This window comes from Ictidomys tridecemlineatus, chromosome 11, assembly GCF_052094955.1.
Source record: "Ictidomys tridecemlineatus isolate mIctTri1 chromosome 11, mIctTri1.hap1, whole genome shotgun sequence".
Taxonomy (NCBI): Eukaryota; Metazoa; Chordata; class Mammalia; order Rodentia; family Sciuridae; genus Ictidomys; species Ictidomys tridecemlineatus.
This window is the reverse complement of record NC_135487.1, coordinates 129574700-129646788: the sequence shown is the minus strand read 5'-3', so window position 1 is coordinate 129646788 and position 72089 is coordinate 129574700. Positions and strand designations below refer to the sequence as shown.

General features: G+C 39.8%; 1 protein-coding gene and 1 pseudogene across 1 annotated transcript; both read right to left on the bottom strand.

The window, feature by feature from the left end:
• Positions 1–32833: 32833 nt before the first annotated feature.
• On the bottom strand, positions 32834–44200 carry LOC120890948 (uncharacterized). The gene is made up of 5 exons (XM_078027870.1): positions 44063–44200; positions 40421–43304; positions 34826–37033; positions 33171–34291; positions 32834–32983 (listed from the first exon to the last, which is right to left on the bottom strand). The coding sequence occupies exons 1-5, from the start codon at positions 44198–44200 to the stop codon at positions 32834–32836; spliced, it is 6501 nt and encodes a 2166-aa protein (XP_077883996.1).
• A 24729-nt stretch (positions 44201–68929) lies between these two features.
• LOC101972220 (large ribosomal subunit protein uL18 pseudogene) lies at positions 68930–71106 on the bottom strand (annotated as a pseudogene).
• Positions 71107–72089: the final 983 nt, after the last annotated feature.

Genomic DNA, 72089 nt, shown 5'->3' with positions numbered 1-72089 from the left:
AGGCAGGAGGATCACAAGTTCAAAGCCAGCCTCAGCAACAGCAAGGCTTTAAGCAACTCAGTGAGACCTTATCTCTAAATAAAATACAAAAAAGGGCTGGCTTTTTTGTGGCTCAGTGGTTGAATGCCCCTGAGTTCAATCTCTGGTACCCAAAAAAGAAAAGTTAATAAAAAAAATGAAAAAAATAAATAGCATTTTATTAATTCTTACTACTTTGGTTCCTTATTTCATAGATTTTTTGATCTTGTATTTATTCTTTTGTTTCTTCTTGTTCTGTACCCTTGCCTTCCTCTGGATGTTTAGGATTTATTATTATTACTTGATTTATTTTTACCCTATTTGTTTCCTGGTAAATATATTTAATGCCAAACTTTCCTTTTATGAATTGCTTGATCATTTTCCCCCAAATTTTAATAAATTTAAAAATTTCATGACTTCTTTTTGACACCCCACCCCATCTTCATGACCTCTTCATGACTTCTTTTTGACACCCCACCCCATCTCCTAAAGCTTGTGTTTTGGAACATGAGCTTTTTTTCTTAAAGCTATTCATTTGTTATTATTTATTGTATTGTGATCAGAGATTCATAGGCTATATGATGCTGCTCTTCCGGAATTTATTCTTTTATGGCCCGAATAGTGTAATTTTTGATTGCATAATATATTATGGAGGATGCATATTCTCATTTTGGTGGGTAAAGAGTTCTGTATGTTTGTAGTAACGTGAGATTGATATTTTATTTTTTAGATATCTGTACCTCTACTTACTTTTGCTTGTCTGTCAGTTCTGAGAGGGTATATTGATTTTTCCCCCTCTCAAACAGCTTTTTATTAAACAGCAAAACTGCAACACAATTTTAAATATTTGTAAAATTAGGCCACAAAAGGGATGCAAAATTTTTGAAGTATATTATATATTCATACAGCCAAAGTCACTCATCAAATCTTACACTAATACATAAGATTATTCCCATGATTAAAAGTAGCCCAAATCTAATAACTGTAAGCTGTATTAGAGCATTTTTTCTTTTATAACGTCTTAATATTATTTTTGATTCTAATTCCCTTAGAAGATTTTACCAACTAAATTTTTAAAAATTTCTAACAAATGACTAAAACTCTGCAAACCAAATTATTGAATTTATAGAAAATTCTAGGAGAACAAGTGAACTAAACTACTAAGATTAAGAAACCAGTTATTATGTATGTAAAAGTCTCCCATGTATTCATGATTCTGATACTAATATACTCTCTTAAGGAATTATGCAAAAGTCAGTCTACGGGCTACTAAAAATAAACCTTGAGACCAAACTACAAATGGTCCCCTTAACATATAGTGTATATAATATGATTATTCAAAATTAATGCAGTTTCATATCTATTCCTCAAAGAATCTATTCTGCTAGGGAGAACACAGATATGGAATGAAAACAAGTTCCTTTCTGCCCAATTTTTATTTTTCCTCAAGATTTTCTATGTTTAACACACTCACAGCCAGAACTCCTAGTCTTTCAGATGCCAAGTGGGTTATTTTTTGCAAAAGGAAGTTTTTTTAAAAATTCCCCAGTACAAGGCTATTTTTATAACCTCACTGTTCTTAGTTGATTAAAGAGAAATCAGCAATCCTATCTTATTAAGTATCAAAAACAACAAATTCTAGTTAATAAAGTGTCTTGTTTTGGTTAAGTTTCAAAAATTAGGGCTCAGGTTAGTTTCATAAGTGATTAACTATTAACATTATTTTTACAAATATGAAACATTTCTTTCCTTAGGGGAAGGGGATTAAGAAGGAAGAGGCAAATGGAGAAGAGGTACAAAATGGTGGACAGGGTACATAAAGCTGTGCATTTAGCATATGGTTTTGGTTACTTTTTCACAACATGGTGGTTATTTTCTTGTGTATTTTACTAAAACTGTAAAAAAAGACAAGGCTAATCTATATATCAACTCAAATTTAATAAAACATCCATCTTCAAATTTCATATACAATTTTATTATGAAGTCTCTACAATACTTTTGCATATCTTTATCAACTAATGTAGTACACAAACTCATGGAAGTTATGCAGTTAATTTTGCCTAGATCTGACATTATTTTCATAAATATTCAGTGATGCCACAAAGAAAAGTACTGAAACTTTTGTAATGTATGCAAGTTTTAAAGATGAAAAAGATCAGCAGCAATTCCATAAAACAGAAGGGAAACCAATCCTTTACTTTTTTTCCTTTTTGTGTAATCTGTTTGAAAAACAAGCAGATATGATATTTTCTATATATTGTCCAAAAACTTGTTTTTTCTGGTTTTAGCTTCAGATTTTCTTCCTTAACTATCTACTCTTGCAGGGAGATCTTCAAGTAGATGTTAAGAGTTCCAACACTTGATAAATAAATTATGTTTTTTTTCTTCAGTTCTCCTAATTTTCAGCACCAAATGCAACCATTGCAGTATTCATCATTGCTTTATTTTCAACCATTTGATGACTTTTTCAAATTCAGAAGTCTCTGTCTTTTCATTAATTAGTTTAGGCCATTTACTTTTTTGAAATTCTATTATTGTTAAGGCTTACTTCTGCCATCCTGGTTCATACTTTCCCTTAGCTCTAGATTTTATGTAGCTTTTTTGTTTTCTGGGATAAAATGAATGGTTATCCTTTTAAAAGATATTAACTAAGGTTGTATTTAAAAAACAATAGAAAAGAATAAAAATTCTCAACTAATTCAGATTAATATAGCCTTGATGTGAAAATTAGATAATGAAAGCCCTAGTAAATAAAACTATAGGTCAATTATGAACACAGAGGTGCAAATATCGTGATAAAATATGAACGTATCAACTCCAAGAGTGTGCCAAATTTATTTTCTAAATAAAGTTTACCATAGATTGGAAGATCAGTTCAATATTTGAAAATCAAGGTAATTAATGTAATTAATAAAAATAAGTAGAAAAATACCTATAATTGGTTTACTAAACTGAAAAAGGCATCTGATAAAATTAAGGATCATTTATGATAAAATTCTCAGCAAACTAGGAATTGAAGAACATCCTTAATGATGGCATTTATAGACTAACAAAAACCTATAGCAAACATTATGCTTCAAATGTTGAAACACTGGGAATATACCATTGAAGTCAGGATAAGGATACCTGCTATCAGGTACTTAATATATGCAATGTCCTAACCTATAAGAAATGAGTATTCTATTTCTGGGTAGATTTACGAAAGAAATGAAAGCCGGGACTTAAAAAGAGATATTTGTACATTCATTTCCATAGTAGTAGTATCCACCATAGCCAAAAGTTGGAAATAATCTAACGATGGCTTTCAAGGGCTGAGGAGTATGGTGATTTGATGTCTAATGGGTGCAGAGTTTCAGTTTGGGAATATGAGAGTTCTGGAAATGGATGGGTTGTGATTATTACACAGCGGTGTGAATGCATTAATGTCACTGAATAGTATGCCTAAAAATGACATGATTTTCAGTAAATTCTATATGTATTTTATGGTAAAAATTCAGAAATGAAGTAAAAATATTGAAAAGAAAGATAATTCATTAGTTTCCAACAAATTGAGCCCAAGAAAATTGATTAACGTTTAAAAAACAAAAAGAAGATGCAGCAAAATAATCAAATCCAAGACCAGCATCAACAAATTCATAGCCTCTTATATGAATCATCAATTTGGAGCTGGGGTTGTGGCTCAGTGGCAGAGCACTTGTCTCCCGTATGTGGGGCACTGGTCTTGATCCTCAGCATCACATAAATAAATAAAATAAATGTATTACTACGTTCATCTACAACTAAACATTTTTTAAAAATTAAAAATAAATCATCAATTTAAAATACAATAGAAAAATTTCATTTTTATTAACATCAAAGATGAAGTTCCTCCAAATAGACCTAATGAATAAACACAAAGGAGGACAAAAAAGAAAATCTTAACAAATTGGGAAATGTACCACGTTAAAATGACCCGTTTGGGGACCAGGGATGTAGTTCATTGCTAGAATGCTTACATAGCATGCCTGAGGCCCTGGGTTCAATTTCTGGGACGGGATAGGAGGTGCAGAAGGGAGTGATGATGTAAATTAGTGTATAGCCAATTTGGAAAAGAGCATGGACATTCCTCAGAAAACTAAAAATAGACTTATGAACGAACTGACAATCACACTTCTGGATATATACCCCAAAGAAGTCAAAATCAGTATGTTGAAGAGAGATCTGCATTCCCAGTTTCATTTCAGGATTATTCATAATAACCAATATATGTAAGCAACCCAAGCGTCATAAATGGATGGATAAATAAATAAAATGTGGTATATATGCACAGGGGAATGCCATAATTTTCTTTTCTTTTTTTATTGTTGGTTGTTCAAAACATTACATAATTCTTGATATATCATATTTCACACTTTGATTCAAGTGGGTTATGAACTCCCATTTTTACCCTGTATACAGATTGCAGAATCACATCAGTTACACTTCCATTGATTTACATATTGCCATACTCGTGTCTGTTGTATTCTGCTGCCTTTCCTATCCTCTACTATACCCCCTCCCCTCCCCTCCCCTCTTCTCTCTCTACCCCCTCTACTGTAATTCATTTCTCACCCTTGTATTATTTTTCCCTTTCCCCTCACTTCCTCTTGTGTGTAATTTTGTATAACCCTGAGGGTCTCCTTCCATTTCCATGCAATTTTCCTTCTCTCTCCCTTTCCCTCCCACCTCTCATCCCTGTTTAATGTTAGTCTTCTTCTCATGCTCTTCTTCCCTACTCTGTTCTTAGTTACTCTCCTTATATCAAAGAAGACATTTGGCATTTGTTTTTTAGGGATTGGCTAGCTTCACTTAGCATAATCTGCTCTAATGCCATCCATTTCCCTCCAAATTCTATGATTTTGTCATTTTTTAATGCAGAGTAATACTCCATTGTGTATAAATGCCACATTTTTTTTTATCCATTCATCTATTGAAGGGCATCTAGGTTGCTTCCACAGTCTTGCTATTGTGAATTGTGCTGCTATGAATATCAATGTAGCAGTGTCCTTGTAGCATGCTCTTTTTAGGTCTTTAGGGAATAGACCAAGAAGGGGAATAGCTGGGTCAAATGGTGGTTCCATTCCCAGCTTTCCAAGAAATCTCCATACTGCTTTCCAAATTGGCTGCACCAATTTGCAGTCCCACCAACAATGTACAAGTGTACCCTTTTCCCCACATCCTCGCCAGCACTTGTTGTTGTTTGACTTCATAATGGCTGCCAATCTTACTGGAGTGAGATGGTATCTTAGGGTGGTTTTGATTTGCATTTCTCTGACTGCTAGAGATGGTGAGCATTTTTTCATGTACTTGTTGATTGATTGTATATCCTCCTCTGAGAAGTGTCTGTTCAGGTCCTTGGCCCATTTGTTGATTGGGTTATTTGTTATCTTATTGTCTAATTTTTTGAGTTCTTTGTATACTCTGGATATTAGGGCTCTATCTGAAGTGTGAGGAGTAAAGATTTGTTCCCAGGATGTAGGCTCCCTATTTACCTCTCTTATTGTTTCTTTTGCTGAGAAAAAACTTTTTAGTTTGAGTAAGTCCCATTTGTTGTTTCTAGATATTAACTCTTGTGCTATGGGTGTCCTATTGAGGAATTTGGAGCCCAACCCCACAGTATGTAGGTCGTAGCCAACTTTTTCTTCTATCAGATGCAGAGTCTCTGATTTGATATCTAGCTCCTTGATCCACTTTGAGTTAACTTTTGTGCATGGCGAGAGAAAGGGATTCAGTTTCATTTTGTTGCATATGGATTTCCAGTTTTCCCAGTACCATTTGTTGAAGATGCTATCCTTCCTCCATTGCATGCTTTTAGCCCCTTTATCAAATATAAGAAAGTTGTAGATTTGTGGGTTGGTTTCTGTGTCCTCTATTCTGTACCATTGGTCCACCCGCCTGTTTTGGTACCAGTACCATGCTGTTTTTGTTACTGTTGCTCTGTAGTATAGTTTGAAGTCTGATATCGCTATACCACCTGATTTACACTTCCTGCTTAGCATTGTTTTTGCTATTCTGGGTCTTTTATTTTTCCATATGAATTTCATGATTGCTTTCTCTAATTCTACAAGAAATGCCGTTGGGATTTTGATTGGCATTGCATTAAATCTATAGAGAACTTTTGGTAATATCGCCATTTTGATGATGTTAGTTCTGCCTATCCGTGAACAGGGTATATTTTTCCATCTTCTAAGATCTTCTTCAATTTCTCTCTTTAGGGTTCTGTAGTTTTCATTGTATAAGTCTTTCACCTCTTTTGTTAGGTTGATTCCCAAGTATTTTATTTTTTTTGAGGATATTGTGAACGGAGTGGTTGTCATCATTTCCATTTCAGAGGATTTGTTGCTGATATACAGGAATGCCTTTGATTTATGCGTGTTGATTTTATATCCTGCCACTTTTCTGAATTCATTTATTAGCTCTAATAGTTTCTTTGTAGACCCTTTTGGGTCTGCTAGGTATAGAATCATGTCATCTGCAAATAGTGATAATTTAAGTTCTTCTTTTCCTATTTTTTTGCCTTTAATTTCTTTCGTCTGTCTAATTGCTCTGGCCAGTGTTTTGAGAACTATGTTGAACAGAAGTGGTGAGAGAGGGCATCCCTGTCTTGTTCCAGATTTTAGAGGGAATGCCTTCAATTTTTCTCCATTCAGAATGATGCTAGCCTGAGGCTTAGCATAGATTGCTTTTACAATGTTGAAGTATGTTTCTGTTATCCCTAGTTTTTCGAGAGTTTTCAACATAAAGGGATGCTGTACTTTGTCAAATGCTTTTTCTGCATCTATCGAGATGATCATATGGTTCTTACTTTTAAGTCTATTGATGTGGTGAATAACATTTATTGATTTCCGTATATTGAACCAGCCTTGCATCCCAGGGATGAATCCTACTTGATCATGGTGCACAGTTTTTTTGATATGTTTTTGTATTCGATTCTCCAGAATTTTATTGAGGATTTTTGCATCTAGGTTCATTAGAGATATTGGTCTGTAGTTTTCTTTCTTTGAAGTGTCTTTGTCTGGTTTAGGAATCAGGGTGATGTTGGCCTTGTAGAATGAATTTGGAAGTTCTCCCTCTTTTTCTATTTCCTGAAATAGCTTGAAAAGTATTGGTATTAGTTCCACTTTAAAGGTTTTGTAAAACTCTTCTGTATACTCATCCCGTCCTGGGCTTTTCTTAGTAGTCTTTTGATGGTTTCTTCTATTTCCTCCATTGATATTGGTCTGTTTAGGTTGTCTATATCCTCCTGACTCAATCTGGGCAGATCATAAGACTTAAGAAATTTATCTATGTCTTCACTATCTTCTATTTTATTGGAGTATAAAGATTCAAAATAATTTCTGATTATCTTCTGTATTTCTGAAGTGTCTGTTGTGATATTGCTTTTTTCATCCTGTATGCTAGTAATTTGAGTTCTCTCTCTTCTTCTCTTCGTTAGCATGGCTAAGGGTCTGTCGATCTTATTTATTTTTTCAAAGAACCAACTTTTAGTTTTATCAATTTTTTCAATTGTTTCTTTTGTTTCGATTTCATTAATTTCAGCTCTGATTTTAATTATTTCTTGCATTCTACTTCTTTTGCTGTTGTTTTGCTCTTCTTTTTCTAGGATTTTGAGATGAAGTATGAGATCATTTATTTGTTGGTTTTTTCTTTTTTTAAGGAATGAACTCCAAGCAACGAATTTTCCTCTTAGAACTGCTTTCAATGTGCCCCATAGATTCCGATATGTTGTGTCTGTGTTTTCATTTAGCTCTAAGAATTTTTTAATTTCCTCCTTGATGTCTTCTATAACCCATTGATCATTCAGAAACCTATTGTTCATTCTCCAAGTGATGCATGATTTTTCCTTCCTTCTTTTATCATTGATTTTCATTTTCATTCCATTATGATCAGATAAGATGCATGGTATTATCTCTACTCCTTTATATTGTCTAAGAGTTGCCCTGTGACATAATATATGATCTATTTTTGAGAAGGATCCATGTGCTGCTAAGAAAAAATTGTAACTGCTTGATGTTGGGTGGTATATTCTATATATGTCAATTAAGTCTAGGTTATTAATTGTGTTAATGAGTTCTATAGTTTCCTTATTCAACTTTTGTTTGGAAGATCTGTCCAGTGGTGAGAGAAGTGTGTTGAAGTCTCCCATGATTATTGTATGGTGGTCTATTAGACTCTTGAACTTGAGAAGAGTTTGTTTGATGAACATAGCTGCACCATTGTTTGGGGCATATATATTTATGATTGTTATGTCCCTTGAGCAGTATGTAGTGTCCCTCTTTATCCCTTTTGATTAACTTTGGCTTGAAATCTATTTTATTTGATATGAGTATGGACACTCCTGCTTGTTTCCAAAGTCCATATGAGTCATATGATTTTTCCTAACCTTTCACCTTCAGTCTATGTATGTCTTTTCCTATCAAATGCGTCTCCTGTAGGCAGCATATTGTTGGGTCATGTTTTGTGATCCATTCTACTAGCCTGTGTCTCTTAATTGGTGAGTTTAAGCCATTAACATTTATGGTTATTATTGAGATATGGGTGGTTCTTCCAGCCATATTTGTTTATTTATGTTACTAAACATGGTTTGTTTTCCTCTTTGATTATTTTCCCCCCTTTACTGTCCTACCTCCCACTGTTGGTTTTCATTGTTATTTTCCATTTCCTCTTCCTCTTATGTTTTGCCGAGGATTTTTTTGGAGAGATGGTTTTCTAGCTGCAAATTCTTTTAACTTTTGTTTATCGTGGAAGGTTTTAATTTCATCTTCCATCCTGAAGCTTAATTTTGCTGGATACACAATTCTTGGTTGGAACCCATTTTCTTTCAGTGTTTGAAATATGTTATTCCAGGATCTTCTAGCTTTCAGAGTCTGTGTTGAGAGATCAGCTGTTATCCTGATTGGTTTACCCCTAAATGTAATCTGCTTCCTTTCTCATGTAGCTTTTAAAATTCTCTCCTTATTCTGTATGTTGGGCATCTTCATTATAATGTGTCTAGGTGTGGATCTCTTATGATTTTGCACATTTGGCATCCTATAGGCTTCTAGGATTTGGGATTTTGTCTCATTCTTCAAGTCTGGGAAGTTTTCTCGTATTATTTCATTGAATAGATTGCTTATTCCTTTGGTTTGGACCTCTATACCTTCCTGTATCCCAATGACTTAAGTTTGGTTTTTTTATGTTATCCCATATTTCTTGGATGTTCTGCTCATGGTTTCTTAACAGTCTTGCTGAGCTGTCTATGTTCTTTTCAAGTTGAAATACTTTGTCTTCATTGTCTGATGTTCTATCTTCTAAGTGTTCTACTCTGCTGGTAGTATTCTCAATTGAGTTTTTAAGTTGGTTTATTGCTGCCTGCATTTCTAGGATTTCTGTTTGTTTGTTTTTTATAACCTCTATCTCCCTGTATAGTTGATCTTTTGCTTCCTGGATTTGTTTATGTAATTCATTGTTGAAGTGATCTTTCATTGTCTGATTTTGCTGTCTAATGTCTTCCTTGAGACTCCAGATCATCTGAAGCATGTATATCCTGAATTCTTTATCTGACATTCCATCTGCTGCAGATATTACCTCTTCTAGTGTTGAGTTGACCTGCATTGCTTGTGGTCCTTTCTTTCCTTGTCTCTTCATACTGTTTGCATTTCTTTCTGCTTGGTAAAACTGTTGTGTTATTGAATTTTCCCCCTATATATTTGTATTACTCTTGTATAGTTGCAAAGTCTCCCACGCAGGCGCGGGCAGCGGCTCTGCCCCTCTGAAGGCCGCTGGGCCTGTTCTGCCGGTGGGTCGCAGGTCCGCCTACCTTGCAGGCGCGGGCAGCGGCTCTGCCCCTCCGTGGGTCGCTGGGCCTGTTCTGTCTGTAGGTTGCAGGTCTGGCCTGTTCTGTTGGTGGTCGCAGTTCCTCCTACCTTGCAGGCGCGGGAGGCGGGGGCAGCTCTGCTCCTCTGCAGGCTGCTGGGCCTGTTCTGCTGGTGGGTCGCAGGTCCGCCTACCGTGCAGGCGCGTGGGGCAGCTCTGCCACTCCACGGGTTTCTGGGCCTGTTCTGCCGGTGGGTCACAGGTCCGCCTACCTTGCAGGCTCGGGGGCGGCTCTGCCCCTCAGCAGGCCGCTGGGCCTGTTCTGCAGGTAGGTCGCAGGTCCGCCTACCTTGCAGGCGTGGTTGGCAGCTCTGCCCCTCCGTGGGCCACTGGGCCTGTTCTTTTGGTGGTCACAGTTCCGCCTACCTTGCAGGCTCGGTTGGCAGCTCTGCCCCTCCGCAGGCCGCTGGGCCTGTTCTGCTGGTGGGTTGCAGGTCCGCCTACCTTGCAGGCGCGTGGGGCGGCTCTGCCCTTCCGCAGGCCGCTGGGCCTGTTCTGCCGGTGGGTCGCCTACCTTGCAGTCTCGGTTGGCAGCTCTGCCCCTCCGGCGGGCCGCTGAGCCTGTTCTGCGGGTGGGTCACAGGTCTGCCTACCTTGCAGGCGTGGGGGGAGTGGGCGGCTCTGCCCCTCACCAGGCCTTTGTGCCTGTTCTGCCGGTGGGTCGCAGGTTCGCCTACGTTGCAGGTGCCTGGGGCAGCTCTGCCCCTCTGGGGATTGCTGGGCCTGATCTGCTGGTGAGTCGCAGGTCCGCCTACCTTGCAGGCGCGTGGGGCAGCTCTGCCCCTCTGCGGGTTGCTGGGCCTATTCTGCCCGTGGGTCACAGGTCCACCTACCTTGTAGGTGCCGTGCGGTGGCTCCGCCCCTCCGCGGGTTGCTGGGCCTATTCTGCTGGTGGGTCGCAGCACCATGATTTACACCACACCATCACCATGGAGCTTCCTGCAACATCTCCTGCACCTTGTGCTACTCTCTTGAGATCTTGGATTTCTGTCCCGACCGGCAGGACACATCAAAGTGGGCGGTGAACCTAGGTGGGGAGGAATGAAGGGACAAGCGACACGAGGGATGACAGCAAGACCGCCATAAATTATTTAGAGAGGAAATTCTGTGATTTACTACGGCATGGATGAAACTGGAGTACATGATGTTAAGAGAAATAATCGAGGCACAGAAAGACAAATACTATATAATCTTATGTGTAGAATCTAAAGAAGTTGATCTCATAGAAATAGAGTACATCCGTGGTTACCAGAGGCTGAAGAAGGATGGTTTGGGAAGATGTTGATTCCGTTAGACTAAAGGGCTATGTTGTAGTGATTTATTGCACTGTATGTATATGACTGTAGTTTATATAATGTCAAGCATATTTCAAAGTTACTGATAAAATAGATTTTTAACATTATCACAAAATATGATAAGTTGGTGAGGTGATCGGTATGTTAATTAGCTTTATTGAATCTTTCTACAGTGTAAATTAAAATATCACCTTGTACTTCATAAATATACATTATTTTCTGTTAAATAAATTTTAAAATTAAAAAAATTAAAAACAAGCAACGAATCTTAGGAAAACAAGAATAGATTCTTCCAAAAACAAGAAAGAGTTGAGGGAGAAAAGAAAAATAATAAAAGTAAATGATTTTTCCCTCAGGAATGTTATTTATTTAATATCTAGGGAATATCATTATTTGGATAATATCCATTGAATATTTTTGAACGAAAATTCAAAAGAAGTCTGGATACTATTTTTATTTACTATAAATAAATTTTGTGTGCAAGTTATAACTTTCCTTTTACATAGGTCATATAAGAAGTTTAGGCCACCAATAGTTAAGGTAAAAGAAGTTGTGAAAATTCAGGGAGCAAAACAAGCTCTGGGTAGTCCTAGGAAAATAATCTGAAACAGAGGATTTCATGGAAGTTAAAACTGCTCAGATGATATACTCCTTGAAATTTATACCATTGCAAGAACTGATGGACTGCTCTTATGAAGGAAACAAGTACATTTGGGTTTAATCTGGCTCTAAAACAGGGAAATGGCACTGAAAGCCGTGAAGGACATAGCGGGGTCTGACTATGCTTATCAATTTGATAAAGTGGACAAAACTCTCTAAAAAGATAAACAGTGGTATTCAAATAGCAGTCTTATTATTCAGAACATTAAACATGAACTCATGCATACTTTTGGAACTTATAATTTTTTTTTTAGTTTTAATGGGCTGACTTTTCACTTCACCTTATATATGCCTCTCATATTTTTTAAACTTCTATTATATTGGAATTGTAATTTTTTAGAAATTATGCAAATATAGCCATTACCTCCAAACTAAAACAAAAATTTAATGCAATTCCTTTATAAGTGCTTGAAGGACTTCCCTAGATTCTAACAAAATGCTTCTTTAATTCATATGGAAGCATAAATGTACAAAAAAAGTGAATATACTTTTGGAATAGAAACAAAATGGTAAAAAAAAATTAGCCTCCAGGAACCTGAACACTTATGAAGTTTCAATTGCTAGACAATGGTGTGGAAAGGCAAATGAACAGTTGACTAGAGGAAAATACTGGAAATACCAATCTAACCATGGGATTTTGGAATATGAGGGAAGTAGAATTGTTAATAGATGGGGGAAAATTGTTACACAAAATGGCACAAGATGGGTTTCCCTTCAGTATGTTAAATGCCAAACAAAAGATGCCTCCGTAGGCAAACCAGATCACATTTCACACAAAAATATATTTCAAATGAATAGAGGACCAATTGAAACCCAAAATGGGGCAAAACAAACAACAAAACAAGACAAAAACCCTTAAGTTGTTTGAAGAAGATATAACAGAATGGACAATATCTTTTTCTTAAACTTCTAGTAGAAAATTCCTCATTGAATATTCTCCCAATAAATGAATTCAGGAATAAAGTGATTGATTACATAAAAGTAAAAAATTCTGTAGACAAAATTCAGTATTAAAAATGAGAAGAAGATTCACTAAATAGGTAAGAGAGGTGGGAGGGAAAAGGAGGGAGAAGGGGAATTGCACGGATGGAAGGAGACCCTCATCGTTATACAGAATACATGTATGATGTTGTGAGGAGAAAGAGAAAAAAGAAATGTGTCACATTGCATTGGATAGAGAGATGTGATGGGAGGGGAGGGGAAGGGGGGATAGGAAGGGCAGCAGAATAAAATAGACATTATTATTGCTGTCGGTATATACATGACTGTATGACCAATGTGATTCTGCAACCTGTACACTCAGAAAAATGAGAAATTATACCCCATTTGATTCAAATGTATGAATTGTCAAGATCATTGTACTGTCATGTGTAACTAATAAAGAATGATGAATTAATATAAGGTTTAGATAATAATTGATGAAAAACTTAAGTAGCTGATGAGTGTCCTGTTGTCAGTATTAAAGAATGATAGCTGATGCAGTCCTACCCCCAAATATGTAGTCACCTGGAAATTAATGGAATGTAATCTGTGTAAAGCTATATATGTTGGGCATTATTTATTGGCACTAATGTTTCAAGCTTACCTTTACCTTGTTTTATAGCATTTTAAGAAGTGTTCTGCTTAACTTATTGAGAAATATACCTAAGAGCATGTAAAATAGATCATACTTGCCATGCTATAACTCACTGGAGGAGAGGGAAGAGAAATTATTGATGCCAATAATGAAGAATCTGCAGACTAATCCTTTATTTAAAACTTTCTTTTCATGCACCCCACATAACATAGTGCATATTTCTAAGACCACTAAGAGATGGAAGAGAAATAGATATTAATGCAGAATTATTTATGTGGTAAGGTATTTCTGTTCTTTTCCTGTTTTGTTTTATTGTTTTTGTAGCTGAATTTTACCAGAACTGCATCCCAGCTGCATTTTTAGTCTCTCTGAAAATGAGTCATTCAGTGGGAAGTGGACTATCCTGTGGTTAATTTCAAGGTTATGAGTGAAAACACATACAAATAGTAGACTTTTACCTGAACCCTCCTCCAAAATGATGGTTCTGGAGTATGTCATCTTTTTGAGGATTGATTCTAAATTCAAGGACTTAGGTAGTTTGGTTTCATTTCCTTCTCAGCTAACTATTCCCAGATCAGTCTTTTGCTTCTGAACCTTTTTTTTTTTTTTTTTTTTTTTTTTGGTGAAAATTGCCTGTATGGTAGCATCATTCAGATTTAAATGCCAAAAACATTAAATATTTGTATAGCACTGTTAAATGGGGTTTAAATATTTATGTCAAGTTAAATATAGAATGCACTCACTGGATTTTCATAGAGGAAGTATTGTTATGTGTTGAACAGCCATTTCATAGACATGCTGATCCTTTTCTTTAGATGTTATTAGGTTTAAGAACCATTTCAAAATATTTGGTTGAAAAATGGAAAGAAAGTTATGGATTCACACAACATGGCATCTTAAGAAGTTGAAAGATTGAAAGTGGTGCATTGTTTCTTTTAAGAATAACAGTTTTGAAGTCAGCAATGTAATCTTTTTTAAATTCAGCCTTTCTCAATAGATATGTTTTAATGTAACATGGAATCAATGTAGCTTAGCTTTTGACTGGTAAACTAAATGCTTATATATTTGAAGTTGACTTTAAAAAGCCAATAAGCAGTCCTCAAAGATCCTGGACTGTCAGTGACTAATAGAATAGTGTTGGGTTTTGGAGTCTGGAGTTAAAGCACTGTGTGTTGTCTGATTCTCAGAGTTTTACATTTAAAGCACAAAGAGTAACATTTTATATTAAAAAGTTGCATTTCCCATTTGTTAGTGTCCCTTGCTACCCCTCTGATGAGGAAAGTTCATATTACCTCTTAGTCAGTTCTATGCATAACATTCACCAAATACTGCTGCTGTGGTTTCTTAAAGGAAACCTCGTGTGCTATGATGCATTGTCATCTTGCTGCTCGACGAATAAGCATATGAGGAATTAGACTGTGTGTGTTAACAGTACCTTTGTACATACAACAAGATGTAACCCTAAAAATGAGGAATGGGCCTAAATAATTCTCAGTGATTTTGTTTAAAAATTGGTTAGTACTCTATCTAAAGCTTCTGTGGTTTATATGATGTTTTAACTTTTAAACTGCACAGAATAAATTAAAATGAAAACAAAAAAATGGTGAATTGGAAGAGAATGTTACCAATACATACCAAGAAAAGTGTTAGTATATAACAGTATATACAAGCAAAGAATTAGTGTTCAAACTACATAAAGACTAACCTAGATAAGCTAACCAGATTGTAAAAGGAACAAAGATAAAAATAGACTTCTCATATGAAAGAAACCCAAAAGGATAATAAAAATTAAGCATAGACATTTAGCTTTGCTAGTATATAGGAAAACACAAGTTAAAATGATGACAGATGCTATTATTTATGTATGAGATTAGGAAAGCTAAAATTGATCTACTTTTGTTAGGAAAAGGGAACTTTCATGTGGCTTTGATGGGAGTTTAAATTGATGCAGTTGACTTAGAGGCCAACTTGGCAATCCATCTTTTAAACTAAATAGCACATAACCTTATGTGCCAGTAGTCCCATATCTAGGAATACTATTGCAAAACACATGTACGAACAAGAATATGAGTAAGATATCCCTGTAGCTTTGTTTATGATACTGAAAAATTGAAAGCAACCTAAATGCTCACCAGTGAGTGAATTACTAAGTGAGACTTGGCATATCCCTATCACAGAATTTGATTTAATAATTAGAAAGAATGAATTAGATTTATGTAGGTCAACACCTCCAAAAATTATTCAGTGAAAAATATACAATACAGAACCATAAGTACATAAAGAAATGCACACAAAATCTAAATACATTTCTGTGAACCTGGATATGTCTGTAAAAATGTCTTTAAGGTATCTGAAAAGTATCAAATTCCATTTTGCAGTGACTGTATCTTAGGAAAGGAAAGAAGAGTTTGGATTTGATGAAAGGCATAGGAGATTATGGCTTTATCTATAAAATATTCTGATTTTTAAAAGGAAGATTATATCCCTATGTTTTTGCAAAATTAAAAATGATTTTTGTTTTTTGTAACTGTGGTATATTTTTGTTGAAAGAATGCATTACATGAACTAATAATGATGTATACAGTAATTTTTTGTATATGATTCCCAGAATTATTATTATTATCCATTATTCACTGGAGATAACATCAGTGAGAATTTTATTTATTCACAGTAACGGACTCATTTTACAGCAGGCTTGCTTGTTTTTATCATGTGCTTATAATGAAAAACAAGAAAAAAACATTGATACTACTTAAGAAGATGGACTTCCATGTTGAATTCTTCTTTAATCTAGACCATACCACACGAAGCCATTCCCTTTGTTCTGTCTCCAAAGGCAACGTGAAGGGTGGGAAAAGCACTGGACTGGATATGGCCAGCAGCTTTGCTCTGATTAAACCGATGATACATGTTGGTTGTATAAGGTGGGATTCCTAGCCTGTAAATATCTACGTGTAGTCTTGGGAGGGCCTAAAAGTCCCTGAAATTATGGCGAAGCTTTTTTTCTAGGTGGATCTGTGTACTTTTTGAGGGGGAAAGAGATTCTGAAATAGTCGTGGAACAAGAAAAAGAGCCAATATCCTGTATGATCTTAAGTGTTCTTTGGAGTTGTGAAATTTGAGTAAAAATAAAAATAATCCTTAAGATCTTTATCCTGTCCTTTCTTTTTCTCTTTCCACTTATCAAACTCCTCAAACAAACATAAAACCCAGAAACAAGTTTTATAAGCTATAAGATATATGACTGATTTCTAAAGTTAATATGATTATTAAATGGGCTAATATGTATAGAGCCGTCTACCACTATTGGACATGTAGTAACGAAACAACAGATAGTTAAAAAAGAAAAGAGCAGAGCTGCAGTGGAGTTTTGTCCATTTTGACTTAATTATAAAAGCATGGAATACACCTTGTTCTAATTCAGTGCCTAGTACCTTTCCTTTCCCATCCCTCCCCCAACCCCTTGCTCCCTTCCCTCTATTGATCTTTCTGCCATTTACCCGTAGTTATTTTTTTAAACTATTTCTTATAGACTTTATTTTTAGAATTCTGACCAGAAGTTTGTACTTTTTTATTTGTTTAGATGTACTTGACAATAGAATGTATTTTGACATATTATACATATATGGAGATAACTTCTCATTCTTACTGTTGTAAATGATGTGGAATTATACTGTTCATGTATTCATATATGATGTAGGAAAGTTATGTTTGATTCATTCTACTGTCTTTCCTATTCCTACCCCCACCCTTGCCTTATTCCCCTTTGTATAACCCAGTGAACTTTTATTTTCCCCTCCCCTCTCCTTATTGTGTGTTAGCATCTGCATTTCAAAACATTTGGCCTTTGGATTGGGGGGTTAGCTTATTTCACTTAGCATGATAGTCTCCAGTTACATACACTTACTGGAAAATGCCATAATTTTATTTTTATGGCTGAGTAATATTCCACTGTGCATATATACCACATTTTCTTTATCCATTCATCTGTTGAAGGGCATCTAGGTTGGTTCCATAGCTTAGCTATTGTGAATTGAACTGCAATAAGCATTAATGTGGCTGTGTCACTATGGTATGCTAATTTTAAGTCCTTTGGGTATATGCTGAAGAGTGGGAAAACTGAGTCATCTGGAGATTCCATTCTAGGTTTTCTGAGGAATCTCCATACTGCTTATATGCCTCTTAATTATAAAATACTTAAGTAATATGGAAAATTATTTTTAAAAACATAACAATAAATCACTACTATTTCCATCATATAAAAATAATCAAGGTTAATTTTTGGAAAAAAACATTATTCCAAATTTCTTCGTATGTGTGCAGAAGAATGAGAATTAGATAAATAAAACTTAACTGGAGTTATTATTTAGACAGAAATAAAACTTAAATCTTTGGCTAATCATAAGCAACCAATTAACATGTGACTAGGGACTTTTCAACAAAGTATCCTCGAAAAGAAAATGATGTAATTGCAAACCAATCAAATTTTTAAATTTTGCTTGAGTTTTCCCAATGAATGTTTGCCTCTGGTATTTTGTCTTTGAAATAGTAAACCTCTTTCAGTCTGGTATTTCCCAATTTGTAAGTTGCTTTTAACTCAAACTCTTAAAATTTTATTATGTCCCAGATTTTCCTTAACAATGGAAATGTGTACAAAACAGAGAAATACCTTATCAATCATAAAAGGAGGCATTTGTAAAACCAATATTTCAAATGATTCTTCTGTTTGAAGGAGGATCTTATAGTCTTGGGCAATTCACCAGAAATGTTTAGATTTGAAATTAGTAACAGGCATGTCTCTCTTTTGTCTAAGTGGAGGAAGGACTACTGAGTGCATTATGTACTCTTGGAAATATTTTAGGAAAGGTTATACATAGAAGTTGAGGATTCGGGAAAATGATTACCTTGATCCTATCTTTTTCCACTAAGTGAATGGAGCCAACTTCAGTGTAGGGGAGATACTCAAGTGTGATGGCAACTCAGATGAACTGGCTAGCAAATGTTCAGTCCAACGTGAGACTACTATTACTCCTATTTGGCTGATTGTTAAGAAAGGATGTTGACCTGGGGTTGCTGAAAACAAAACTCAGGTTATTCAGTGTGTGTGTGTGTGTGTGTGTGTGTGTGTGTGTGTGTGTGTGTTTTCTCTCATATTTTAAACAATGGGAACCACTAGTATTCTGGGCAAGTAAAACATACCTAGTTATGGCCTGATAGTCACTTTTGAACTTTTAGGTTTTGGTATATGACCATGACTTTGATCCAAATATAATACTATTTAAAGAAAATATCAACAAAGTTTACTCTTCCATTGATAAATCTCATTTTTTCCCTTCTTTTACAAACTTGCTTCTTGGTGGCTCTAGATACCTTTCTCTCAGTCAGTCATTATACGTGTTATTATTGCAAAAATTTTTAGAAATGTCCTGCATCTGCCTCTCTTCTCTATTCCATGTAACCTGTGAGAGTTTTTACCCTGATTACTGGAGTAGTATCCAAATTGGCCCCCACACCTCCTGTCTTATCCCTCTGTCATAAAAATTTTTCCAAAATGAAAATATGATCATTTAACTTAAAAAGCCCATTGATGATTTTTCATTGCTTATAGAAACTAGAGTTATTATCAAGCCTTATTTATAAAATTTATTGTGACCCAGTCTTGGCCTGTTGTTCTGGTGTGTCTTGCTGTGTCCTACGGCTATGCTGGATTATTTTCAGGTTTCCCAAGCTTATCGTGGTCTTTTTTATCATAAGATTTTATATACAGTTTTTAAAAATCTCTAATCTTCCCAAGTAAGCATGGATACATCCTGGCCATTTCTATAGACCCACTGTAAATTCTTCTCTTTTCTTGAAATTTCTTTAAATCATATTTCTTCACTTTTAGTCAGGGATGGTTGATTACCTCAAACACAATTCTTGACCATATCTTTTATTGCTCTTGCCACAATATTCATGTACATTGTTTTCTCTTTAATGAACTTGTTAACTCTGCAAGTCAGACAGATAGTATCTTTATCATATTTGTAACTCCTATACCAAGTACAATGTCAATTAATTTGTTATTAACTTCTTTCCAATTAATGGATGATCGAATGAGTGGCCCTAATGTGGCACTGACAACACCCACTTTATCTAGATCATCTGGGTCCTGTCATCAAACTAATCAGACAGAGATCGCTGATCGGCCTCGCCCACATTCTTGGGTTTCCTGTTGGAGGAGCGCTGTAGAAATAAGACTATTTTGTCACACATAGGTGGAGCTCTCCTATCTATTCTTTCAGGCTTTGCAAGCTATGTACGACAAAGCATGTCAGAAAGGGATTAGGAAGAGCAAGGGATGGATTTGAAGACAAAAAGCAGTAGGGACTAACTAGTAATGTTATTGGAAAATCAAGGTGACTGAATATTCCCCCAATCCCCAAATATTCAAATCTGGAGTTTATGAGGTGCATTTTAGAAGTGGCACACCCTCCTCATCCAGCCTCTGAATTGCACTGATTGGAAACACCTGGAGGCTCTAATGCATTTTTAGATGCTACTTAGAGTAAATTAGTTTGATTGAGATGTGATTTCATTTGTTTCAATACAGTTGATTGGTTTTAAAGACATCCATCCAGCCTAGCAATTCAATAAATATCAGAGCTGACACAAATCTCACCTTGAGAACTTAAGGAAAAATGGTCGAACTACTCCCTCTTGACAACAGGGAAAGTAGTTTAAAAAAATTTTTTTAAACTACTTTAAAAATCTGTCATCTATCTGTCCTTTCATCCATTTGTCTGTTGGCCATAAAAGAGGAAACAAACTGATTTTTACAGGAAAGAAGATAAGGCAAAACAACATTTGACGTATGCTGTCTAGGTTTTAAGACTTCTGTGTGGAATAATCTGAGGAAGCAGAAGATGCCTGGGCTTTTGAGTGAGTGGATTTTGACCAAATTGCCACTCTGCTGCTTATTAGCAAGATGGGCCAAGTTTTTTAACATATTTGGCCCTCAGTTTTTTCTGTAGAAATAATTTTTGATATGCAAAGTTTTTAAAGTAATTTTCTAAAACATAGTGAAGAGACATGCACACAAATGTTGAATGTTTTGTATCAAGTTCGGTTATAGAAAGCTACTTGCAGGAGACTGGAACTCAGTTTTCTGATTTAGAACTTTAGAGGAATCTTGAAGTAATGACTTGAAGCTCTGGGTAATCTGCCTGAACTTGTATGGATCTCTTGAGCTCCTTAGATCTTGTTCTTCTAGCCAAAACAGATCATCCTATTCATATGTTTTAGGGTCTCTCCATATGCCTCTCTTAACCTCTTTGTGTCTGTGTACTCATTAAAGATGGTATATCAGCCAGTCTTTAAAAGCTTTAATCCTAGAGAAAGTCGCTGAAGCTAGAAACATGTCCAAATGATTTGGAAATAAAGGATGCATTTATTTGTAGACAGTGGGAGGGAGGACATATGATTTTTGTTAGTGTACATCACTGAGAAAAGAAAAAAGTAATATAAGAGACAGCTTAGTATACCTAAGGAATATATAGAAAATAGACATATTTCCCTTACAAATTCCATATGACTTGTGCCAGATGGCTATATTAAACAAAGCAAACAATTGTGAATTTCTACCCGTATTTCTGTCTATTGTATTTGTAAGCAGAGCTTCACTCACTTTGATTTACTGTGTCCCTAAATATTAGGTAAGATGTTACTTAAAACATTTTTGAGTCTGAATTAGACGCCTTTTAATTGTGCTAAATAGTTCATTATTTAAAGAGCTGCCTTCTTTTTTTGCTGGCATGATTAATTTCCAATTGAATGCAGCATTGTCTCTATCTTTACTCCTTTTCTGTTTTTCTACTTTCTCTTATTTCTCCTACACCTTACATACTCACCTTTGATTGCACCAGCATGCTCAACAAGGTTGCACTCAGCATGTACTTTTATTTTGGATGGTCTTCTCTTGTTATCAAATGCTCTAGGGATAAGGGGACTATATTTTACACTCTAACAAAGAACAGCAATGCAGTGTTGTCAGTCCAAACTGACCTTAAATTTCCCCTTATCCTAAGGTCATCTTTTTCTAGAAAATTTGGAGGAAGAATAATTTCATCTTTCGTGCCTCCCAGTTTGTCCATTCAGAGTTCCTCTTCAGTGTCATGTGCTCTTCTCTGACACTCCCAACCACGCTGGAAATAATTCTTCCACATCACTGGGTATCCTTGGCATAGTTTATTTTATCTGTAGGATGCTGGCATATAGTAGTAATAGAAAAGGAAATCTCTAACTGTATATACCTGTGATTCTTCTCTTTCCAGCTGAATAACCCAAAGAAACTCAACTTTTCACAGGGATTCCACATGTCACCCTAGTTTCTAATCTTTTTTCTTGTGGACCATACCTTTTGTCTCATTTTATGTTTACTTTTATCTTAAAAGGGAAATGTGTAACTCTGTTATTTTAAAGTACCTTTAGTATGAATTATAAGGAACAATTGGCTCAATTTGATTAAAACTAATTACTGAGGATTTTAGCAATCTGAACTCTCTCTCTCTCTCTCTCTCTCTCTCTATATATATATATATATATATAAAATATGTGTGTGTATGTGTACCTCCACACATATATTTACACATACAATAAAAGCCAATTAATATTGATTCAAGGAACCAGTGGAATTTTAGAATTAAAGATACTGTAAATGTTGAAGATACTGTAAATGTACAGATTTAGAAATGTGGAATATATAGAATGAGTGCAGACCCCCTGGAAGAATGGGAAAGGATATGGCTTGAGAGTTAGAAACCTATACTGTGGTCACAACAGGACTTCTAATTAGCTGCATAATATGGGCAAATTAATCTCTATGAATCTCATTTACTTTACCTTCAACAGAAATTGCATGAGATTTAAATATCAAACTTAAATTTTGAATTATTTTTTAATAATTAACACTCATTCAATGAATGAATAGTGATGGACATATTTGTATGAATTATTTACTATTCAGGGTTAATTAAATTACCATATACTCAACAATTTTTCATGTATCATCAATAGTGTAACAGAAATTTTTAATTTTGCTAATTAACTAGTGTTCCTTGATCACATATCATGACTGAAAGTTCATAAAGACTTATCAGAAGAATGAGCCTTTTTGTTGTTGTTTTTCATATAATTTCTGCTTCCAATAGTGCTCATGAATGGATTTTAATTTTTAATTAACACATATTAATCATATCTACAGATGGGACTCACTGTGCTATTTTCATACATGCATCTAGTGTACATTGATCATATCTGGTCTCTTTCTACCCCTGCCCCAGCATCCCTCCCAGGCTCCAGCAATCACTATTCTACTTTCAGGTCAACTTCTTTTAGGTACCTGCAAGTGTATCTGTTTTTAGATACCTGCAAATATCTGTTAGGAAGACTGATTTCATTTCCTTTGGATACATACTAAGGAATGGTACAGCTAGATGATATGGTAGTTCTATATTTAGTTTTTTGAGGAATCTCAAATTATGATTTCCATAATGTTTGTACTAATTCACATTCCCACCAAGAATGTATGTGATTCCTTTTTCTCCATCTCTTCACCAGCATCAGTGTTTTTTTTTTAATACACTAGCTTCAGTAACAAGGATGAGGTTGTATCTCTTTGTATTTTTGATTTGCATTTCTCTGATGGCTAATGATATTGAGCATTTTTCATATACTTATTGACTATTTATATTTCTTCTTTTGAGAATTGTTTATTTAGATCAAGTTCCTGACTTTAATCAAATCACTTATTTTTTATTTTCAAGTTTTTTGAGTTCCTTGTATGTTCTGAATATTCACCCTCTGTCAGATGAATAGCTAACAACTGTGTTCACCTGTTCTTTAGGCTGCCTCTTCACTTTGAGGATTGTTTGCTTTGCTGTACAGAATTTGTCAATATTTGTTTTTTTCCCTATGCTTTTGGGGTCCTTCTCAGAAAATCACTGCGTACACTGAGGTCTTGGAATGTCCCCTGTGTTTTCTTAGAGTAGTTAAGAGCTTCATGGCTTCCACTTAGGTCTTTGGTTCATTTCCAGTTGATTTTTGGACAGAGCTGGGAGGGAGGGACAAGTACCAATCTTCTGCATGTAGACATCTAGTTTTCCCGGGAGTATTTGTGGAGGATCCTGTCATTTCCGGTGTATGTTTTTGGCACCTTTGTTGAGAGGCAGCAGGCTGTCGATGGGTGGGTTTACTTCTGGGATCTCTATTCTGTTCCACTGGTCTGTGTGTTTACCATGGCTCTGTAGTGTATCTTCAAATCAGGTATCCTAATGCCTCCAGCTTTGTTCTTTTTGCTCCAAATGGCTTTGACTATTGTGGGTCTTTTGTATTTCTATATCAACTTTAGGATTTTTTTTCTAGTTCTGTGAAGAATGTCATTAGTATTTTGATGGCTATTGCATTAAATGTGTAGATGGCTTTGGGTAGTATGGACATTTCAACAATGATTCTTCTAATTCACAAACATGGGAGGTATTTCCATCTTTTAGTGTCTTTAGCTTCTTTCATCGGTGTATTATGATTTTTATTGAAATCTTTTACTTCCTTAGTTAAGTTTATTCTAGGCATTTTATTTTTATTGTGGCCACTGTGAATGGCATTGCTCTCATGGTTTCTTTCTTAGCGAATTTATTATTGGTATATAGAAAAGCTACTGATTTTTATGTCCTTCAACCTGCACCTTTATGGAATTTCTTCATTAGTTCTGATAGTCTTTTGGTGGACTCTTTAAGTTTTTATGTAGAGAATCATGTCAGATGCAAACAGGGATAATTTGACTTCCTCCTTTTCTATTTGTATCCTTTTCATTTCTTTCTGTGTCTTAGTTGCTCTAGAAAAATCTGTGGTACTATATTGAATAAGAGTTGTGAAGTGGCATCCTGTTTTATTTCTGATCTTAGAAATGCTTTTAGTTTTTCTCCATTCAATATGATGTTGGCTGTGAGTCTATCATATGTAGCATTTGTTTCCTTGGAGTATGGTCCTTCTATACATAATGTATTCAGACCTTTTATCATGAAGGGGTGTTGGGTCTTATTAAATGCTTTTTCTGAATCAGTTGAGATTATCATATGATTTTTTCCTTCATTCATTGATGTAATATATTATGTTTATTGATTTGTGTATTTTGAACCATCCAGGCGTGACTGGAAAGAAACTAGCTCGATCATGGTGTGTGATGTATTTGATGTGCTATGGAGTTTGATTGCTAGTATTTTATTGAGAATTTTTGCATTTATGTTTATCAACAATGTTGATCAATAATTTTTGTTGTTGTTGTCTTTCCTTTATATTTGATAAAAGGGTAATGCTGTTTTGGGGGGAAGACGGCTAGCATCTCTTTGGAAGATTCTTCTGCCCAGAGGAATCCAAGCCACCCTAAATAGCCACCCTAAGTCTTGACATCTCAAATAATTAAGCCACCCAAAATCTTAATATCTCAAATAATTAACAAGTAATAAAACACTAACACTCAGAAATATATTTACAAAAGTAAAGCCCCTGATTGATCTAGTCCACATGGGTTCTTGAACTAGACAAAGACAAAATGGCTCTGGTGGTTTATTTAAGGGGGTACATCAAAGCCAGGAGTAAGGTTTCAAGGACAGAGTCTTGCTTTGTGATATCTTGCAGTCAGCAGGTTGATTGACATCTTGGCAGGTCACACCCGTGTCAGGTGCTATGCTCCTAAGGGCAGAGCTTGAGGGGGAAGTTCACCTGCATCAGGGGGTCAGTCCCTGTGGGGAGTGCCCCCAGGGGTTCCCAGGGCCAGACTTATCCCCTCAGGAGGCTACAGTGCACAACACAGTCCACACACAGCCCACAGACGGCTCGTGACAGTGCTGGTATCGTAGAATATGTTTGGAGGGTTTTCTCCCTTTCATTAGAGTAGTTTGAGAATAATTGACCTTAGTTATTCTTTATCAGTTTCGTAAAATTGAGCAGTGAAGTCATCTGGTCCTGAGTTTTTGTGGTTGGTGGTTTGTTTGTTTTTGTATGCTGGGATTGAACTTAGTCCTTATACAGGCCAGGAAAGCTCTCTACCCATGTATCTCCAGCCCCTTGGTTCTGGGTTTTTGTTTATTGGAACATTGATTATTATTGGTTCAATTTCATTACTTATTATTGATCTACTCATGTTTTGAATATCTTCATGGTTCACTTTTAGTAGGTCCTATATGTCCAGAAATTTCTTCATTTCTTCTAGATTTTCCAATGTGGTGGCATATAGTTTTTTTAAAAAAATAATTCCTAATTATTCTCTATATTTCTGTGCTATCAGTTGTAATGTCTCCTTTTTTATCTCTAATATTTTTATTTAGGCCTTCTCTTTCTTAATTAGTCTAGCTAAAGGTTTGTCAATTGTGTCTGTCTTTTCACAAAACCAACTCTCTGTTTCATTAATCTCTAGTTTTTTTAAAGTCTCTATTTCATGTATTTCTGCTATGACAATTATTATTTCTTTTCTGATAATTTTGGGTTTGGTTTGTTCTTGAGATGTATCATTAAGTTACTTATTTGAAATTTTTCTATTTTTTAATATATAGGCACTAACTGATATTAACTTTTCCTTTTTGTCCTGATTTTGCTCCATCCCTAAGTTTGGGTTATGTTGTGTTTCCATTTTCATTTGTTTCAATAAATTTTTATATTTCCTTCTGATTTCCTCAATGACCTACTTTTGTTCAAAAGTGCATTACTCAGCAGGTGTGATGTCCTGTGTCTATAATCCATACACTTAGGAGGCTGAGGCAGGAGAATCATAAGTGAGAGGCCAGCCAGACTCAGCAATTTAGCAAGACGCTCAGCAACTTAGAGAGACCCTGTCTCAAAAAATAAAAAGGACTGGGGATGTAGCTCAGTAGTAAAGTGACCTGGGTTAAATCACCAGTACTCCCTACCCCCAAAAAAGTAAGTTGTTCAGTGTCCATATATTTGTATAATTTCTAAAATTTCTTTTGTTGTTGACTTCTAGTTTTATTCCATTGTGATCAGAAAGGATACAGGATATGATTTCAGGTTTTAAAATTTATTAATAAAATTTCTTTTGTTGTTGATTACTAGTTTCATTCTATTGTGGTTAGAAAGGAAACAGGATATAATTTCAGTTTTTAAATTTATTAATACTTGTTTTGTGTCCTAATCTATGGTCTATTTTAAAGTTACATATGCTGATGAAAAGACTCTGTATTCTGTGGCTGTTGGATGGAATGTTCTGTAAATGTCTACTATAATGTAAATAAATGTGATCTATAATATAATTTAAATCTGATGTTTGTTTATATATACATATTTTGGTCTGGATGATCTGTCCATTGATGAAAGTCAAGTATTAATATTTTCCACTATTATTATATTTCAGTCTCTTTCTCTCTTTAGAACTAATAGTGTTTGCTTTATAAAATTAAATGCTCTGGCATTGGGTACATGTAGATTTGCAATTATTATAGCTTTTGATGAACTGATCCCTTGATTATTATGTAGTGATCCTCTTTGTCTCTTCTGACAGTTTGGTCTTAAAGTCTGTTTTGTCATGTGTGAAGCTACTCCTGCTTGCTCTTGATTTTCATTTTCTTTTTTTTGCAGTAGTGGGAATTGAACCCAGCAGCACTCTACCATTGAGCTACACCCCCAGCCCTTTTTACTTTTTGTTTTGAGACAGGGTCTCACTGATTTGCTCAGGGTGGTCTCAAACCTGCAATTCTCCTGCCTTGACTTCCTGAGTTGCTGGGATTACAGGATTATGCTGCCACACTCAGCCTGTATATTTTAATTAGAAGATTAGTGCATTTACATTCAAGGTTATTATTGAAAGTTAAGGACTTATTTCTGTTATTTTATTGATTTTTTTTCTAGTTGTTTTGAATATTTTTCTTCCTTGTTCATCTGTAGGGAGTGATGGTTTATAGTATTGATAATGTTTTATTATTTCTTGTTTCTCTTTTGTGTACCTATTCTTCTAAGGGATTTATACTTTCACATGCTATATGTATTATGTTTCTTTCACTTTTGGATATAGGACTCCCTTAAGCAACTTTTGTAGGGCTGTTCTGGTGGTCTTGAATTCCCTAAATTTTTGCTTATCTTGGAAGGTCTATATTTCTTCTTCCTTTCTGAAGGGTAGCCTTGCTGGATATAATAATTATGGTTGTTGATTTTCTTTTGGGACTTAGAGTACATCATTCTATTCCATTCTGGACTATAGAAGGGTTTTTGTTAAGATATCTGCTGTTAAATCTAATGAGGTTGCCCTTAAATATGACTTGGTGGGGTTTTTGTTGTTGTTGTTTCAGAGTTAAAAATTCTTTGTCTTACACTTTTGACAGTAATATGCCGTAGTGCAGATCTTTTCCAGTCGTGTCTATTTGTAGTTCTATAAGCCTCCTGTACCTGGATGGCCATGTCTTTTCCAAGAATATGGAGGTTTACACTATTATTTCATTGAATAAGTTTTCTATGTCCTTAGCCTTTATTTCTTTACCTTCAGATATTCCAGTGCTGTGGGTGTTTGTCTAAGGGTGTCCCCCAAACCTAGAACACCCTCTTCATTTTTTCTTTTCAGTTTTTCTTTTTGCCTGAATGGGATACTTCAAAAGGCCTGTCTTCAAGCTCCAATATTCTTTCTTCCTCTTAATCTTGTCTATTGTTGATGCTTTCAACTTATATTTCTATTTAACTTAATTGAACTCCTTATTCCAAGATTTCTGTTTGATTCTTTTTTAAAATCCCCATCCTTTTGCTAAATTTCTCATTCACGTTCTTCATTATCTTCCTAATTTCATTTAACTGTTTGTCTTTATTCTCTTTGATCTTATTGAGCTTTTTAATAATCATTCTTTTGGATTCTGTATCAGGCATTTCGTCTATTTCAGTTTGTCATCTGTTGCTAGAGAATCACATCTTTTGGAAGTGTCGTATTACCTTGTTTTTTCACATTTCTTGTGTTCCTTTGTTGAGATTTGATTATCTGGTGAACGATACCCACTTTTATGGGAGAGGTGGCCTTCTTAGTAAGTGGCTTTCTCCTGTAGTTGTGTGTTGGGGCTGTTGGTTTGTTATGCCACTGTTGCCTTTGTTTCCATCTGGGCACCTTAGTGTAGTCTCCCTGTAGCTTTTTTGGCTGTGGTTAGTGATTTGGGGCACACAGAATGGGTAGTCAGGAGGATGCGGTGTAGAGAGCTGAGTGTGAATGGTCCTACTATGTAACTACTCCTACAGTGTAAGTAGTGGCCTCCGTTGGCTGATGAGTTTTCTCAGGTACTGTTGATGTTGGCTCTGTTACTTCCAAAGACCTCCACATCAAAGCAATGAAGGGAATAAAACACTTGTCCTCTGACCAGACGACAGTGTAGGATCAGGGGTTTCATGGGGAGAGGTGGTGGTGGGAACCACAGTCCTCTCTCTGACAGCAGTAAGTAGTCAGACATGGTGTGGGGTATGTGGTGGTAGGAACAGTACAGGGGTGGTGGCAGCAGGCACTGTATTCTCTCTCTCTGCTGCAGCTGTGGAAGTTCCCATGTAGGAGTGTAACTTTGGTCCCCTCCCTATCCAGGCTCTGCACACCTGGGGATGAGGTAATGGCCAGGTCTTTCTCCCACTGACTTTCAGCTGCAGTGCCTACCTTGGAGCTAGTGGGAACTAAACATCACCAGAGCCAGGCAAAATCCTTTGGGCATGCATGCCCAGAGGTTGGGTGATTGCAAGGGCTTTTCTTCCCCCGACTTTCAGCTTTTGTACCCATCAGGGACTAGGCAAGAGCAGGATGTGGCCGGAGCCTGGCAAAATTCCTTTTCGGGCCTCCTTTGTCTGTGTGTGCCTATAGGCAGGGTAAGCAGCGCTGTCTATTTCCCTTCATGTCACAGCAGCTGTGATTTACAGTGCAGTGAGTCTGAGTCAGTCATTCTGCCAGGCCAACTTGGGCTCACAAGGCAACTGTCCACTGAGCCAGTGCAGTGGTATTTCTGTGGTGTCCAAGAGATGGGAATATGCAGGGTTTTATGTTCCCATGAGCAGTCAAAATTCAGAAATAGGTCCCTTCTCAAGATGGCTTCTGTCTACAGCACCATAGGGATTTGCTGGCAGATGACGTGAAATTCTTTCCCAAAGCAAGGCTACTGTGCAGATTTCAGATTACTTATCTAAGTAGGCTGCAAGTCTGTGAGTACTGCAAAATTTTGAGTGGTTAGGATTTCCAGTATCTGCACGAATAGGTTTGCTGGGACTTTCTCTTTCACCCTTACCCTGCAAAGGGGACTTCTCTCCCTTCCTCTGGCTCTAGAACCAATGCAGCAGAAGCGAGAATATTTTGTTTCTCTTACTGTGCTCTTGTCCCAGGGCTGTGCATCTTACTAGGTTCTAGTCTCTGTCTTGCTGGTTCTCTGTGTTCTCCATGGTCACTCACCTCAAAATGCAGCTGCACACTTGTTGTTTTTGTTTTTCTTTATGAAGGAAGAAGTGAATCAGTACTGGTGCCCCCACTTGACTATCTTGAAACGTTAGGTCTAGTGATTTTACATACCCCCTGACATATTGCACTTTAACTTAAATTACAAAAGGAAGGTAGAAGAAAAACAGCTTGATATTGAGGTAGTGAGAGGTAGAATACCAAATTCTGGGACTTAGAGGATTATCACTGATTAATTAGAGAATTATTATAAATGTTCCAAGTGGCTCTTTTTCTTTTAACCTGCAGATTAAGGGGATGATCTTTGAAGTTTTTATTAACTCTGACATTCTGGAAATTATCTTTGGTTTTAAAATAGTAAACTTTCTGCTAAAGTCAATATTTTTTCTGCTTCTTATTATCTCTTCGGTTCATAATAAATTAATATATTTTCTCCTCTTAGGCAGATATATATTCATAATTGTTTTCCTTCTACAGAAAACTTCAAGCTCCTATTAGCCTCCATTCATAGGGGTGTTTCAATAATATCTTTGACAGAAAAAAATCCATAGTACACAATTCTTATTTCTAGAGCTCAGGTTGTGTTTAGAAATAGCCATTTGGGGTTATGTTTGATAATGTTTGCTGTGATGATCATGATTAACCAAAGCACAGGTCAACTCAGTGTAAAGCCTTTCTTCCTATAAATGCTTTAGACAGTGATTCGGTTGAGGAAAAGATCAGATATGGTTGACTTTTTCCCTTCTTTGGACTTCTTAATTAATTTATTCATTTTTTTTTTTTTGCAATGCTGAAGATGAAACTCAGGACCTTGTGCTTGCTAGGCAATGTTCTGCCACTGAGAACACCCGCAGCCCGTCTCCTTTATTTTCTTTTTTGTCCCTAGGAAGCAAACAGGGGACTTGAGCCTACATAGACCAGGCCAAGTCTTTTCCGGCTAAGCTACACCTCCCAGTTTCAACTTTATTATCTTTCATATGTTCTTTTGTATCAAGAACAAGATGTTTACATCAGGTAGAAATAAAATTATTTTCTGTTCTGAATTTAGAGTGGATTGTCATTGAAACATCTTAACTCTTTCCTTTCTGTTTGAGTATGTAGCTCCATTTTTAGCTCCTGAGGAGATGTGAAGCAGCAGATCTGGGCTTCTTATTATTAGTATCTGAATGCTTTACTGCCATCTAGGTGTTCAGAGGTAGAAGAAAAAATTTTCATCTGACTCTGAGGCAGGGAACTATATTTGTGTTTGTGGGTATGAAAGAAAAGAGAAACCATGCTTTGAAGAAAAGTTTGTTATCAATTTTAATGCAATGCAATTTTTTTTGTTCTTATATCCAGGAAGGAATGACAATAAATTCATAAGTTTACAGAATCCCAATGGTGCCACAAAAAGATGAAAATATTCTGAAACTTCACCTAGAAAACTACCACATTCCTTCTTCAGGACATGAAATGTGTTACATTGTTATTAAAGAAATTTTGATTCTTAAACTATCTCTTAGCTTCTTGGATAGGTTTGTTAATAATCAATTAAAACAAAATCTGGAAAATTCAAATTTTGTTTCTCAAAAAAATTTTTAAAACTCATTTGTGTCCTTAAATATACAGATCACTTTAATATATACTTCTGGATGTAGGTCCGAATGCTGTTTATTTCTTCCATTCACTATTTTCTATCCAAGGAGCTCAGTGATTATGGAGCTTTACAAAAAGACCAGCACCAACAACAAAATTAATAAGAGTACAATATTATAGTTAATATAGAAGAGCAGACATACAAGCCCTACTACCAAAAGGAGGAATCTATTAAATATCTTATTTTCTTATTGTATGTCTCATATTTCCTTGGGTCCTTATCTTTGGTTATTTTATTTTCTCCTTACTTTTTATTCAAAATAATAGCACCTTTGTTCTTGAACATACTCGTAGAGTGGCGTACTGCTATCTATGTAGAGGGAACCTGAGTCCATTCTTGCCTTCCTGTGGTAATCTCTTGCCTCAGAGCCTCTTGTCTGCGTATTATCTACATCCTGACTGTACCTACTGATGCCACCAGATGGATCAGATCCGGACTCTTGCTCTTGACTTCCCCCACCCAATATGGTTGAATTTCTTGATAAATACCTATACTCTTCAGATCCCATAGGGTCTTGATTATACAGTGAATAATTAGAAAAGGATCTTTGACTTCCTGTTATATTGTCAATTGATTGCTCATAGGTGTTACTTGGTTGGCTCTGGCTATATTTTTGCCTCTCATTAGTGAAACCAGATTGCTTTCTAGTAGAAGAAAATGACTGGTCATATGATGGGCTGTGAATAGAACCCTGATTTCCAATTGTACCAAATTGAGACTGAACATTTGTGTTACTTGACTGTTCAGAGGTTATTATAGAATGGGCATGACTAGATCCTTGTCTTGTTATACGGGATCCAGACTGTTCCTGGCAATCAACTAATTGCCCTTGACTTGCTTCAAACTGCCCATGCATTGAAACCTGCCTTCCTTCTCTTCCAGTTGCTTTGAATTCAGTTTGGTCGGATATAGAAAAGGATTGCCCATGTGTAGACAGGGAAGTACTTATAGGTCTGTCTGTTGACCTCAAAGGGCTAGAAGTGCGACTGCTACTTCTGCTATGCCCAGAAGGTCCATAACCAGATTGCCCATAGTCATATTCTGAACGACCATAGCTGCCATGTCTCCAACGATGAACTGATCCATGGCTTTGTTTTCTGTTGTTCTGTGACTCAAAATGTCTTCTTCCAGACTGACCACGAATACTACTTGACTGTGATCTGACACTATCTCTTGACTGCTGGTGAATATTATGTGATTGTGTGTGACCAGATCCCAATTCACCATGTTGAGATCCAGCATGGTTATGAGTGGATGCTGAGTGTCTTTGTGAGATGGCTGATTTATGTTCTCTCTCAGTAGACTCATTATGAACAGGTGATCTTCTTGGAGTTATGTGGGAACTACTCTCTGGGGATTGTCCAAGGCCAGAATGAGCACGTCTAGTACTACCTTGGGACTCTTCATGACCAGTTTGATGTCTCTCTGAATGAGTGGATCCTGCCTCTCCATGTTGAGATCCAGCATGGCCCTGAGTGGATCCTGAGTGTCTGTGGGAGATTCCTGAGTGCTCTTCACTCTCACTGGACTCAGTGTGAATAGGTGTCCTCTGTGGAGTTGGTCTGGATCCAGAGTGTGTGGATTGTCTCTGTGAAGACTGTGAACGTCTAGTGGTGTCTCTAGACTGTCCATGAGATATCCTCTGTCTCTCTGAATGAGTGGATCCTGCCTCTCCATGTTGAGATCCAGCATGGCCCTGAGTGGATCCTGAGTGTCTGTGGGAGATTCCTGAGTGCTCTTCACTCTCACTGGACTCAGTGTGAATAGGTGTCCTCTGTGGAGTTGGCCTGGATCCAGAGTGTGTGGATTGTCTCTGTGAAGACTGTGAACGTCTAGTGGTGTCTCTAGACTGTCCATGAGATGTTCCCTGTCTCTCTGAATGAGTGGATCCTGCCTCTCCATGTTGAGATCCAGCATGGCCCTGAGTGGATCCTGAGTGTCTGTGGGAGATTCCTGAGTGCTCTTCACTCTCACTGGACTCAGTGTGAATAGGTGTCCTCTGTGGAGTTGGCCTGGATCCAGAGTGTGTGGATTGTCTCTGTGAAGACTGTGAACGTCTAGTGGTGTCCCTAGACTGTCCGTGAGATGTTCCCTGTCTCTCTGAATGAGTGGATCCTGCCTCTCCATGTTGAGATCCAGCATGGCCCTGAGTGGATCCTGAGTGTCTGTGGGAGATTCCTGAGTGCTCTTCACTCTCACTGGACTCAGTGTGAATAGGTGTCCTCTGTGGAGTTGGCCTGGATCCAGAGTGTGTGGATTGTCTCTGTGAAGACTGTGAACGTCTAGTGGTGTCCCTAGACTGTCCGTGAGATGTTCCCTGTCTCTCTGAATGAGTGGATCCTGCCTCTCCATGTTGAGATCCAGCATGGCCCTGAGTGGATCCTGAGTGTCTGTGGGAGATTCCTGAGTGCTCTTCACTCTCACTGGACTCAGTGTGAATAGGTGTCCTCTGTGGAGTTGGCTTGGATCCAGAGTGTGTGGATTGTCTCTGTGAAGACTGTGAACGTCTAGTGGTGTCCCTAGACTGTCCGTGAGATGTTCCCTGTCTCTCTGAATGAGTGGATCCTGCCTCTCCATGTTGAGATCCAGCATGGCCCTGAGTGGATCCTGAGTGTCTGTGGGAGATTCCTGAGTGCTCTTCACTCTCACTGGACTCAGTGTGAATAGGTGTCCTCTGTGGAGTTGGCCTGGATCCAGAGTGTGTGGATTGTCTCTGCCCAGACTGTGAACGTCCAGTGGTGTCTCTAGACTGTCCATGAGGTATCCTCTGTCTCTCTGAATGAGTGGATCCTGCCTCTCCATGTTGAGATCCAGCATGGCCCTGAGTGGATCCTGAGTGTCTGTGGGAGATTCCTGAGTGCTCTTCACTCTCACTGGACTCAGTGTGAATAGGTGTCCTCTGTGGAGTTGGCCTGGATCCAGAGTGTGTGGATTGTCTCTGTGAAGACTGTGAACGTCTAGTGGTGTCCCTAGACTGTCCGTGAGATGTTCCCTGTCTCTCTGAATGAGTGGATCCTGCCTCTCCATGTTGAGATCCAGCATGGCCCTGAGTGGATCCTGAGTGTCTGTGGGAGATTCCTGAGTGCTCTTCACTCTCACTGGACTCAGTGTGAATAGGTGTCCTCTGTGGAGTTGGCCTGGATCCAGAGTGTGTGGATTGTCTCTGTGAAGACTGTGAACGTCCAGTGGTGTCTCTAGACTGTCCATGAGGTATCCTCTGTCTCTCTGAATGAGTGGATCCTGCCTCTCCATGTTGAGATCCAGCATGGCCCTGAGTGGATCCTGAGTGTCTGTGGGAGATTCCTGAGTGCTCTTCACTCTCACTGGACTCAGTGTGAATAGGTGTCCTCTGTGGAGTTGGCCTGGATCCAGAGTGTGTGGATTGTCTCTGTGAAGACTGTGAACATCTAGTGGTGTCCCTAGACTGTCCGTGAGATGTTCCCTGTCTCTCTGAATGAGTGGATCCTGCCTCTCCATGTTGAGATCCAGCATGGCCCTGAGTGGATCCTGAGTGTCTGTGGGAGATTCCTGAGTGCTCTTCACTCTCACTGGACTCAGTGTGAATAGGTGTCCTCTGTGGAGTTGGCCTGGATCCAGAGTGTGTGGATTGTCTCTGTGAAGACTGTGAACGTCTAGTGGTGTCTCTAGACTGTCCATGAGATGTTCCCTGTCTCTCTGAATGAGTGGATCCTGCCTCTCCATGTTGAGATCCAGCATGGCCCTGAGTGGATCCTGAGTGTCTGTGGGAGATTCCTGAGTGCTCTTCACTCTCACTGGACTCAGTGTGAATAGGTGTCCTCTGTGGAGTTGGCCTGGATCCAGAGTGTGTGGATTGTCTCTGTGAAGACTGTGAACGTCTAGTGGTGTCCCTAGACTGTCCGTGAGATGTTCCCTGTCTCTCTGAATGAGTGGATCCTGCCTCTCCATGTTGAGATCCAGCATGGCCCTGAGTGGATCCTGAGTGTCTGTGGGAGATTCCTGAGTGCTCTTCACTCTCACTGGACTCAGTGTGAATAGGTGTCCTCTGTGGAGTTGGCCTGGATCCAGAGTGTGTGGATTGTCTCTGTGAAGACTGTGAACGTCTAGTGGTGTCCCTAGACTGTCCGTGAGATGTTCCCTGTCTCTCTGAATGAGTGGATCCTGCCTCTCCATGTTGAGATCCAGCATGGCCCTGAGTGGATCCTGAGTGTCTGTGGGAGATTCCTGAGTGCTCTTCACTCTCACTGGACTCAGTGTGAATAGGTGTCCTCTGTGGAGTTGGCTTGGATCCAGAGTGTGTGGATTGTCTCTGTGAAGACTGTGAACGTCTAGTGGTGTCCCTAGACTGTCCGTGAGATGTTCCCTGTCTCTCTGAATGAGTGGATCCTGCCTCTCCATGTTGAGATCCAGCATGGCCCTGAGTGGATCCTGAGTGTCTGTGGGAGATTCCTGAGTGCTCTTCACTCTCACTGGACTCAGTGTGAATAGGTGTCCTCTGTGGAGTTGGCCTGGATCCAGAGTGTGTGGATTGTCTCTGCCCAGACTGTGAACGTCCAGTGGTGTCTCTAGACTGTCCATGAGGTATCCTCTGTCTCTCTGAATGAGTGGATCCTGCCTCTCCATGTTGAGATCCAGCATGGCCCTGAGTGGATCCTGAGTGTCTGTGGGAGATTCCTGAGTGCTCTTCACTCTCACTGGACTCAGTGTGAATAGGTGTCCTCTGTGGAGTTGGCCTGGATCCAGAGTGTGTGGATTGTCTCTGTGAAGACTGTGAACGTCTAGTGGTGTCCCTAGACTGTCCGTGAGATGTTCCCTGTCTCTCTGAATGAGTGGATCCTGCCTCTCCATGTTGAGATCCAGCATGGCCCTGAGTGGATCCTGAGTGTCTGTGGGAGATTCCTGAGTGCTCTTCACTCTCACTGGACTCAGTGTGAATAGGTGTCCTCTGTGGAGTTGGCCTGGATCCAGAGTGTGTGGATTGTCTCTGTGAAGACTGTGAACGTCCAGTGGTGTCTCTAGACTGTCCATGAGGTATCCTCTGTCTCTCTGAATGAGTGGATCCTGCCTCTCCATGTTGAGATCCAGCATGGCCCTGAGTGGATCCTGAGTGTCTGTGGGAGATTCCTGAGTGCTCTTCACTCTCACTGGACTCAGTGTGAATAGGTGTCCTCTGTGGAGTTGGCCTGGATCCAGAGTGTGTGGATTGTCTCTGTGAAGACTGTGAACATCTAGTGGTGTCCCTAGACTGTCCGTGAGATGTTCCCTGTCTCTCTGAATGAGTGGATCCTGCCTCTCCATGTTGAGATCCAGCATGGCCCTGAGTGGATCCTGAGTGTCTGTGGGAGATTCCTGAGTGCTCTTCACTCTCACTGGACTCAGTGTGAATAGGTGTCCTCTGTGGAGTTGGCCTGGATCCAGAGTGTGTGGATTGTCTCTGTGAAGACTGTGAACGTCTAGTGGTGTCTCTAGACTGTCCATGAGATGTTCCCTGTCTCTCTGAATGAGTGGATCCTGCCTCTCCATGTTGAGATCCAGCATGGCCCTGAGTGGATCCTGAGTGTCTGTGGGAGATTCCTGAGTGCTCTTCACTCTCACTGGACTCAGTGTGAATAGGTGTCCTCTGTGGAGTTGGCCTGGATCCAGAGTGTGTGGATTGTCTCTGTGAAGACTGTGAACGTCTAGTGGTGTCTCTAGACTGTCCATGAGATGCTCCCTGTCTCTCTGAATGAGTGGATCCTGCCTCTCCATGTTGAGATCCAGCATGGCCCTGAGTGGATCCTGAGTGTCTGTGGGAGATTCCTGAGTGCTCTTCACTCTCACTGGACTCAGTGTGAATAGGTGTCCTCTGTGGAGTTGGCCTGGATCCAGAGTGTGTGGATTGTCTCTGTGAAGACTGTGAACGTCTAGTGGTGTCCCTAGACTGTCCATGAGGTATCCTCTGTCTCTCTGAATGAGTGGATCCTGCCTCTCCATGTTGAGATCCAGCATGGCCCTGAGTGGATCCTGAGTGTCTGTGGGAGATTCCTGAGTGCTCTTCACTCTCACTGGACTCAGTGTGAATAGGTGTCCTCTGTGGAGTTGGCCTGGATCCAGAGTGTGTGGATTGTCTCTGCCCAGACTGTGAACGTCCAGTGGTGTCTCTAGACTGTCCATGAGGTATCCTCTGTCTCTCTGAATGAGTGGATCCTGCCTCTCCATGTTGAGATCCAGCATGGCCCTGAGTGGATCCTGAGTTTCTGTGGGAGATTCCTGAGTGCTCTTCACTCTCACTGGACTCAGTGTGAATAGGTGTCCTCTGTGGAGTTGGCCTGGATCCAGAGTGTGTGGATTGTCTCTGTGAAGACTGTGAACGTCTAGTGGTGTCCCTAGACTGTCCGTGAGATGTTCCCTGTCTCTCTGAATGAGTGGATCCTGCCTCTCCATGTTGAGATCCAGCATGGCCCTGAGTGGATCCTGAGTGTCTGTGGGAGATTCCTGAGTGCTCTTCACTCTCACTGGACTCAGTGTGAATAGGTGTCCTCTGTGGAGTTGGCCTGGATCCAGAGTGTGTGGATTGTCTCTGTGAAGACTGTGAACGTCTAGTGGTGTCTCTAGACTGTCCATGAGATGCTCCCTGTCTCTCTGAATGAGTGGATCCTGCCTCTCCATGTTGAGATCCAGCATGGCCCTGAGTGGATCCTGAGTGTCTGTGGGAGATTCCTGAGTGCTCTTCACTCTCACTGGACTCAGTGTGAATAGGTGTCCTCTGTGGAGTTGGCCTGGATCCAGAGTGTGTGGATTGTCTCTGTGAAGACTGTGAACGTCTAGTGGTGTCTCTAGACTGTCCATGAGACGTTCCCTGTCTCTCTGAATGAGTGGATCCTGCCTCTCCATGTTGAGATCCAGCATGGCCCTGAGTGGATCCTGAGTGTCTGTGGGAGATTCCTGAGTGCTCTTCACTCTCACTGGACTCAGTGTGAATAGGTGTCCTCTGTGGAGTTGGCCTGGATCCAGAGTGTGTGGATTGTCTCTGCCCAGACTGTGAACGTCCAGTGGTGTCTCTAGACTGTCCGTGAGATGTTCCCTGTCTCTCTGAATGAGTGGATCCTGCCTCTCCATGTTGAGATCCAGCATGGCCCTGAGTGGATCCTGAGTGTCTGTGGGAGATTCCTGAGTGCTCTTCACTCTCACTGGACTCAGTGTGAATAGGTGTCCTCTGTGGAGTTGGCCTGGATCCAGAGTGTGTGGATTGTCTCTGTGAAGACTGTGAACGTCCAGTGGTGTCTCTAGACTGTCCATGAGGTATCCTCTGTCTCTCTGAATGAGTGGATTCTGCCTCTCCATGTTGAGATCCAGCATGGCCCTGAGTGGATCTTGAGTTTCTGTGGGAGATTCCTGAGTGCTCTTCACTCTCACTGGACTCAGTGTGAATAGGTGTCCTCTGTGGAGTTGGCCTGGATCCAGAGTGTGTGGATTGTCTCTGTGAAGACTGTGAACGTCCAGTGGTGTCTCTAGACTGTCCATGAGGTATCCTCTGTCTCTCTGAATGAGTGGATCCTGCCTCTCCATGTTGAGATCCAGCATGGCCCTGAGTGGATCCTGAGTTTCTGTGGGAGATTCCTGAGTGCTCTTCACTCTCACTGGACTCAGTGTGAATAGGTGTCCTCTGTGGAGTTGGCCTGGATCCAGAGTGTGTGGATTGTGTCTGTGAAGACTGTGAACGTCTAGTGGTGTCTCTAGACTGTCCATGAGATGTTCCCTGTCTCTCTGAATGAGTGGATCCTGCCTCTCCATGTTGAGATCCAGCATGGCCCTGAGTGGATCCTGAGTGTCTGTGGGAGATTCCTGAGTGCTCTTCACTCTCACTGGACTCAGTGTGAATAGGTGTCCTCTGTGGAGTTGGTCTGGATCCATAGTGTGTGGATTGTCTCTGTGAAGACTGTGAACGTCCAGTGGTGTCTCTAGACTGTCCATGAGATATCCTCTGTCTCTCTGAATGAGTGGATCCTGCCTCTCCATGTTGAGATCCAGTATGGCCCTGAGTGGATCCTGAGTGTCTGTGGGAGATTCCTGAGTGCTCTTCACTCTCACTGGACTCAGTGTGAATAGGTGTCCTCTGTGGAGTTGGCCTGGATCCAGAGTGTGTGGATTGTCTCTGTGAAGACTGTGAACGTCTAGTGGTGTCCCTAGACTGTCCATGAGGTATCCTCTGTCTCTCTGAATGAGTGGATCCTGCCTCTCCATGTTGAGATCCAGCATGGCCCTGAGTGGATCCTGAGTGTCTGTGGGAGATTCCTGAGTGCTCTTCACTCTCACTGGACTCAGTGTGAATAGGTGTCCTCTGTGGAGTTGGCCTGGATCCAGAGTGTGTGGATTGTCTCTGTGAAGACTGTGAACGTCCAGTGGTGTCTCTAGACTGTCCATGAGGTATCCTCTGTCTCTCTGAATGAGTGGATCCTGCCTCTCCATGTTGAGATCCAGCATGGCCCTGAGTGGATCCTGAGTGTCTGTGGGAGATTCCTGAGTGCTCTTCACTCTCACTGGACTCAGTGTGAATAGGTGTCCTCTGTGGAGTTGGCCTGGATCCAGAGTGTGTGGATTGTCTCTGTGAAGACTGTGAACGTCCAGTGGTGTCTCTAGACTGTCCATGAGGTATCCTCTGTCTCTCTGAATGAGTGGATCCTGCCTCTCCATGTTGAGATCCAGCATGGCCCTGAGTGGATCCTGAGTGTCTGTGGGAGATTCCTGAGTGCTCTTCACTCTCACTGGACTCAGTGTGAATAGGTGTCCTCTGTGGAGGTGGCCTGGATCCAGAGTGTGTGGATTGTCTCTGTGAAGACTGTGAACGTCTAGTGGTGTCTCTAGACTGTCCATGAGATGTTCCCTGTCTCTCTGAATGAGTGGATCCTGCTGAGGATTGGTCCATGGCGGATGTATCCTTCCCGCAGCAAGAGGAGTGACCTGAGCCAGACATCTGCTGCCCAAAGCCAGAGGTCTGGCCAGAGACAGACCCGTGCTGTCCGAATCCTGAGGGCTGGCTCATGCCAGTCCCATGCTGCCCGAAGCCAGAGGACTGTCCCGAGGCAGATGTTTGCTGCCCAAAGCCAGAGCACTGGCCCGTGCCTGACCCATGCTGCCCCAAGCCAGAGGACTGGCCCGAGCCAGACGTGTGCTGCTCGAAGCCAGAGGACTGGCCCGAGCCAGACCCCTGCTGCCCTAAGCCAGAGGAATGGCCCAAGCCAGACCCGTGCTGCCCCAACCCAGAGGAATGGCCCGAGCCAGACGTGTGCTGCTCGAAGCCAGAGGAATGGCCCAAGCCAGACCCGTGCTGCCCCAAGCCAGAGGAATGGCCCGAGCCAGACGTGTGCTGCCCCAAACCAGAGGAATGGCCCAAGCCAGACCCGTGCTGCCCCAACCCAGAGGAATGGCCCGAGCCAGACGTGTGCTGCTTGAAGCCAGAGGACTGGCCCGAGCCAGACGTGTGCTGCTCGAAGCCAGAGGACTGGCCCGAGCCAGACCCCTGCTGCCCGAGGCCAGAGGAATGGCCCGAGCCAAACCCGTGCTGCCCAAGGCCAGAGGACTGGCCCATGCTAGACCCGTGCTGCCCGAAACCAGAGGACTGGCCAGAGCTAGACGTGTGCTGCTCGAAGCCAGACGACTGGCCCGAGCCAGACCCCTGCTGCCCGAGGCCAGAGGAATGGCCCAAGCCAGACCCGTGCTGCCCCAACCCAGAGGAATGGCCCGAGCCAGACGTGTGCTGCTGCCCCAACCCAGAGGAATGGCCCGAGCCAGACGTGTGCTGCTCGAAGCCAGAGGACTGGCCCGAGCCAGACCCCTGCTGCCCGAAGCCAGAGGAATGGCCCAAGCCAGACCCGTGCTGCCCCAACCCAGAGGAATGGCCCGAGCCAGACCCGTGCTGCCCTAAGCCAGAGGAATGGCCCAAGCCAGACCCGTGCTGCCCCAAGCCAGAGGACTGGCCCGAGCCAGACGTGTGCTGCTCGAAGCCAGAGGAATGGCCCAAGCCAGACCCGTGCTGCCCCAACCCAGAGGAATGGCCCGAGCCAGACCCGTGCTGCTTGAAGCCAGAGGACTGGCCCGAGCCAGACGTGTGCTGCTCGAAGCCAGAGGAATGGCCCAAGCCAGACCCGTGCTGCCCCAACCCAGAGGAATGGCCCGAGCCAGACGTGTGCTGCTTGAAGCCAGAGGACTGGCCCGAGCCAGACGTGTGCTGCTCGAAGCCAGAGGACTGGCCCGAGCCAGACCCCTGTTGCCCGAAGCCAGAGGAATGGCCCGAGCCAAACCCATGCTGCCCGAGGCCAGAGGACTGGCCCATGCTAGACCCGTGCTGCCCGAAACCAGAGGACTGGCCAGAGCTAGACGTGTGCTGCTCGAAGCCAGAGGACTGGCCCGAGCCAGACCCGTGCTGCCCGAGGCCAGAGGACTGGCTCTTGCCAGACCCGTGTTGACCACACCCAGAAAACTGACTTGAGCCAGACCCATGTTGACCACAGCCAGAAGACTGACTTGAGCTAGACCCATGTTGACCACAGCCAGAAGACTGACTTGAGCTAGACCCATGTTGACCACAGCCAGAAGACTGACTTGAGCCAGACCCATACTGGCCACAGCAAGACTGACCTATGCCAGACCCGTGATGCCCCAAACCAGAGGACTGACCCGAGCCTGGTCCATGTTGTTCACTGCTGCAGGACTGACCTGAACCAGACCCATGATGACCACATTTGGAAAATTCATTTGGACCAGACCCTTTTTGATGAGAGTTTGAAGACTGTCCACAAGAACCAGATCTATGTTGACCACAACTAGAAGACTGACTTGTTCCACAGCCATATTTTGCAGAGCAAGAGGACTGACTTGAGCCTGTTCCTTGTTGTCCTCCACAGTTTTGTGGTTGACCGCATTGTTTAGATTCACATCTTCGCTGACTACAAGACTGCCTGCAGGAACTAGGATCAGATCGACCATATCTAGAGGACTGCCCTCCTGAGACACATCTATGACCTTGTCCTCCACTACTTCCTGATTGACAACCTGACTGAGGACAGCTAGATTGGTTTCCTGGCCCTTTAAATCTACTTGTCTGACAAGAGCTAGAAGCATTTTGTGGCCTTCCACACCCACCTGAATTACTATAACCACATGCATGACTTTGTCTCCTACTGTCTCCTGAACCTTCAGAGCTAGACCCAAGATTTTGTCCTCCACTCTTTCTTGACTGCGTAGAGTTTGATTCATGTTCACTAGTCTCTAGTCCATGTGAAAAACCACCATGACTTTTCCTTCCCTGACTCTTTGATCCAGATACATATTCCTCCCCAGATTCCCTAGAGGGGCTACCATATGACTTGTTTCTTTCCCGTAGTTCCCCGGAGTTAGAACCATGTCTTTCTTTGCCACTACTCCAGGAGTGTCCAGAACCAGACCCCTGATACCTTTTCTCAGATCCTTCGGAGCTGGATAATTCACCTTGCCTTCTCAGCCTCCTGGAGTTGGACCCCTGTCTATATTTTGCAGTACCCCTCGAGCCCCCAGAACTATATCCATGCTCCTCTCCCTCATTCCAACTTGAATGTCTGTAACCTTTTTTCCGTCTTGGTGTCTCCTCTTCTTCTTCTTCTGTTTCATTTTCTTCCTCTTGGTGTCGGTAACCATGCCTATGCTTCTTTGACCCTGAAGCTTTGCAGTATTCTTTGCTGAGAACCTTGTTGCAGGCCATGGCCAGCTTGAATACCATCAGAAGAAACTCAGTAAAGTCTAGTCTTCGATCATGGTCTCGATCCAGCATATGCATGATGACATCTACTGTGTCTGGATCATCTGGGTTCTGTATATAAGTGACATACCAAGGGAGACCTGATCAGTGTAGCCCACATTACCAACTAAAACAATCAAGTAGGGCTAAAGATTTGTAAGTACTTGACATTCTCTAGTTTTAGTCCAATCAAGTATTACTTTCAGTTAATAGGACCTAGTAAATATGAAGGAGTAATAGAAATAGAGACTATTGGACTCCTTCAAAGAAAACATTTCAAGGATTTAAGCTAGAAGTTTGTTCAAGTATGGCATATGGGAAGGAGTGGAAGAAACCAAGTTGGTTAACTGGTATATCTTAGTTTTACATAAGTTTTAAATATACATGTTAACCTCTTCTGTTAGGACATGTTATTTTGAAGTCAATACAGTCTTTCCCAAGTAGATGGGAAAAAGTACTTTTTTTTTTTTAAATCACCCTGGCCACATTGTTAACTCCTTTGTGGACAATATCCAGACTCTATACATTTTTCCCTACTTGACAGGATAATTTATTATTTCATGTCTTAGTATAAATTTATTTTCTGCTTTTTCAGAAGAGAACCTGAGTGCATGAGAAAGACTATGTCTATAAGGTGGGAGTACAGTGAAAAGTGAGGAAGAAACATTGGCTTTTTGAAAATACATGTACCTTAATGAACTTTATAATGTCCAAAAAAATCTGCTTATAGTGTTTTCTCAAAGACCTTTGGAGCTTTGCCCTTTCTAGGTAATCTTGGTTCTATAAATGAGCACCCGCAAGATCCTAATGGCCTTGCACATGATCCTTACCTTCAGAATTGGACGAAATTCCTTCTCCAGAAGTTCCTTTAGTTCATCCTTGCTCAGTGTGCCACATTCCCCATCTTGCTTTGTATATTTATAGAAAATATCTATGACAGTGACAACACTTCTTAAAAGATCTGTCATCTTTTTGCAAGTTTAAGTAAACCTAGAATGAAAAAGTAACAAAAAAGTATCATTATTTCCTTTCCTTTTAATTCATCTGCACTCTCATTTTATTGTTCAATAACAGAGTTGGGGCTGGGGATGTGGCTCAAGTGGTAATGTGCTCGCCTGGCATGCGCGGGGTGCTGGGTTCCATCCTCAACACCACATAAAAATAAAATAAAGATGTTGTGTCCACCGAAAATTAAAAAATAAAATACTAAAAAAATTCTCTCTCTCTCTCTCTCTCTCTCTCTCTCTCTCTCTCTCTCTCTTTCTTAAAAAAAAAGAACAGAGTTGGATCTAAGCATCACACAGTTCTCATTTTAATATCGTGATTTTTTTAAACCTTCTGTTTCTTTTAAGCTTCAAATACAAGTGTGGATCAGGGATTTTACAACACTGTTCAACATAGTAAAAACTTCATTAATTTTGAATTACTTTGCTAAGTTCACGTAATGGCATGTTGCTGGCCCAACTGGGACTAGATCTCAGGTCTCCATATTTTTAATCGTGATTGAATATAGTCTCTACATGTAATCTCTCTACAATTTGGGTACTTTTGTGACTTGGGTGTTGCCCTAGAGCTTCCAAGTTTTCCAGAACCACCTAGACACCATTGCCCCAAGCTCTCTAGTTTTACTGCTGCTGTTCTTGAGTTAAAAGTTACTGTCCTTCTACCATGACATCTGCATCCCCCCCTTTGGGCATCAGAAGGTAAATTGGACCCAAGTCCTGAACTCAGCAAATTAAAAATGGCAAAATTAGCCAGTCTCAGCATTTGATTAAACACTGTTCTTTTTCATTAACCAGGTAGAAAAGCTCAGCACTGGAGGCAGGAGTTTGACTAGCAGATAATTAGATCTTGAAGCAGTAGGAACTGAACAAGGAAAAGACTATCACAATGTTAGACTCTTTCCTATTTGAGCTGCACAGACTAGAAAAAAAATGACATACAACAAAACAAAAACAGAGTATGAAATGGCTTAAAAGAAGACAAGTTTTTACTTTCATTATTCTTCTCCATAAAGGTATACTTATTCCCAAAAGACTCCAGAATAAACTAAGCTAACCCCAAAAACAACCAACAAAAAAGCAACAAAAAGAAAAAAACGAGGGCTGGGGATGTGGCTCAAGCGGTAGCGCGCTCGCCTGGCATGCGTGCGGCCCAGGTTCTATCCTCAGCACCACATACAAACAAAGATGTTGTGTCCGCCGAAAACCGAAAAATAAATATTTAAAAAATTCTCTCTCTCTCTCTCTCTCTCTCTCTCTCTCTCTCTCTCTCTCCCTCCCTCTCTCCCTCCGTCTCCCCCCATCCTCTCTCTCTCTCTCCCTCCCTCTCCCCCCATCCTCTCTCTCTCTCCCTCCCTCCCTCTCCCCCCATCCTCCCTCTCTCTCTCTCTCTCTCTCTCTCTCTCTCTCTCTCTCTCTCTCTTCCTCTCTCTCTCCTTTCTCTTTCTCTTAAAAAAAGAAAAGAAAAAAAGGAAAGAATGACAAAATCTGTACAATCTCTGCCTTATCTCATACTCTTGGATTTCTGTCATGGGCAATACCAGATGTTCACAGAGGTAGCAGGATGAAATTTTCTCTTACCTGGTTCACCAAAGGAACAAGTAGGATAGAGCCTGATGCAGCTTGCAGGGTGATGGTGGAGTGAAATAGTGATCCTTATATAGCTTGTGAGTGATCCTTATAACATGTGGGTGCTGTCCTCTGTGGGAAGAGCTGATAATTTTCAATCAAATCTATCTCCACCTCTCTACATGTTTATCTTCCTCCTTCTTCACATTCTCATCTATAAGGTGATTGCAGAAAGGGCTGGCACTGGGCCCCACATTCCAGTATGAGGACATGTTGCAGGACACTTTTTTTAGGGTCATAGACATGTGAAAAGCAGAGACTTTGTTTTAGAGAATTCACATAATTCATTTCCTTTATCTAGTACCCTCAGAAAGTAGCAGAGTGTAAGAGACTTGGCAGGTGCACAATAAATGCTTATTTAATTAAAAGTGAACTCAAGCTACTAGATCTACTTAACTCATGTCTTTTTGCAATTATAACTTCCATTTATTAATAATTTACTATGTTCTAGTGTGCTGAAAGTATTTCACATACCATATCATCTCTTCACAACATTTCTGTATTTTTATTTCATTTTACAGATGAAGATACAAGTTTAGAAAGTATAATAAAAGTATTTAGAGTCATAGCTAGAAGATGGAAAAAACAGGATCTACTTTATTATAGCACCATTGCTCTTAACCATTTCACTAGCTACTCTGTATATTTATTGCATAATTATTACTCAAGAATTCTGGACCATTTTAGGTGTGTCAGGTCCAGTCAAATGCAAATAATATGAAAGAGTAATGTACAAGGCAGAAAAAAAAGAAAGAAAAAGAAACATTCTCTTGCCCTATGAAGGCTCTTTTGTAGGCTTTCAAAGTAAAATGGACTGTATATAAAATCATGTTTTCAGAAGTGTTCAAGATGAATTAGAGTGGGCTTTCTTCCCACACACTGTTATACATTGGTAATTTGGTCTCTTTGGGACAGAACCCTTGGGAAAGTGTCAGTTACATAAAATATATCAAATATATTTGAAGGTAGCAAAGATAATCAGAAAGCTATGTTAGGCATGACAAGTCAGCTCTTCTGTACTTTGCACCAGTTGATTATGAGAGTAGCTGTTGTAAAGTGCTCACTGTCTTCTAGACATGGTGGTTTTACAAACTTATTTATTTCTCATACTCACCTTGTAAGGCCAGTATTACTGTCATCCCCATCTTACATATAAGGAGGTGGAAGCATAAAGAAATTTAAAAGTGTGTTCAAATTCACACCTAGTCAGTGGCACACCTAGTCAGACAGAAACCATGCTGCCTGATACTAAGGCCTGCCATTTAGCCACACAGTACACCTCGTATCTGGGTTCATCAACTCCTGTCTGGGCACTTCTTTGGGACAGTTAGCATATCTTATTCACCTCATCATCTAGACAACGTCTGGAGCTTGATAAATCCTTAGAATGAGCATCTGTTCACAGAATATTAATGAATTTGCCCTGAGATCTCACAGCCAGGGAGTCTTACACCAGCACAACCATAGAGCAAGTTGTCTTCCCTTGATATATAGTCATTCTCAATTGTATGAATCTTTTAGAATGTTGTTTTTGTTAAAATGATTTCTGCATAAGGAAGACTTTTAGGCCCCAGACTCCACCTTGAAACAGAATTTTAAAGCCATGCCCTTAGAGCAACTCCAGCCTTCTAGTTTAGAGCTCTGGAACTCGCTGTCGTTGGTCCAGTCTCAGAACTCTGCCATTTACTCTTTTGTATCCTTTGCATTCAGGTTTTTCTTCCTCTTCTCATTTGCATGCCATTTAAATTATAGACTTTTAGTAAGAAAGACTTCAGTTCAAATCTCAGCTCTGCCTTTTACTAGCTGTGTTATTTGAGCAGCAAGTAAGCTTTTCAGCCTCAGTTTCCAAATTCAAAGAATGGGAATAACAACATCAACCTCACTGATGAAAATAATTTGTGGCACGAAAGAAACGCTTAGTAAACTACGTAATTATTGCAAGCTCACAACCCCAGCCCAAGCCCAGGGTTTAATATGTAAGAGGTGCTTGATCGTGTTTGTAAAAACAAGTTAGAAGCCAGTAGTAGGCCTTTTATGGCAGAAATACTATTTCTCTGTCAAAAGTATTGCCTGGAAGGTAAATCCTGACTTTTAAAAATAGAACATCTTTATTGAGACATAATTCACACATCACAAAATTTGGCCTTTAAGAGTGTACGATTTAGTGGGTCTTAGTGTACGTACTGTTGTGCAAGACAGTCCTGGCTCGCATGGGGTCTGTGTCCCTAGGTAAGTTTCCCCACTCTCTGTTTTCCCTTACAAGGTGTTACTAGTGTCAGGGTACAAGTGGACGCATTTCAGGTGATTTCAGCAGCCATTCTGAAGGACAATTATGGTCACCATTTCAGAGATGATAAGTACCACTTGGAAAGGAAGCAAAGTACTGGGTTCTAAGGAGGAATTTGATAATCAGCAGAGACTTGCTTGCCCAGGTTCTGAAAAGTTATTTAGTCCAAAGACTCAGAGGCTTGGAATGCTGAGCTAGGGCACAGTTTGGCTATGACATTTCCTGTCTGGTTGTCCTTTCTTTCTTATTTTTTCATCACCCTTGGCTTATTCCAAATTCACGTTGCTCTAAGCTGCCAGGAACCACCAAAGGCTTTGATTAGAGGCCCATTTGGTGAAGCTTGTGCACTGCTGGACACTGGATTGTCTTCAAGAGGAAGACACGTGTGAAAGTTCTGGCTTTTGCTTTTTCCATTTCATGTCAAATAAGTTTTGTTTTTACATCTAATCCTATTCAAGGTGATCCTTCTCCATGTTAGAGTCATCTGCTTTATTTCCTGTTAGGTTCAAATTGAGAATTTACCTTTGGGCCCAAGAGAATCTGTGTCTGTGTCTATTTTTTTTTTGTTGTTGTTGTTGTTGTTGTTGTTGTTCAGTGATTCTTAGAAACCCCTGTTTCAGTGTTGCTCAATGAACTCGACTTAGATACCTATGACTTTATCCAGGGGCACTGATATGTGTTAAAAGTCTTTTCTCCAAGAGCAGTTTAGGGACCTGTTCTTGGCCTGTGGATGATGACTCAGTAGGAAAAAAAATTAAGCTTTACATTAAGACAGATGGATCATTTTAGTATCATAAGTTCGACATATACTACCTGTAATTTGGTAAACTTTCTAAATTGGAGTCTGTTTCTAATCCTGTGAGATAGGGCCAATTACAGGTATCAGAGAGTAACATAATATTAGGGTAATGCTTAGCACTTGATGAGAATTCAATGTATTTTCCTTTTTACTATGAAGTCTGATTTAGAAAGATATAAATTAGGTTTGGGGGGTGATGGTTCCTAGAGAAGATTCCTAACTCTGTTCAATCCTCATGGTTTCTCAGAGACCAATTTTTGGAACTTGGCCTTCAAAGGAATTTTTTCATCATGAAAAGTTCAGGAGGAAGATGGACCTACTACCTACACCAGCCAAGAATGCCGTCATCCACAGATTCCTTTCTTATTTTTTCCACATGATTATTGGTATCTTGAGATTCATGTACTGGAGCAATAGGGTCTCACAAAGAGGATTCCTGCCAACATACCCAGGCTTTCTAAATACAACACTAGGGCTTCCGTGACTTGTTAGATTTAACTCAGATATCCCACCTGGAATCTTCAGATGCTTGCTGAACTCTGCCTTAGAGCCATATCTTAAGACTGAATCTTGGATGCTCATCTGGTCCATACAGTCACAGTGTCAATAACTTGTGATGACAGTGTGAAGAAGAGATTGCTCTGATGGATTTGGAAACTTACTGACTAGTTAAGCCTGACTGAAGGAGAAGGAACTTAATTAGCACTGGAACTCTAGTATTCACTAAATGAGCTCAATTATGTATTTTTACAAATTGCAAGGCACACCTGCAAGCAGGTGTGAAGCAGGTGGTTTTCTTCTTTAAACAATCTAGAACCTCTGCAATCAAAGTAGTTTCCTAAAAGTCTCTATGTGCTCAAAATGTTGCAGCACTTTGTGCATTTACCTTCTTTTGTTTTGGGAGGAGAGTACCAGGGATTAAACTCAGGGGAACTTGACCACTGAGACACATCCCTAGCTCTGTTTTGTATATTATTTAGAGATAGTGTCTTACTGAATTGCTTATCACCTCATTTTTGCTGAGGTTGACTTTGAACTCACGATCCTCCTGCCTCAGCCTCCCAAGTCAATTGGATTGCAGGTGTGCACCATCGTGCCCGCTGCATTTACATTCTTTTGAATATTATTTGGTGAGTAAAAATATTGTCCTTTTAACCATAGATGTGATTTTTAGAACTATTTATTTATTTGGAACCAACTTTGTAAGTAAAAGGAATAACTGATAAGGTTAAAAAAAAGGAGGTCCACTCTTGAGTGTGAATTTAAAGTAGTTGGACTCATTTCTTTAGTTCAGAGACACTCAGCAATTCATTTTACTTCACTGAATATATTTTTAGAACTTTCTGTGATTTCACAACCCTTCTCTTTGTTACTTGCTTCCTAGAATGAGGCATTCTGAGAATATGTGAAACAGCATAATGAAGCCAGGTCGTTGCTGAAGCTTGGCCCCTTGGGCATCAGGGAACACTGAAGATTTATGTATGAAGTTCACACACACATTCTGTCCTCCCGTTCTCTCTCTCTCTCTCTCTCTCTCTCTCTCTCTCTCTCTCTCTCTCTCTCTCTCTCTCTCTCTCTCACACACACACACACACACACAAATGTATTTTATTAAAGATCTGAAACATGAAAGGCCCAGTGCTAAGCACAATGTCTTCAATGAAGTTATTTTGGTTTGGGATTAATTATGATTTTGGAATTATTCATCATACTTCTTCAGTGATCTTGATAGATCCTGTTTTAAAGGGCATTGAGGATTTGCTCTTTGCTGTTGACCAAAATGCCTTGTCTATGTGTCCTTAAATCACAAAAAATTTTAACTAGGGACATATTTACTCCACAATACACAGTGAGGCTGACTTTTCATGCCTTCTAGATGAGGAAAGAATTGACAAAAGTTCTACCATGGGCTGCCTAGGATGACACCTTTGAGTAGAAGTAGGGAAAAATAAATTTAGGACTTCTATGAGTGATGGCATCAAGATTAGATTTCAAATCACTTATTGATCCAATTAATATTAACTATTGCCATTATCTGTGATAATTTCATTTGTTCTCCCTTTAACAATTAACTATATTTTTAAAATCTATTATAAGTAAAGTCATTCTACCTGTGCACTCATTCCTTGCCTCTGGCACTAATTGCTTGAGTGCTTCGATCTTTGGAGACTGCTCTGTTTATGTCTTTTCTCTGAGCAAATGGACTCAAGACAAAAAATAATAAAGTGAGACCTTTGGAAAATTGGAAAATCACACCTACAGTATCCCTCTTTTGTTTTGTTTTTTTTTTTTTTAGTGGGATGTTTTCTTACTTGTGGATTGCTGTCTTAAAAAAGGGATACTAGGTTACTAGCTTTGTGAGTTAATTGCAAAAGGCAAATAGAGTAATTATTTTATGTAACTATTATAGAGTGACTAAGTTCTCAGAGATTCACCATGTTCTGGAATCCAATCACCCCACCCAGTATTCTCAATTTTGTGCAAGTTGGAGTATAATCTATTACCTGAGGTTCCAGGACCCTTGACCTTGGGAGACCAATTCTTAGCTTTCTAAGATATTGAGAGATGACATTTCACTCATATCTGGGATGGGAGTGGCTTAAGAGACAGACATACACATGGAAAATGGGTCTTGTGACCTTGGCCCCAAGAGGAGAAGCCATTAGCCTAAATTTCTGTCATGGCCATTCTCACACCTGTTCCCTGAGTCTGAACCACATAGAAGAATTCAGAGAAGACATAGGGAAAGATTCTTAAAAGTTTATGTTTCATGTCTTCTCCCTAAAATCTAAAACAAAATCCAAAGCAGAGCAGTTTATCTCAGTGACTAAGAGCGTGGACTTTGGAATCTGGCAGATCTGGGTTGCCTTGGTCACTTATTAAGTGACTTAACATCTCTGTAGGAGATGTTCATAGGGTTGTCATAAAGCCTAAAAGAGATAGCAAGTAAAATGCCTAGAACAAAATAACATTCAATAAATGTACAAGTTGTTTTTGTTCAAAAATTTTAAATTGCTCTTTTATATGTTCAATCAAAATACTGTATTGTTTGCATTTTGTGAATGACACTGTTATCATGAAACTTGCTGCAGTTTTGAGAGCTAAAATCATATGTCAGATATTGTGTCTTGAGATTCATTAGTGTTTTGGGATATATAGCACTGTACAAAAGTAGCTTCTGATTGGTCTGCCTGGAAGTGGATTATGGTTCTAGGTCAGTGAACTGGTGGACCCTTTGATTATAGACGATTATGATGCTGATAATCTTGATGCTAATAATCTTGATGCTATTTATTATGGTGATTTTAATGATATAGATTGTGTCCATAATGGAGATATAATCCTGAGAGCAGAACCATTTGAGGATTGCAAATCAAAGTATAGGCCCTAAATTTAGGATATATAGATTGTGTCCATCTTTCTCTTCCATTCGGTCTATTACTGATCCACTAGGGGAAGGGTTATAGAATGTATTTATCCTACTTCTTTAACCTATAATCTTACTTCCTCTGGTTGCACTCTAGTCCCTGGGAGTACCTCTTCCTGGCTATCTGTGAACCTTGGCTACTTTATCCTCACTACGGAGACTCAGTCTTAACAAATCTTGAGGCCCAGAATTCTCTGGGATTTTATAGAGAGAAAACTTTTCTGTCCTTTCTCTTTTCATCAGACACCAGACTCTTAGCTGTCTTTAATGGATTATGGAATTTGGATTTCTCTACTTCCTGCCTGTAGGATTCTGACAGGCAAGTAATGATGATTGGTTCGGATTGATCTAAATGGCAGAGAGATGTTTGCTGACCAACGGCCTTGGGTGAGTTTATATCCTACAACTTGTTTACCTTCTTTTACTTCCAGTAAATCAACGTACCAAATTTCACTGTTTTTTTTACCTGAAAGCTACTCAAGGTTGTCAGTGTCAGGAGCTCAGCTGAAGCAAAGCCCAATCCAATTCAGTTCTCAGAAGCCAGAGGCAAGTTGAGTCAGGGACAAACCAGCCAAGTCCAGAAGCTTCCTGCGGTAGGACTGGTTTGCTCACCTATTACTCCCATAACACAGCAATCTCGACCTATTTATCGGGCAGGATTGTGAGTGATAAAACAAGTTGGGCCTCCATTTTGAGAAGGGAGGGCCCTGTGGATGTTAATTTTAATGTAGAGTCTGTGGCTCCCACAGTAAGAAACATAGATGTTGGTTATTCTCATCCATGTCTGCACCAAACCCACTTTAAGGTCAGCCAATTGGAAAGGAGTCCTACAAGCTTTAATTCTTGTACCCAAGAAACAGTCATAGGCACCAATACATGTTGTACCATTGGGAAAGGAACAGGAGAATACCCAGTGGTCCTACTGTGCACATGACAGTAGAAGAACTAACCTCTAAACTTATCTGTCAAATATAAAAGATGAATATAACAATATAAGGCAAAGAATTCTAGATTATTCCTGACATCCTCTTTCTCCCCTACCTCCAAGGCAAGCTGTAGACAAATCCTATTGGTTCTACTTTTTTAAGTACACATGGAATAGTTATCAGATGAAATTTTGGGACATAAACTAAGTTTCAGTAAGTTAAAATTATTCAAATCCTACAAAGTATGTTATCTGATCACAATGAAGAAAAGATAGAAATTAACAGAATCTATGAAAACTCAAATATTTAGAAACTAAAATACAATTCACAATAATTTGTGAATCAAAGAACCAATTAAAAATCAAATCATAAAGTATTCTGAACTGCATAGAAATGAAAAAACGAATATCAAGATTTGTGAGTTACAACCAAAGCAGTACTTAAAGGAAAATTTATAGCACTAAGTGTTAATATTAGAAAATAAGGATAGTATTAAATCAATGGCCATAGCTTCGTCCTGAAAAGCTAGGGATAAAGAAAATTGTGCCAAAAGTAAGAAAAAATGATTTTTAAAAACAGCAATAAATCAACAAGTAGAAAACAAAAATTAATAGAAAAAAATTAATAAAATCAGAATATGGTTCTTGAAAAAGGTAAATAAAATTACAAAATGGTTAGCCAGACTTATTAGGGAAAAAACAGATTCTAATACATACTTGAAATTATATACATACTAATTTCAAGAATGAGCGGGGATATCACATAATCTTGAGACCTTAAAAGAATAATGAGGGTATATTATGAATAATTTTATGCCAATATCTTTGATAATGTAGATAAAATGGAAAAATTTCTTAAAAGACACTAAAAGAAATGAAATATGCAAATATAATTTGTCAGCATATGATAAACTGAATAAATGGTTGAACTGAGCAGCCTTGTATCTATTAAATGTACTGACTGTGTAATTAAAAACTCTTTCATGAAGAAGACTCTAGGCCCAGACAGACTCACTAGTAAATTCTAACAAATATCTATAGAAGAAATGATACCAATTAGAGACTCTTCCAGAAATTGAAGGGGATGGAATACTTCCCAACTCACTCTATGATGTCAGCATTACCTTGGTGCAAAACAAAGACATTATGAGGCAACTATAGACCAATATTCCTCATGAACATAGGAGCCAAAATTCTTAATACTAATTTAGCAAATCATAGTTAACAAAGCATAAAAAGCATAATATGTTAAGACCAACTGGAGTTTATCCTGGGAATGCTAGGATTGTTGAATATTCCAAAATCAATCAAGGTAATACCTCATATGAGACATTATTACTATCTTAATAGATGCCAAGGCAACTGATAGAATTCAACATCCATTTGTGATTTAAAAAAATCTCTAGGCTACAAACGAATAGAGGGGAACTTTTTCAACCAGATAGGAGGTACCTACAAGATTCCTACAACTAATTGTGAAAGATTGAAATCTTTACCTTTAAGACTAGAAGAAGTATGAATCTCTCGGCTCCTACCCAATGTTTTCACCTAGTAAACAGATAAATAAAAATTGTGACATAGCATAATGCATTTGGGATTGATTTTATTGTATAAGCTAAGTGAGGAGTCAGGTTTGGAAGGCTGCACTCTATAATTCCATCAGATGACATTCTGGAAAAGGCAAAGCTATTAGGACAGAAATCCCATCAGTGTTTGCCAGAGCCTGGGCGGAGGAGACAGGAGACTATAAAAAGGCACAGGGTACTTCTGGTGGTAATGGAACTGTTCCGTATCTTGATTATGGTAGTTGTTATACAGCTATTTATATTTGTTAAAGTTTGAAGAACTATATACCAAAAGTTTAAATTTGGAAAAAAATAAAAATAAATGTTAAAACATTAATTTTGTAGCAAGATTTTTTATTTTATTGGTTCTTTTTAGTTATACATGTCAGTAGAATTCATTTTGATAGAATTATACAAGCATGGGATATATCTTATTCTAATTAGGACCCCATTCTTAGGGATGTCTATGATGGTGGGATTCACTGTGGTGTATTCATGTATGTACATAGAAAAATTATGGCAGATTCATTTTCACTCTTTCCTTTTCCTATCCTCTCTCCCTTCCCCTCATTCTCTGATGTCTAGTCTATTAAATATCTATTCTTCCCCTCTTCCCGCTTATTGTGGGTTAGCTTTCACATACTAGTGAAAACATTTGGCTTTTGGGGACTGGCTTATTTCACTTAGCGTGATAGTCTCCAGATCCATCCATTTACTTATGAATGTCATAAAGTCATTCTTCTTTATGGCTCAGTAATACTCCATTGGGTATATACACCACATTTTTAAAAATCCCTTCATCTGTTGAAGGGCACCTAGGTTAGTTCGATAGCTTAACTATTATGAATTGAGCTGCAATAAACATTGATGTGGCTGTGTCACTGTAGTATGCTTTGGGTTAAACTGAGGAGTGGGATAGCAGGGTGAAATGGTGGTTCCATTCCAAGTTTTTTTGCGGAATCTCTGTACTACTTTCCAGAGGGATTGCACTAATTTTCAGTCTCATCAACAATGTATACATGTACCCTTTCCCTGGCATCCTCACCAGCATTTATTGTTACTTATATTCTTGATAACTGCCATTCTGACTGGAGTGAGATGGAATCTCAGTGTAGTGAATTTGCATTTCTCTAATTGCTAGAGATGTTGAACATTTTTTCATACATTTGTTGATCATTCATATTTCTTTTGTGATGTGCCTGTTCCGTTCCTTTGTCCGTTTAATGATTGGGTCATTTATTTTTTTGGTGTTAAGTTGTTTGAGTTCTTTACATATTCTGGAGATTAATGCTGTATCTGAGGTGCAGGTGGCAAAGATTTTCTCCCATTCTCTCTCTAGATTTGGATTGGATTCTCCTTCCTGTTACCTGGCCGTGTCCCTCTAGGGAAGTGACTGAACCTCCTCAATGCCATGTTTGATGCCATCCCATTTATTGATTCTTAATTTATATGATTACCCTAATTAATATCCCTTCTCTTTATATAACTCCAATTGTGTTTATTTTGTCTATAGCACTTACTGTCATCCAATGTATTATATAATTTACTGATAATCTGATAATTGTGTCTCTGCCCTCCACTAGCTTGTGAGTTCTGTGAGACTTTGCTTAATTCATTTACTGCTGTCTTGTAAATACCTAGAACAGTAACTGGCACATGGAATGTACTAAAATATTTATTTATACATAGATAAGTAAATAAATAAATAAGTAAATAAATAAATAAATAAAATTTGTTATAGATATTTTTACCTTTATCCTTTTCTGGTGTTTTCTCCTGACAAAACAAACAATTCTCTCCACTTAACTATCTCTTCTACAAAATGGGGGTAATAATATGTCTATACTTATTTCAAAGGGCTATTGTGAAGATAAAATGAAATTCCAAAACCTTGCTCTAAACCCTATGGTACTATATAGATCATCATTATCATCGTTATGTTTTTCAGTCCACACAATCTTTAAGTATTTTTTGGTCACCCAATTCTCTTTTCTCTGGTTATGTAACACAGTCCCATATATACAATTTAGCATCTGTTATTACACAATTGATTTGATTATTTTAAATGTGACTCATTTTGTCAGCCTAACTAGTTTTTAAGTTAAGAGAATAGAAATTATAGTTCCATATTGTGTTGTTTAAATTCTTCCTAAGAGGTGATTTGGTTCTTTCAGCCATTCAATCCACAAGTCAACCCATGCGGAGGTCCTGGAGTGGAACATGACTGGCAATTTTATGGATCAGTCGGAGGTTTGTGTGGTCGGAGCAGAGTAGATGAGAGGGTAGTTACTTAGAGTGTGTGATCCAGATCTTTAGGCTTTTACTTTAAACAAGATGGGGAGTCATTGTCAGGTTTAGAACAGAGGAGTGATCTGATTTCCTTTTTCAAAATTTTACTCTACCCTTATGTTTTGATAATAAATTGTGAGAGGGCAAGAAAAGAATTGCAGAGATGAGGTAGGAAGCATTGCAATTATTCAGGCAAGAGATGATTTGTTAGATACTGAAGTATGCCCAAGTATGAGCTTATTTATACACATAAAGAAACATAGTGGGAAAAATACTCTGTCAAATCACATGTTCTTAGCCCTTTTACCGTGTTTCCAAACTACCTGACATAGGTGCTGAAGAGACACTTGTTAATTCAAGGATTTGAATTCTTATATTCAAGCAATGAAAACTGTGGGACCTTCTTGAAGGTATAAGATCATCTTATTTAGCTCTTGGGTGGAGGCACACCTAGAATATTTTCCAGCTGGACGTTTCAGTTCTGAGATGGTCAAGTCATGAGACAGAAGTGCCTAGGGCTTCGGTACCACAGATGCCCTCCCAGTGTCTCATGTTGTGTACACCACAGTCAGGAGCACGCGGCCCAGGATGAGAGTGGCTTCTAGCCACCGTGGGGCTGTACCAGTGTTCATCTGGGTCTCAGCACAGAACAGCCCCTAACACGCTGTCTTACCTGCTGGTGGGACATAGCTTGATTCACTATTATCGGGTTGCCCTTAGGGTCCGAAAAATATTGTTTCTCAAAGATATTTAGGTTTTTGAGGGGAGAAGTGAGGGCCTCACCAGAAATGATTTTCCTCACTTAAGGGTACAAGGTCTGAAGTGGACTAGATTTGGATTGGATTCTCCTTCCTGTTACCTGGCCGTGTCCCTCTAGGGAAGTGACTGAACCTCCTCAATGCCAAGTTTCCTCAATGAAAAGGTGGGGTGCATTCATTCAGTCGCTCCCTTATGCAAAGTGTGCTTGTTAAGCACGACTAGGTATCGTGTAGTGCTGGGGAGCAAGTTGATAGGCTTTTCGTCTTCAGAGAATCTATGGCCTAAGGGATAGTAATCTTAAATACCTCACAGAATTATCCTAAGGATAAAGAAGAACATATGGGGGGAAAGGACACCTTGGGTCGTTTTCCCCACTATTATCTTTCTCAGGGACTGCCCATTCTCTCCCAAATCCTGTCATGAACATTTGGTCCAGATTCAAGCCAGGACAGTGAGTACTTCCCTTGGAGTCCAGTGTTGGCACTGATAGTGATTACCTTGTTAGTCTGTGCCTGTGCTCCAAATGGGGATTTGACTCTGTGGACAGCCACGAAGCTTGGGAATCAGGAAACAAAACAAAACAGAAAACCTTTTAGCAAGAGAGAAGAATGGAACAGGTTGCAGAGACACAAAGAAGACTGGGATGATAAAGAGCCCCGGTGACAGGATCCTCTCTGGCTCCTGTCCCTTTCTGAGATTCAGCACGTGCCTTTGTGTTTGGTGACTCATCCCCATGTCTATGTATTAAACCAGTTCAAACTAGCCTGTCTTCTCCACCAAAGGTCCCAACACACAGAGGGCACTAGGTGAGTGGTGGCTAATAGAATGTTCTTTGTAAACAGATGTGTTTTTATTTCTTCCATCTCCTCACACTTTTGTGCAGAGTGTGACCATCTTCCCAGTCCTGAGCTGCCCCTAAGTTCTGGGCCATGCCTTGGAGAACTCCACCTGGGTGTCCCATGGAAACATCAAACCCAAAAGTAACATGTCCCGAGTGGAAATTCCCTGTCCCAATCAATCAGCTTCCTATCCTCTGCCGACTGGCATTACACTCACTCCGTCAATGGCTTCAAATCCTGGGAGTTATCCTAGATTTCTCCTGCTCCCTCATTTTCCATATCTAGTCATTGGACAAGTTGTGTGAATTTTGCTTTCGAAACATCTTGTTGACTCCTCCAACCTCTTCCTCACAGAGTAGGTCTTCTTCCTCTCTCCTCAAGCCTGTAGCCTGGGTGACTTCCCATGTCCTTCCTTCCCTCCTGTGGCCTCGTAGCTCCCCTCCTCACTTCAGCCTCGGTGAATTATAGGAGAGTAAGTGGATCACATGTGTCTCACAGAGGGACCAGCCACCCTAGTTCAGACTTGGTTCTCCTTCTTGAAGGGGTTTCTTGGGTTCTGGGACTGCCCTTGCGACAACCAGGATAATCCCGGGCAACATGGAGTAGTCAGTCACCTCCCAGCTTAGAATGTTTAGATGACTTCTCATTACATGCAAAGCTGAGCTTCTAGCACAGCCCAGGAAACACGTCCTCACCTCTCCTCGGTTTTCCTACCTCCTGCCTCACGGGAAATACTCCTGTCCTCTCTGACTGGACAGTGCAGTGGCCCACCCGGTGCTTTGGCATGGCTGTTGTTCTGTTACAGTGAGCTCTCTCTTCTCAGTCTGAAGACTGATTTGTCCCGTTGGAATTGCCACTTGCCCTGTGAAGCCTTTGTTGGGACCTCTTCTCCCTCAGAGAGACCTCCCTTTTCTTTATGTCTTTGGTCGTCTGTCCTCATGTTGTTGCTCTAATCACCACAGATGCTCCTCGTCTTACGATGCGGCTGAGTCCTGGTAAACCCGTCACAAGTTGAAAACATGGTAAATTGAAAATGCAGGTAATGTACCTGACTTACTGACCATCACAGCTTAGCAACAGGTACATTGCAGAGTGTCAGCTGTTTACGATCATGATCTTGGGGCTAGGAGCTCTACTTCACTGCTGCTGTCCAATAATCAAAGAGGAAAAGAACATAATTTAGAATTTGAAGTATAGATTCTACTGAATTGAGTATTGCTTTCCATACCCATCATAAAATTTTAAAAAATCACAAGTTGAAGCTAGTCGATAAAGTGTGATCTTTGGTTATCTTTCTTCTAGACCACTCCTTGACATCAAAGGTATGTTTAATTTTTCATGATATTTCATCACCTGTAAATTTCAGGCATAGCCTGGTCAGGAAATGCTTGTTGAACAGAATCAAACTAAATTTTAATAACTTTTGGTTGACAAGGTTGTTTTTTTTTTTAATCTAATTGGTTGATTTGGTCTTTATAATAGACATTTGAAGTATTATGATCTTCATTTTGCCTTAGAGGAAATAGGCTCATTTAGGCTAGTTAAGTTGTCCAAAGTCACATAGGCATACGTAAGCCTGGGCCTTTCGACCTGAAGTTCATTTTCTTTTTATTAGAGTGGTGTGCTTATTTATCTAATGGTCTCTGTGGTAAACAGGATATTGATCACCCAGAGATTTCCATTTCTTAATTTCTGGACTTGTAAATTATGTGGCCTTCACTCATGCACTGCTGTGGGAACTGCAAATTGATGCAGCCAATATGGAAAGCAGTATGAAGATTCCTTGGAAAAGCTGGTAATGGAACCACCATTTGACCCAGCTATCCCACTCCTTGATTTACACCCAAAGAACTTAAAAACAGCCACATCAATGTTTATAGCAGCTCAATTCACAATAGCTAAACTGTGGAACCAACCTAGATGCCTTTTAGTAGAGAATGGATAAAGAAAATGTGGTATAGATACACAATGGAATATTATTCAGCATTAAAAGTGAGTAAAAATAATAGCATTTGCAGGTAAATGGATGGAGAATATAATGCTAAATGACGTAAGCTAATCCCCCCCCAAAAAAAAAACAAATGCTGAATGTTTTCTCTGATATAAGGATGTTGATTCATGATGGGGGTGAGGGGGAGCATGAGAGGAACAGAGTAACTTTAGACAGGGCAAAGGGGTAAGAGGGGAAGGGAGGAGGCATGGGGGTAAGAAAGACCATGGAATGAGATGGGCATCATGACCCTAAGTACATGTATGAAGACACGAATGGTGTGACTACATTGTGTACAACCAGAGACATGAAAAACTGTGCTCTATGTGTGTAACATGAACTAATGCCTTCTGCTGTCATATATAACAAATTAAGATAAATAAATTTTTAAAAGTCACGTTGTCTTACATGGATAAAGAGATTGCAGGATGTACAGATTTAAGGATACATGAATAGGGAAGTTACCCTGGCTTCTCCATGTGGACCTGCCATAATTACAGGCTTATTGTAAGAGGAAGACGAGGGTCAAAGGCAGAGAGATGGGATGATGGGAGCAGAAGCAGGAGTGATGCTCTTTAACGATGGGGAGAGCCGGGGAATGTAGACTGCCTCTAGAGAATGGAAAAGGCCAGGAAGTGGGAACAGAGCTCTGACAACACCATGACTTCACCTTGTAAGGCTCATTTCAAACACCTGATTTCCAGAACTGTAAGAGAAAATTTCATGTTGTTTTAAGCCAGGAAATGTGTGGTATTTGTTATAGTCTCCCTGATGGAAAAATGACAAATAGTCTCAGAGTTCAGGAAGACTCAGACAAAAAAATATGAGGACTTTCTGTGTCTGAATTTGGAAACTTGAATTTACAGAGTCCAGAACATATATCGATTAACCAGTAAATATCTGTTTACTGTCTACATCAATATTGCTCAAGTCAGCCACGAGGCATGTATCTAACTACATCATAATTACCTTAAAAGTGATGACAGAGGGTGTGAGTTGGCGATAGACATGGCATCTGGCAATTTAATAGACAGGAACCATACCGTCGGAGAGCAAATAAAGGTATGTAACAACACCAACAACCAATTGTTTCCTTCTTAGTTTCCTATTGCCACTACAAAAATTTGCCATTTTTCCATCATAGAGATTAACTCACCACAGAATGAGTGAATAGCAATGGAAAAAAACCACAAATACAGAATTCACAGGGGACCAACTTGAAGTCTTTATGCAGCTCAGCTAGTGTGTCACCTTTAATCTGGACTGTGGGAATTTATGAACTTGTGGAACATCCCATCTGTATATGTCTGCCTATCATTGTTCCTTATTCCTATAATTTACATGCACATATTGTTTTCATATTTATCTCTTCCTTTTTTGTATACCTCCAGCCCCCAGTTTTACTCTTGGCAAAAGATATGATACAGATGATATATTCATAAGACAATAAAATATTATTTTGCCTTATTTGGCAAGATTGTACTATCTCACCACTTTTCAAAAGTGATATTCAGCCATGGGTGATGGTGCACCCCTGAAGCCCAGCTATTTGGGAGGTTAAGGCAGGAGATGGCAAATTCAGGGTCAGCCTGGGCAATTGGTCAGTCTGTCCCAAAGTAAAACAAGGGCTGGAGATGTTGTGCATGTTCCCAGCATGCACAAGGCCTTGAGTGGTCAATCCCCAGTATTGACAAGAAAAAAAAAAAGTCCAGTCCCATTGACATATATATCAGAGAGACTCTGTTAGGAATGGGAGTGAGGAGAAAGAGATACTAAGACATGGATAAACAGATGGTTTGACAGATGGTGGTAAGCACTGTGGGATAAAAATAAGGTAAAAAGATTGGGCATTGGAAAGGTGTCGATTTTCTATGGGGGTGGGGTCAGGGAAGCCCTGAGAAGGTGACATATGGGCAAAGACACGACAAAAGTGAGGGCAAAAGCCAGGGTCCCAGGGGAAGAGTGTTCTAGACAGGATAAAAGAGCCTGTGGTGGGCGACAGCAGTTGGTTCATCTAGAAGATGAATTTGAACGGTGGCAGGGAGGGATAAGATCATATTGCAGTAGTAGTTCTATGCGTCTGTGGTAATCTGAGCAGTAGTTGGGTGGGAGAGTGTTGAGGCCCAATGGTAGGCTTGCCAGGCACAAATGAAGAAACTGCCCACCCACCGTGTGTACTGCACGTGGGCCGAGGGAGGGAAGAGAGCATGCCTGAGGAGCCTGGAGTAAAACACTGTATTTGGAAGAAAATAGATGGAATGGCAATAAGAGAACTGCCAAGAAGAGAAACCAGACTTTAGGAAGAGCCTCTAAAGCCAGTATTGTTATACCAGTCACGTATAAAGCACTTTAAGTGCATTATCCTTTAATCTGCTCTTTACTGGGGAAGCAGCTTTCCCGGATCAAACCAGGATTTAACCCTAGGTGGTCTGGCCGAGAGTTTGCACTCTGATCACAACAGTTGGTTGCCAAAAAGGATTCAGAAATTCAGGCTCCATACTACCCCACCCCAGTAAATTAGGCCCCACTGTGTGGCCAGAACTAGGTAGGACTTATCTGTTAAGCTAGACAAAGTTGGCTCTTTAACCCTGCCGCCCAACTAATGTGCTGAACTCACCCTGGGTACACAGCTGGCTTTGGAGCCTGCACACCTGAAGTAGGAGATCCCAGGGGTGTAATGAACTTTCTTGTTTTCTAAAAAAACTGGCTAAGTTTGATCATACTGAATCACTACTTAGGAAGGGTTAAAGAGGATCCAGGGTCAGTCCTGTAATATGTCCAAATCTTACCTCCATTACCTGGCTTTCTATTGATGAGCACCACCAGGAATGCTGAGGTTTATTCTGAGATGACTGTATCCAATTAAGTGGGAACAGTATCCTTCTGTAGGAATGCTGGCACCCAACAAGAAGCAAAAATGTTCTCAAGAATGCAGGAAACATTTTAGGGTCACATGATTCAATAATTCAAAGCAATAATGTCTGAGGTATCCCCAACTATTTTTTCAAGCAATGTTGCCAAGAAAACTAAAATTGAATGGAGGTCAGGCTGATTATATATTTTTTTTGTTTCTTCTTCTTCTTCTTTTTTTTTTTTTAAAGAGAGTGGGGACAGCCATGTAAAAATTAGGGCTACTGTATCCATCTTGCTTTGGTTAGGAAAAGAGAATGACTGTATTATGGGAATAAAAAAAACAATGTAGGAATTTAGGCAACATGTATCTGTGTGGGAGGACCAGGCAGGTTTGCATCTTTGCACAATGTCAAAATTTACCAAACAACAATAAATTCACAAGCTACATCACTGTCATTAGTTGCAATTCACTGAGTACTTATAGGTCACTTGGTAGATATAAACTGGGCAATCAAGGTTCTTTTATTACAATCTTAATTACTATATCTGTAACACCAAAACCACAATGATATACTTAAGTTATAGAAAGGCTAAGAAATGGTTAAGGTAGCCACAGGGTTTTAGTAGATTGCATTGAGAAAAAAGGCAAAGAACAAATAAAAGTGCAGAAAAAAGTCTCTGCAGGTGGTCCAGAAGACAGCAAATCAGCAAGGACTAATTCACAGCCTTGAGCTGTCAGCTCACAAACTGGCTCTAGCATAGCCCAGGGTACAAAAACCTCTGAGATCTGGATCCAATCTGAATCTATCTCAGGCAAAGTCAAGGATCATTCTTCTGTCTCAACCTAGAATGTGCCCTCGCCCCTTCTGGCTCTCTCCAGTTTTACCTGTGTTTTAGGTTTGGGCCAGCCCTCTGTCAGGGTTAGCTTTCCTATTCATGGAACAAGTAACAATCCACTTCTCTGAGACTGTTCTAAATTGTTCTGTCTGAAGCCACCCTGGACATTAGCTTTATAGATTCTCCCTAAATTAATATTTATTAATCATTTAGTCCCCCTTTAAATCTTCTATTAAAACACTAATCATCCTGTGTTAGTTAGAGATGAGGACCTATCCTGTCCTTCCTGCATCCTACTACTCTGCTGTTCCCTTTGAATACTGTAAATCTTTTGCTCAGTCTAAATATCTCTGCCTCCTTCAAACATTCCCATTTTGATGTAGTTTATAATCCTAATTATGTTTTAAAAATTCATTTCAGCACATGAATATCTTCCCAGTTCTAAAGGTGTGACCAGCTGCATGAGGGTATTCCTCAACCTCCCTTATTCTGAAGCCAGACTTCTAATTTCTCCTAAGATTATGTGGAACTTTTTGGCAATTATATAAAGAATATAAAATCATACTGAGTCGACTGTGGAGAGTTGACTGCTGCTGAACCAGTTTGATCCTCTCCTCCATCGTACTCCTGGTTTTCTAGATTCAAGCAAAGAACTTGACATTTGCCTTTTAAAAAACTTCTTATTTAATTAAGCCCACTGATCTAAGCTGCTGAGATTATTTTAAAACTAATTCTGATCTGAAAGCATCTATTATCCTTCCCAACTTCATGTCATTTGTGAGTTGATTAATCTGTTTTAGAAACCAGCATCCAAATTATTAATGAAAATGTTAACCACAATGGGTGTGGACAGAACCCTAGCATGACACTACAAGCTTTCTTAAGAAAGTCACTGATTCATTAATCACCATCTTTATTTAGGCAATTATATAATAGCTTATGCACCCAAGATTTCTTCAACTTTTCCACAAAGATGAAAGAGCTTGTCAAATATCCAGTTGAAGTTCAACGACATACCTTTTCAGCATAATCTGATGATGTAAACGTAAATTAGAAATGGGAATACTAAGCTAAGATAGAATGACAGTGAACATGGCTTTCAGGCAAAGCATGACCAAAGAGATAGCATCAGAAATCTGAAAGTATGACTCTTGGGAGATAGGACTTTTAGAAGAAACATCTGAAAGTAGAGAAATCAGGAATGGTTGTAGATGTGACCATCAGAGAGATTTCAAATTAGGAATATAGAGAAAAATAGCAAGAAATTAAGGGAAGGGATTCAACGGAGATCTGTTACACATCTTCCTTATTTAGGTATTGAGATAATAGCATGAAGTAGATAATGAGGCTCAAAGAGGTAAGTAATTTGTTTGAGGTTTGACTGCTAGAAGTGAAATTGAAATTTCTTTTTTTTTAATTTTTATTGTTGGTTGTTCAAAACATTACATAGTTCTTGATATATCATATTTCACACTTTGATTCAAGTGGGTTATGAACTCCCATTTTTAGAGAAATGAATTACAGTAGAGGGGGTAGAGAGAGAAGAGGAAAGGGGAGGGGAGGGGAGGGGAGGGGAGATAGTAGAGGATAGGAAAGGCAGTGAAATTGAAATTTCAACCCAGAACTCTCCACTCAAAAAGCCTAGGAGGTTTTGATATACCAGGTTGCTTAGGTTAAGGAAAGTGTTTTTATGGGAAGTCTAGAAAGCTGATATCCAGGGTTTGGGTAGCTTCGGAGAGAATAATTCAGAGCAGTCTCAGATGAGTGGATCATTTCTTCTTTAATGAAAGCTAAACCTGAACTAGGACTGGCCCAAACTTAAAGCACACAGGTAAAGTTGGAAAGAGCTAGAAGGGACTGAGGCACATTTTAGGTTGACTACCAAAAGAAGGACCCTTCTACCCAGGAGAAGAAGCTTTTTCATACATTAGTGACTGAAGTTGAGGCTTGGGCTTGAGAGGGATGGTTCCTTAAGAAAAACTGGGACCAAATCTGGGAGCATGTTCTAGATAAAGACCTGGAGAATGAGCTGGCTGCAGAGGGCATTACTAAGCAGATCTTATCAGTATTGCTTATTTTAGAGGTGAGGAAATCGAGAACCAAAGACACCAAATAACTTGTCCACGGCTACACATCCAGTGTGTGGCAGGCAGAATCTGAAACCAGGCTCCAGAGCCCACTCTGCCACCGACATTGTGCTGCCCGCTGAGAAGTCTCAGAGTCACCCTGGCAGTTACATAGCTTCATCATTGGGTTCTCACATGTCATAGATGTGTTTTCAAAAGTATTCAGATAGTTTCTTTACTCACATTGCATTGTTGTTTGTCTTTTTTCACACAGATGTAAACTCCTTGAGAGCAGGAGTGAAGCCTTGTATTCCACCAGCCCAGTGCCTGGAAGTGAGAGACGCTGAGTAAGGCTTTCCAGACAGATGACGGGCAGGATTCTTGGTTCTAAGTCACAGTGGCCAAGTCTGGCTCATCTGGGCAGAACAGTATTTCATAGGCAGTTTGAACCCGTGTGTTTATCAGTTGTGTTGTAAGGGACTGCTATCATTGAACTGTGTCTTGAAAGATGGAGTTTCAACTGGAGCAGGAAAAGACCAGCAGATACAAAAGCCCCCACCTAATATGGCATGGCGTCTTTCTGGAAGCTTAACATAGCCAGCGTACAAAGTATACCAACAGAGACAAAGGCCGAGTGTGGCAAATGAAGACTGAGCCATGTTGGGGACTTTGAACAAAGACTTGGTTCGAAATATATTTTAAGGGCAAAGGGGAATCAATGATGACTTCTGAAGAGGGAGGTGATGTGTCCGGTACACAAAGGTCTGCTGAGATGTGAGCTGCCTGAGGCCTGTTTCGTCACCTAGGCCTGGGACTCCTTGCTGGGAATGGAAGGGCAGACACCACACTGGAAGACGGGTGCTCACTCCCTAGCACTGCGGAGGACTCACGTGAAAATCGCTGAAGAACTTATATGCAAATCATTTAAAATTTTTTAAAAATTCTTGGTTCTTTTTAGTTATACGTGGCAGTAGAATCCACTTTGACGTAATTCAGTCCCCAGGACTCTTTCTCTTCCCCCTTTCCACCCCCTGCCCTTACCTCTATCAGTCTTTCTGCCATTTACCCAGTTATTTTTTTAAATGAATTTCTTGTGAATGCACAATGGTGAGATTCACTGTAGTGTATTAATACATGCACATAGGCAAGTTATGTCAGATTCGTTCCACTGTCTTTCCTTTTCCCATTCCCCCTCCCGTCCCTCCATCCCCCTTTTTCTACTTCCTGAACTTCTTTTTAATCCCCCACCCCATTGTGGGTTAGCTTCTTCATATCAGAGAGAACATTCAGCCTTGACTTTTGGGCACTGGCTTATCTCACTCAGCGTGATAGTCTCCAGATTCACCCATTTACTGGTAAATTCATAAAATCATTCTTTTATGGTTGAGTAGTACTCCATGCTCAGGAACTGACTTCCTTAACAAGACTCCTAAAGCACAAGAAGTAAAATAAAAAGTCAATAAATGGAATGGCATCAAATTAAAACATTTCTTCACAGCAAGGAAAAAATCAAGAGTGTGGAGAGAGAGCCTTCAGAATGGGAGAAAATCGTTGCCACCATCTCCTCAGATGGGGTGTTAATATCCAGGATATATAGAGAGCTCAAAATACTTCACACACACACACACACACACACACACACACACACACACACACTCACACACACACAAAATTGCCCAATCAAAAATGGGCAAAGGAACTAAACAGACATTTGTCAAAAGAAGATATATGAATGGTCAACAAATATATGAAAAAAAAAAAAGTTCAACATCTCTAGCAATTAGAGAAATGTAAATACACTACCCTGAGATTTCATCCCACTCCAATCAGAATGGCAATTATCAAAAATGCAAGCAACAATAAATGTTGGTGAGGACATGGGGGAAGAGGTCCACTCAGACATTGCTGCAAACTGGTGCGACTACTCTGGAAATCAGTATGGAGATTCCCCAGAAAACCTGGAATGGAACCACCATTTGACCCAAGTTATCTCACTCTTCAGTACACCCAAAGGACTTAAAATCAGCACACTAGTGACACAGCCACATCCATGTTTATACCAGCTCAAATCGCAATAGCTAAGCTATGGAGCCAACCTAGGTGCCCTTCAACGATGAATGGATAAAGAAAATGTAGCATTTATGCAAATATTGACTGCAACTTTACAGAGATGCATTTGAGGACAAGCTGCTAAAGTGACCTGCAGAATCTGGAGGAGGAAGTTAGGGAAGTCTCCATGAACAAAGTGACTCTTGAGCTTGACTTGAAGGAAGAGGTGCTGAGCCCCTCATCTTACCAATGAAGGAAGGCCCAGGGAAAGGGAGTGTCTGGCCAGAGGTTGCGTCGTGGATCCTGATGGCTGCCTTGGGCTGGGCTACTTTGCCACTTACCTGCTGCTGCCACCCAAAGCCTCGACTTGACTCTTTTGGCTCTAAGTCAGAGGAAACAACCCAAACGTAGCTTCTGGGGCATCAGGAGACATCCCTGATGAAAACAGCCAAGAATTCATGTACTGATCCGGAGACCTCGTAAAAGCTCTTCCAAAAAGGCCGCGTAGGCGGGTACTCTTTACTAGCCCTGTGAGGGCGAAACTGTCTTCTAAAGATGGAGGGCAGGTCTGAAAGGAGAAAGTCCTGTGTCTGCCTCTAGCCCAGCAGAAGACATAGCCGCCAGCCTCCTCCTTAAAAGCAAACCACTTGTTGAAAGAAATTCTAGTGGTTTTAAAAAAGCATTTTTTTTTCCTGGCCATAAAAGTAATGCATCATGTTCATAATAGAAAAGGTGGAAAATACAGGAAATATAAAGAAAAAAAATATCTTGCAGTTTCACTATTCGGACTTTACAAGTCACTGCTAACATTTGGCTTATGGCCTTTTGGGTGTTTCATTTATGTACGTGTCTTACGTATGATTGTATGTATGTGCATGTGTGTTGCATTAATGTGTCTGTGTATGTGAATGTCCCGTGTCTCTTTATTATGGTAAAACATATACAGCATGAAATTTACCATTTTAACCATTTTAAACTGTTTTGTCAGTAAGTTAATTGTCTATCTGAAAAGTCTACATAGAAAATTGTCATTTGGCTTAGTTCTCAGCCACCTGCTCCTAACTCAGAGGACACTTGCCCTTCTTTTGTGCCACCTACTCTGGGTTCTACCCTTCCTTATCACTTTTCTCTTGAGCTTCTTCTCATAGACTGGATCCTTTTGTATAAGCAGCATGATCTTTCTTACACAACTCCTCCATGCTTGGAGTTACATTGATGCCTACCCTCGTGTGTTTGTGTGTGTGTGGTACTGGGATCAAACTCAGGGGTGCCCGATCACTGAGCACTGATGGGTGCTCACACCCCCACCCTTTTTAAATTTTTTTATTTTGAGATGCGGTCTTGCTAAATTGCCAAGACTGGCCTCTAACCTGCAAAACTCCTGCCTCAGCCTCCTGAGCCACTGGAATTGCAGGTACCCACCACCATGCCCATATGACATCTTCCTTTAGATTCTGAGGGAATTGTTTCTTATGAGCATCTTCATCTTCTTCCATTAAGTAACACACATAATCTGCAAAGTTCTGACCCATAATGTGCTTACAATGTACTTCTACACTGAGTTCCTGCTTTCAGAATCATATCCAGGGAATCATTTAGTATTATGAGAGGTAGACAAGCCTCCATCCACAGGTCTCCTCTGGGTTCTGAAAACTTTATTGCCAGCAGCAGTTCTGACATAGTGGAGCCCAACATCAAGTGAAGGCACGAGGTTGACCATCAATGCTTTCTGTGTTATATTTCTCTATGGTCATCTCCACTTGGCCTTTCATAGGTCTTCTCCATGTCAAACCTACTGAGAGGCCTGCAGGCCAGCAGAACGCCAGTATAATATGCTGCACCATAATTTGTCAGTCCAACTTTCACACCATATTTTGGTAACTCGTGGGCATGTGCCAAATAAACTATCATATCCCTTTTAATATAGGCCTAAGAAATATGACAGTGATGTCTCTGTTGGTTACATGAATGATCATCCTGCATTTGGGTAGTAGTACTTACTTTTATCCAGAATCAGTATTTCCACACGTAGTAATTGGTTTTAACCTTGTCGTCTTCTGAATTTCACTTGGTATCTCTTAAAGTAGGCCTTATTCTTGCCATACTATGGCAGGGCTCAACACAGACCTACACGGTGGGTAGGCACCATTTGAACCATTTTAGTTGTCCAGTTCTGTGGCATTAAGTGCCTCCATGTTGTGACCATCACCACCATTTGTCTTCAGAATTTATCTTTCCAAACTGAGCTCTGTGCCCATCTAATAAAAGCTTCTCATTGATCCCTTCTCCCAGCATCAGAAACTTCCGTTCTGCTTTCTCTATGAATTTGACAATTCTAGGTACTTCATGTAAATGAAATCATACACACAGTATTTGTCCTTTTGTGACTAACCTGTTTCATTTAGCATAGTATACTGTGGTCCATCGACATCATAGCATGCTTCAGAATTGCCTTCCTTTTTAAGGTTGAATAATATTCCGTTATATTTACATACCACATTTTCCTTATTGTTTCACCCACTGGTGGAACTTGGGTACTTGTAACTTCTGGCTGTGCATAATGTCGCTGTGAACATCTAGTCCCTGCCTTTTTTTTTTTTTTTTTGGTATACACACAGAAGTGAAATTACTAGATCACATGATAATTCTGTGTTTTATGTAATATACTATTTAAATTTGATAGTTTACTCAAGTTTGTATCATATTGTGAACATTTATCAATGATATAAACTCTTAAACAGAATTTTTAAAAATATTTTTTAGTTGTAGAAGGATGATTACTTAATTTATTTGTGGTGCTAAGAATTGAACCCAGTGCCTCACACATGCCAGGCCAGTGTTCCACCACTGAGCCACAACCCCAGCCCCCTCTCAAACAAAATTTTTAATGACTGTCTAATATTTGCTCCGTTATTTTAGCATCCTATTCTTGAATATTTTGATTGCTTCCACATTTCCACCACTACAACACTGTAATGACCACCCTATATACAAATCTTTGATAATATCTTTTTATATGATAAATTCCTACAAGTGAAATTATATCAAAAAGTATGAATATTTTAAAGCTCTTAATGCATATTAATAAATTTCTTTTCATATAGTGTGTTCTAATTTACTACCTTATTTATATTTCTCAAAAAAAAACAACTCTTTTTTTTTTTCAACCTGGGGTCCCAGATAACTGATCTACCAAGAACATATTTCTGTCCCTATGTTCCCACAAACCTTATCAGCTTGAGATTGTAGATAGAAGAAGCAGAATAAAAGTAGGATTTGGGAAGTTTTATTAGAGGAGAATAATAGAAACTGGCAGTTTCTTGTGTGGAGAAGTATATTGGTAGGGTAATAGGACTAGGTGCAGCCGGGAGAAGGGAGAATGTGGGGCACCGACATTTACTGAGCACCTCTGCATGTAAGTTGCGTCCAGTGTACTATCGATCTCCTGATCATTCTATAAGGGAGCTGTTTTGATCTTCGTTTTGCAGTGAGGAAAAGAAGCACAGAAAGCGGCTCCGGTTCCAAGTTGAACAGACGGTAGT

Bases quoted from the DNA above. Each gene is read 5' to 3' on its own strand.
- LOC120890948 (XM_078027870.1), bottom strand. From the start codon at position 44,200: ATGACAGATCTTTTAAGAAGTGTTGTCACTGTCATAGATATTTTCTAT. The intron at 43,305-44,062 runs GTAAGGATCATG...ACTTATATACAG, and splicing joins AATTTCGTCCAATTCTGAAG to AACCCAGATGATCCAGACAC. The intron at 32,984-33,170 runs GCAGGATCCACT...ACAGACACTCAG, and splicing joins CTGGATCTCAACATGGAGAG to GATCCACTCAGGGCCATGCT.